This window comes from Lactuca virosa, chromosome 4, assembly GCF_052849685.1.
Source record: "Lactuca virosa cultivar CGN04683 chromosome 4, Lactuca_virosa_CGN04683_v6, whole genome shotgun sequence".
NCBI lineage: Eukaryota > Viridiplantae > Streptophyta > Magnoliopsida > Asterales > Asteraceae > Lactuca > Lactuca virosa.
This window is the reverse complement of record NC_136429.1, coordinates 171,983,403-172,055,491: the sequence shown is the minus strand read 5'-3', so window position 1 is coordinate 172,055,491 and position 72,089 is coordinate 171,983,403. Positions and strand designations below refer to the sequence as shown.

Here is a 72,089-nt window from a genome sequence, read left to right as displayed (position 1 = left end):
ATAATCTCATCACATTTTACCTTAATTAAACAATTGGTTTAAGGTAGTTAGTACATTTGTAGTTACTATATACAATACTACTATACATCGTTATTTTCCCATTACATTCATATTGTGATCTTCTCACATAAACGGTAATGTAAACTATTTTCTGGTAATAATAGTCATTCTTGGGAAAAACACTCAATTTTACAGAAGAACAAACATACAGAACAGTCGGGTCTTGGTAGAAGACTACTTTATTAGAAAATATAGGATTTTCTAGGAAGTATACAAACATTTACAACAAACACTTACAAACATTTACAAACACTTTCACCAAACTTATACAAACATTTGACACTAAAATACTTATGAACTCACCAACTTAAATGATAATCTACGCTTCCAAAATAACTTGTATTCTCAGGTCACCAGTAGACAGGTACCGATGACCAGGTTTTGAGAAGACGGAGCATATTCAAGAATCGTCTTTTATTTTGATTCATATTTTGGTGTCTTTCAATCTATACACAGAACACACGTGTATTAAATTATATTATTAATGCAATGGATGATGTTGTTGCTTGTTTACTATTATGCATTGTTATGATATTGTACATGACGTTCTCCGCCACCGAACGTTTCCGCCGTTCTGGTTTGGGGGTGTGACAATTATCACAACCAATTCATGGACGTATTATTTTCCCATTTCCATATAGAGCATCCGCCCACCATGTCACATCAATATTCTTACATACCGACTTGGGAAGAGCTTTGGAGATCAGGATAACATGGCGGGGTCGGGACTAGTGGAGCACATGGAGATGATGAGGATGATCCGTGATGATTTATCTATCCTTTTATTTTGTTTGAGTTTTTATTTTTATTCTTAGTTTATTTTTGGTGTGTTTTAATGTTTGTTTTATTTTTATTTTTAATTTGGTTTGTTTAAAACTATGTAACCGAATGTGAATGTTTGTTTTCTTTTTGCAACATAGGAGTTTGTTTTGTTTACAGAATTTATATTTATCAAAAAAAAAAGAGAGAAGCCGGGAGCATTAGAGTTTTAAAACTGAAGACCACACTTTTTAAGTGTATGGTGACAATCATGTGCAATTCTAGAGAAGAAAGGAAAGAGTGTAGAAAATATGGTCTTAAAATGTGTCTTAACGACTTAAGTGGGCAATAGAGTTTGAACAACGTGAAGATTTTGAAGAAGAAGCACATTCTCCTCACGTCCAGTTCTCATGATGTGAGAAATATCCTTCACATCGTGAGTTCGATGAAAACACGATTCATACATTTATTCCAGACTCACGTTGTGGCTATCTACACTCACGACGTGAGGATAAAAAAAACGGTGTTTTTGTTCTTTCTTTCAACCATAAAGTGTGGTGTATGCTTTCCCACATTATGATGTAGTGCGTTGAAGATTTTATGCCCCACACTTTTTTGAAGATGCGAGTTTTTGGTTCACACTTATTCGGAAAAATTTATGAGTAGATGCCAAAGTCCAGTTCCAGTACAAATTCAAGATGGTCAAGCTTTCCACACACTTTTAAGAATTCGATCTCGCCACTACTACCCTAGGGGAGTCTGTTCCAATTTCTCCTCTTTAACTTATGTATTTTATTGTTTTAGCATACAATGGGGACATTGCATCATTTATGTGTGGGGTAGGAGGTAGAATATAGGAATGCAAGCATTCTGATTAAAAAATTGAAAAAAATGACTAGGATTTAAAAAATTATTATAAGGATTCGAAATAATAATCTAAAATTGAATCAAGTCAAACAAAATTGGTGTGTTGATATCTAGGTTGCTAGTGTTGTATGGGACGATCCGATGCGAGTTTCAATGTTTATTTGAGCCATTATATGTTATAGTGTATTTGTGGCTTTCCTATCCTAGTGAAATCACAAAACAAAAACTCGACTTTGCTTAGTTTGAGGGCCACAATATGTTTAGCATCGTGTACCATAAATGTATCCAGAAGAGCTTATGTAGTCATTGCACCTTAGACTAATACCTCTAACCAATAAGGTTTGAAGTTAAGTTCCCTTGCTTAAGCATATGTTTTTATATGACTTTTAGTTTTGATTAAAAAAATAGAAAAAAATAGAAAAAAATAGAAAAAGAAAAAAAAAAGTTGCAAAAGTTTGGGAATAAGAGTCTACAAAGTTATGAAGATCAAAGAAATATTATGAAGAAAAGTTCAAGAAATTCAAAAATTCGAAGACTCAAAGTTGCAGACTCAAGAATAAGTTAATTTTTCAAGCTATTTTTATTTTTCTTTCTGAGTTATTTTTTCATATGTATTCTTGTGAGCTTAACCAAAAATATATTAAGGTTAAGAAAGTTTTCTGGGATATATTCGGAGGGATGCATAAAACGAGTGTTGTTCAAAAGAAGTGGGGAAGTGTTTATGAAGATTGTGAGTATTTAGGAGTGGGGAATTCTTAGTAAAAATTTAGACACAAGTACATGCATTGCGGTCTTGAAGTAATGGAGAGGCTCAAAATGAATTGTCATGTGCGATGTTGGTAGCTAAAGTCTTGATATGATAATAATAAATATATGTTTTCCTTGGGGCGAGCAAAAGACAAGTGTGGGGTATTTTAATATAGTCATATTAAAATATATTTAGGCATTATTTTAATACATTTAAGCTATCTTTTGGTTATTTGCAAAGATATTTGGTACTTATTGAGTTAAATTACATTTTGCAGCCAAATATGACATTCTTGAGGAAAATGGACCAAAACCGACAAACAGTGACGGAGTCAGGGTCAAAGTATAGGGATATCTCGAAAAAAAACCCGCATAATATAAAATAAGGAAAAAATAAAAACGGCAATCTCATTAGACATAAAGTTCAACTTTCATAACAAAGTCACGTTTTAAAGCTCACCTCTTTGCCCTAAGTCCCTAATTTAACAAACCTAATTGGTACTTTCTAATATTTCAACATATTGACAAAAAAATGGAATTTGAATTAATCTAACAATAGATAATAGGATTGAGTATTTTTTTATACTTATTTGATTTATTGTGTCTTTTAATGAGTTTGATCAATCACCACCAGAGGAGGTCGCCAGAATAAGCCATCGACAGGCAGCATGTCGATTTGTGAAAGCGAGGAGGGAGAAGACAGCAGAAGATGAGTCGATGATCACAATAGAAGTCGACGATCGGTCCATCACGGTAGCGTCCGATTTTGTTTTCATTATATTAGTTGGGCTTATACCTCTTTGTTTCAATAAACTAGTTGGTGTGGGCTTAAAAAATTTTGGACCATTTGGGCTAGTTTGTATTTTTGGACCATTTAGAAATAACCTGATTTTTTAGGATAGCCCAATTTCTTTTTTCCCGAAGTATAACTGCAAGATAAAACGAATTTTTTGAAAACATTTTCACTACTAACATTTTTCTGAGGGGCATCCCGGGATACCCCGGGATCCATAGTAAACCCGCCTATGCCGACAAAAGCTGGAACATGGAAGGACTGGAGCTGAGCTGGGAGCTTAATGGAGCTTAAAAGAAGAGAAAGTTGAGTAAAATACAATCTCACGATGTGAGCCTTTACTACTTACGGCGTGAGAATGAAGATTCCAGAAGATAACTATGCGAAATGGAGTTTCCTTGCCGAACACGGATTATACTAAGCTCACAACGTGATCCATTACTGTTCACGACGTGAGACGCGGTATTTGGAAACTATAAATATTCCTTTTATCCATCGGATTTAGGAGGTTAGATCTGATTTTCTGGAGAGATAATCGATTTTAGAGGCCAGAGAGCTGCAAAAAACAACCCTTTGGAAGAGAGAGCACTTAGAGATTGAAGATTTAAAGATTACACATCACATTCAGTTTGCATTAGATTAACAATGTCGAATTCTTATTTCTTTTGTGTGCTTTTTTCTGCTATGAATAACTAATCATTAGGCTTTCGTTTGGTGTAGATGAACCCTAACTGTGTTGGAAAACATTAATTTGATCATAATTTTGTTTAATTAATTGTATTGATCATATATAATTATATTAGATATATCTTACATATCTCAATTATCATTAATACACAATTATGTGTTTGCTTGTGTATGATCATTAAATAGTAGTCAATGAATTGGTGAAAATATTAGGAGATCGGATCAAGACTGCTAATTACATCTAATAAATTCATACCTATAAACTACACATAGGAAAATTGGGGATTCGAAACTAAACAGAAGTGTCTTCTTAATCTTGTTTACGGTCGTTTTTAGTTGAGTGTTTAGTTTTAAGTTAATCTGAACTTGTAAAATCAGATGCAAACCCCTTCTGTAATTATTGTTTTTGGATCAATTTTAGTATTATATTATTAACTAAATTCGTTCCCTATGTTCGATACCCAGCTTACCTAAATTATTCTATAAAGGTAGATTGCTTAAGTGCAATTAGTTAGTTAAGTAGGTTAGGATTAAAAATTTAAAACAAGATAGTATATAAATTACACATCAGTATGGCCAAAAAGTGATTCAAAATCAACTTTGATGATTGGAGGAGAAGCATTTGGAGGGAGACTTCAGTGTGATTAACATCTTGTCAAATGTGATGATCATCAAGATCTACATTAAAGCTTTCATCAATGACTCTTGTGCATCGATTCAGCAGTCTATAAGCCACTCGATTTGTTGAGTATCCCAAAAATATTGTTCCATCTGCTTTTGGCTGGAACTTTGTCAAATGAACTTTTTTGTTCTTTACAAAATACCTGCAACCAAAAACTCTAAAAAAATTCACATTAGGCTTATGATTTTTCATACCTTCGTATGAAGTTTTGTTGAGACGTTTGTTGATAATGCTTTGGTTCTGAAGAAAGCAGACGGTGGAGATGGCTTCAGCCCAGAAAGATACTGATAAATGAGCAAAATTTAACATTGAACAGGCAGCCTCCACCATGGTTCTATTTCTTTTTTCAACAACATCATTTTGTTTAGGTGTGTAGGGAGGAGTGAGATTGTGTTGAATCACTTTAGAAACAAGAAAATATGATAGCACTGAATTAATAAATTTTGATCCATTATCAATGTGGATTCTCTTAACCGGACCAAAAGCTTAACCTGTAGTTCCACGTTCTTTATGAAGTTTATCAATTCCTGTGGCATTTCTGATTTTAATCTGAGAAAAAAAAATACCCATGTGAAATGAGTGAAATCGTCCACAATGGCTAGAATATATTTTTTCTTAGATATATTTTGAATTGTGGATGAACCACAAAGATCAATATGAAGTAGAGGAGGTTAGGAAATAGAAGAGTCTAAGACAATTGGATGTGTTTTTTTTGGTTTGTTTGCCATATTCACATGTTGCACAAATACCAATATGCCATGTGTACCAAGTCTAATATTAATGAACTCAAAAGCTTCCTGAAAATGCAAAGATTGTCTAGAATGTCTACGCGCACATCTACATCCGAAAAGCTCACCAAATGTACACTCGCTCATTTTTTCTTCCGCTACTACATTCATAAATGTTGTGACCCAATCTAAACGTTGCATATACTTGAATATTCTCAACCAACAATGCAAACGAGTATATAGGTGGACAAACAATGTAGAGTAATTCGCCAAATTAGACTACTCCACTCTCTCTAAACCATCACAAAATTCTGATCCACTATATGAGTATTATTTGTGTCGAGTACAAACCGTGGTAGAAATGATATTAAATGTTACTCGTATTCAATCAATGTAAATAAGTACGGATCATTCTACAAATTCAAATACTTTTACGTGTATGGGGTTATACAATATGATATCACACAAAGGTAATTAATGAATAAAAGATGAAAGCTATGCGATTGATAGAAATGAATGTATACTCCAAACCTAAAGTCATGTAATGCTAAAATCTATTACACTTTCATACTTTAACTTAATTTCATAAGATATGGGTTATGGTAATTCATGCTAAAGAGTTTTTCACAAACATGAGTTTCCAAAAAAATTCAATTTTATAACCTAAAGGATTTAAACTTTGTTCAAAAGAAAACTTTTAAAAAAAAGTTATCTAATTTAAAAACTTGTACAGTTTTGATAACTATTATTCAATGTAAACGCACTGATTTATCATTTATGTGAACGTTTTTACCAAAATGCGATTATGTATTTATGTTGACGTTTAATTTGTATGACTCGTCTACAAATGATTCAACACTTAATTTTTCCACGCATCCTTGTTAATTTAATTTGTTCAAGTCCGGATGTTGCACGATTTAAGAGGTAGTTATCCAAATTTCATGTTTTCTAGATACTTTATTTTTTATTTTTTATTTTTATTTATTTATTTATTTATTTTTTTTGAAAGAGAGATACTTTAAATGTTAACTAATAGGTACGACTAAATTGTTAAAAATCAAAACAAGTAGCATTTTTTAGTTGTTAATCATCAAAACAAAAGGATTATCACGTGTAATTATGGCTAATGAAAATTAATGACCTACATTTGCACTAATAACAACTTGGAATAGCATATAAAATAACAAAATGACAAAACATGGGTTAGGATATTACATGATAGTAGTGCGGCTAGTGCCACATATATTGTTGGGCCATCAGTAGCCCATGAGTAAATGTTGACATAAGGCCACGTTATGGAGTTTGGGCTCGGCTGGAGCCCATTACAAGTAAAGAAAATCGAGTTATGGTTAAAGAAAGTGTGGTCGGTCCTAGAATTTTAAGGGTCGGTTTTATCTTGTTATTGTTTTATCCGGTTAAAAAATAGTTAAAAATATCATTTATTTTTATAAACTTTTATAACAATGGATATATATATATATATATATATATATATATATATATATATATATATATATATATATATATAAACTTGCATATATATCCAAATACTTAATTTAATCACATTTAATATATTAAAAAATAAAAACTATCTTTAAATTGATTTTTAATTTATTAAGAAAATAATTGACTTGTAACATTACAATATTATGCTTATCCAACATTGTTATTCTCGACCTATACTTCATGAATCGTTACAAAATATCGACACCTACATTGAGATTAGTTTTTCTTTGATTTTACTTGTAACTGAAGAACTAGAGGAAGAACAAAATTATTTAGAATAGAATAATCGCAGGTCTCCTAAATCGATAGTAGAAAATGAAATATTTTGTTTAGCAATCGATTATGATCGAATATGCAATCACTGGATTTTGTTAATCGATTATGAAAAAATATGAAATGGAAAAGAATCAGATCGTGAATAATCATATCATAAATAAAGACAATGATTATGGAAGGTATTGAAAATTGACATTTAGTAATTTATTTATAATCTAGTTTTAAGATAATGTTTTTAATTTTTAAGTATACTAATGATCATTAAATTAAGACAAAACTGCAAAATTGGTCCCTGTAGTATGCAAAAAACTTTAGATATGGTCCAAAAACTTTTTGACTTGCATGGAAGGTCCAAAATCAAGTATTTTCTGTGATTTTGGTCCCTTAAACACTTAAAAAAGACTATTATACCATTTTATTCTCTTTTTAGATTTCTTTTAATTTCTTTCTTATTTTATTAATATTAAAAACAATTTAAACCCCAGCCCATACCATCTCTCTCTCTCTCTCTCTCTCTCTCTCTCTCTCTCTCTCTCTCTCTCTCTCTCTCTCTCTGACAACAAGTTATCATTCAATTTCCTCAAAACCTATAACCAAAATGAAGTTTCAATCAGTTCGCAAACATAGTTTCTGTTATATTCACTTGAAATTTTGTGTAAGTTCAAGGCTACAGCTCTCTGTATTCAACTGGTATCGAAGAGTAAGCCAATAACCCAATGAGTTCTTGAAAAAAAAAACAGATCAAAGAGGCAGGGGGAGAGTGTTTCGTGGCTTCTACCTGTGAGAATGAATGATCCAAAAAAAACAAAAACAGTAATCGATTTATCCTTATCTTCTTTCCAACCAGATTACACACACATGGAGACCCCCAAACAAAACTTGGTTCTTCAATTTTTTTTGCCCACTATCAAGAACAAACGACCATGAACGGGAATTGAAGCTTACAATCAGAAATTCCAAATATATACTGAAATCCCCAAACACCTGAACTCGTCCCTCATTCTTTATGCTAGATCTGATGATGATTTGGAGGCTTGATGTTCGAAAGGTATAAATCTAAGTTCATCCCCTACCAGATAGGAATCATCATCTCTACCCATATTCATCACCATCTTCACCTGGAATTCGAGATAAAAAATAAAATAAAATAAAATAACCCTCGGTTCAATGACTTATACCCGTAATCCTTTGTTCTTCACAACTTTGTTACACCCGTCAAAACATGTGATCGATTCAGAGTGAGAAGAAAAGAAACTGACCTAATTCTTTCAGCATAATGATCTTCACACACACCTGGAGGATCGATTGCGTGAGTAATCGTTTTACTAAAGTGTAATTGGGTATCGTAATCGATTCAAAACAAGGACGAATGTTGAAATCATAATCAAAGAAGGTATGAGGATTTAAATAAGAGAATGGTGCTTGTGGTTTTTTCTGGGGATTTGCAATGGGTTCAAGAACCTAATTTCTTCTTCTTCCTCTATATGTTATATCAAAGATGATGGATTTGTAGATGATTCATTTTTCAGAGAGTGTATATGTTTTTATGTTTGATTTTCTGCAAGAAGTAACAAGATGAGAGAGAGAGAGAGAGAGAGAGAGAGAGAGAGAGAGAAGAGAGAGAGATTGGTGTGTTGGGGTTGCGTGGGGGTTTAAATTATTTTTAATATTAATAAAATAAGAAAGAAATAAAAGAAATGTGAAAAAGAAAATAAAAGGACATAATAGTCTTTTTAAATATTTCAGGGACCAAAACCATGAAAAATTCTTGATTTTGGACCTTCCATGCAAGTTGAAATTTTTTTTGACCCTATCCAAAGTTTTTTGCAAACTATAGGGACCAAATTTGCAGTTTTGTCTTAAATTAAGTATTTGGGTATAGATGTGAGTTTATAGGTTTTATAAAGATATAGATGTAATTTAAAGTTTGGGAAATCTCCAGAAAAGTCCTAAAATTTTAGTCTAATTTATGAAAAAATTCTGAACTATTTTTTGTTTACAGAAAAGCAAGAATACCGGCTAAAACTTCGAAAAAACCCTTTTTGTCCGGTTTCGTAGATTTAGCCGGTATTCTGTCATTTTTCGTTAGTTTGCTCAAAATATTAGGACTTTTCTGAAAATTACCTGATAACCAAAATATTGGGACTTTTTTGAAAATTACTATGGAATTAATGGATATTATTATTAACAAATCATTTATAAACATAATTTTTTTTATTATAAACAAAGGAAATACATTTGTTGCTAATTTCTAGGAATAGAATGGTCGACTATGTACTTCTCTATTGTTTGTTGACCACTTCAAAGTCTCTATGTTCTTCCTATGTATCGTTGTGGGTGTCATATTGAGAAGTACTCTGTTAGGCGTGACCAATACAAGAGTTGATAATATTTATTAATACACAATCAATAAGTGTCTACTTGCTATTAGGCATGATGTTATATGATCACGTGTTATCAGAAAATATCATTACACGAACATATAGATCTTTCATTATGTTCTTTAACCTAACTACCACCTAACCTCCTAACATTACCCGGTAACAACCATAAAATTACACACATCTATCGAGAGTGAAAAGTAAACTTTGAATGACAATTTAAATAGATAATAACCTTTCACTTGTTTCCATATAAATTATCATTCACGGTTCACTTTTCACATTTTATAGATGTGTGTTAGCTGATGGTTGTTAACATGTAAGGTATGAATGTTGGTTGGTAGTTAGGTTAAACAACATAAGAGAAACACCAACATTAGAGGAATGCTAACTAAGTTCATTTCACCATCATACCCACAACAATGCATAGGAAGAACGTAGAGAGTTTGAGTGGTCAGGAAGCAATAGAGTACTTAGATCACCAATTTATTCCTAGAAATTAGTAACAAATGTATTTTTTTTTTATAATAAAAATATTTTTTATGATTATAAATGATTTGTTAATAATAATATCCATTAATTTCATGGTAATTTTCAAAAAAGTCTCAATATTTTGGTTATTATGTAATTTTTGGAAAAGTCCCAAAAATTTGAGCAAACTAACGAAAAAGGACAGAATACCGGTAAAATTTGCGAAACCGGCCGAAAAGGGTTTTTCGAAGTTTTAACCGTTATTCTGTGTTTTTCTATAAATAAAATTTAGTTTGGGACTTTTTCATAAATTAAACTAAAATTTTAGTATTTTTCTGTAGATTTCCCTTAAAGTTTTACAAGGATATAGACAAAATTATGAAAATTTATAAGGATATAGACGAAATTCTCCTTAAAAACATATATGGATAGGATAAATCATATTCGTCGGAAATCTTAAAACCATTAGGCCGGATTTTCTTTGGATATTTTTAACCATTTTTAAATCCGAAAAAATCCTATAATTTGTAATATGGTTATTCGAACTCTGATATGGTTTAATTTGGTTTTATTTGACCTGAATATTAAAAAGTTATGAAACTAGATTTATGTGCACCACTAGTTATTAATTTATTTTAGACAAAATTACACCAATGGTCTGTGACTTTCTAGATTCAATTGTTTCTTCCATAATTATTTTTATTACAAGGATGGTCCCTATTGTTTCAATTTCGTACACGGATGGTCCCTATTGTTTCAATTTCGTACGTGGTTGGTCAAAGACTCATGTAAATGAGATATATATCCTTTTAATTTAGATTGTCTTTTTTAACTGACTTTATTTATAAATAAATAAATAAATAAAATACATTACCTGACCCATATCCCACCTTACCCTCCTCTTTCTTCTTCCTTTTCCGTCATCCTCCTCCTCCACCACCCACAGTCACCATTATCCGTTGTCACAGTTTCCTGGAAAAAATAGTATTAGACCTTATAATTCATTTTCACACACTTACACTAGAATCGATTTTACACACAATAGTTGAAACCTGAATCCAAACACAAATTAGAAAAATCACACATCCAAACACAAATCACACCCACCTATACACAAATGAGCAAACAACCTGAAATAAACAATTTATAACATCTTAAGGAACCACAATTGGAGTAGGAGCACAACAACACCGAAACTTAAAGACCTCGAAGGGGGGGGGGGAGATAATGAGTTGTGAAAACTTGGAAAAAGACATGAAGCAAAAGCAACAAACATTGAGAAGATGGAATCAAACGACATACCTCGGGTTTATTTAGTAATAGTTAGATTTGAGCAATAAACTATGATGCCTTTAACTAAACATCCCCAACATACCTAAGAACCGATAACATGAATTCGAGCTCAAATTATCACATTCCTTTGACATAACTTAGTCAAATTAAAAAAACTCATCAATGAATTCATTATTGTCTAATTGATTTTTTGACCTTAATTTAAGCATAGTGTATTCGTTACTTTTGTGTAACACTTAGAATTCAGGTATTCATTTTAATCCTTGGGTTATGTTTAATTTTCATGTTTAGTCCAAGGTGGCAAATTCGTAAATCCGAAATCCTGTGGAGTACACGGGGCGTACACCCTCGTATGCAGGGCGTACTCCAGATCGCCTTAGAACGTTGCACGTATGCAGGGCGTATGCAGCCATGGTGCAAACCCTAAATTTTAGGGTTTGGGCCCTATTTAAACACATTTATGGCCTCATGCAGCTTCTTACCTTCAGCCTCCCTCCTCATTTCGAAACCATAAAGAGTGTTTGTGAATTGTGAAGCTTGTTGAGCCATTTTTGGTGCCATTTTGAACTTTTGGTGTAGAAGGAAGAGCATTGAAGTGGTGGTGTTTCACTCAAGGCTTTGGATCCAACATTTTGTCCCCTTTGTGCACCTTGTGGAGGTAAAAAGTTACAAACTTGATGTAGAAATCTCATGGATCTAGTTTTTGCTCAAGTTGTTTCCTTTTTGGTCCCAAACTTGGTCTTTGTGAGTAGAAAGTACATCAAGGCATTTGAGTTGTCCTTTCAGAGGTTTTAAGCGATGTTAAGTCATAAAGTTTGGGTTCTTGGTCACTTGTTTCCCTTCATGCAAGTGTTAAACGGTCTTAATGGGTTAAGAGACTAGGGTTTTTGGTGTTAACAACTTAATAGTCATCCTAGACCATAAAGTTGGAAAACTTTATGGTTTAGAGCATCTTTTGTGACCTAGATCTGAATTGTGGGCGTAGTTTCTTAAAGGATTAAGCACTTATTTAGGAGGTTGACAAGCAGCCTCGTACGCACGGCGTAACGAAGGGTACGTTGAGCGTACGTGGTCAGCGCCTCGATCCTCGGTCAACTGTAAGGTACGCCCCGTGTAAATAGAGAGTACGCACTGCGTAAACGGAGAGTATGCCCCGCGTATTGACTGAGTCAACCCGGTTGACTTTGACCTGGATTTTGAGACCTAGGGGTATTTTAGGTATTTGAATGGTAGTCTGAGTTTTGGTTACTATTGTTCGTAAAGGTGGCCGGTAATGAGGATTTCAGAGCAGTGTGTCAGTTCAGCTTTTCGTCTGTCTGTGAGGTGAGTCTTCTTACCACCTTAAGTGGGCCGAAGGCACCAAAGTCGACCCAGTGTATTGTATGAGTAGAATTGTATGTTACCGTATGATTCTATTTGTATGATTGTATGATTTATGTATTGAGTTATATGGGCTCGGAGTCATTACGGACTCGGGGTTGATACGGACACGGGGGTTGATTCGGACCCGACACAGCTATATGTTGTTATTTTGGGTTGATACGGACCTGACACAGTCATGTGTTGTTATATGATATGTATGTTGGTTGTGGTAATTTGGGAAGCTCACTAGGCTTTATGCTTACAGTTTATGTTTATGGTTTCAGGTCCTTCCAGCTAAAAAGGGAAGAGTCCGGCGTGATGGCACAACATCCTCCCCACATGATTTCCGCACTTGATGTATCTGTACTCTGATGTTTTGGAATATTGTAATGGATAATGGCTTTTGATACAATCAATGAATGAAAACTAATGGTTTTTAAATGAAAAATTTTAGTATTGTTTTTAGGTCGTTACAAGTTGGTATCAGAGCCTTGGTTTAAGGGATTCGTGCATACTCTCGGGTGTATCAGAACTCAAACTAAGGAAATGACAGTTCTTCTTAAATAACAATGAATTTAATTTATTTATTCTTTTTTTTTTTAAAAAACGGTGTGATGTGTGCGATGGACCGAGCTCTAGTAAGTGGTTCCCAAATTACCCAACTTATGTTTTATGAGTGGTATGATTGATATGATAACTGTAAGCTAGAGTAGGGCTAAGGATACCTTCAAGAATCATATAATAGAATTGCTTGATTTGTGTGATGTCATGTAGCCTAGTGGAACTTGGTGCTATGTATTATTTGGAACTGATATTGGCTCAGTTGTGGGCTTAGGGTAGAATCATCATTTGACAATCTATGTGATCCTATTTTGTATATAACTTGCATGCATAAGGCAACCAGCGGTGTTGATTGAGGTTCTTGGTATTGTGAGTGGTGAGGTTTGGGAATTCCTAGTAGAGTCTAGGATATGTATGCGGCATAGCATAGGATCGATTTATGGTTTTGGTGTGATGACTTCGAGGAATCAGGACTGACCTGGAGGAAGGTAAAGGTAGGTGTGAAAGGTAGTATTGGTCATGTACTACTAGAAGCACGGGACCTGTACCTGAGACTAGTGCAACTCTTGAAACTCTAAGAAGGCCTGTGTAGAGGAGTCCCCTCGAGTCCTTTACTGATTTTGTTATGTTGTGTTTCAGTTTGTAGGATGGTGATGATCACTCGAGGAGGTTTTGGCTCTGGTTCTGGATCAAATTCTGGCTCAGGCACAGAACCAACTGATGAGCGTCTGTGCGAGTTCATTTCGGCTGAGGTTACTCGCAGTATCCTGTATGCTACCTCTGTGCTTTTTGGTACCATCAAGGAGTGGATTATGGAGCTTATAGATGATAGGCTCAGGACTTTTCGAGTCGAGATTGATGTAGGTCAAATTGGAGCTCGAGCTCCCTCATTCTGGGAGTTCAAGGCCTGTGGAGCTCCTAAGTTCTTTGGGGCTAAGGACCCCATCACTAGTCGTCGTCGGATCGCTGACATGGAGAATGCTCAACGGAAGAGCTTTTCCCCTGAGGGGGAAAATGTGGGATTTTCATCCTGCCTGTTGAGGGACAAAGCACAAGACTGGTGGCAGGAGGTTACCCAAGCTGTTGGGACAACGACAATGGCAGTGATGACCTGGGAGGACTTTGTTCAGAGATTCCTGTGTAACAGCCCAATTTTTCAAATAAAAATTTTCATTTAAAAAGAAGTCCATGTTCCTTTATTGTAAGTTCCAACCATAAAGTGTTTCTCAAAAATCCATTACATCAATAAAATTATTCAAAAGATCAGAGTGTCCATAACAAACTGCTGGATAGTGCGTGTTGCGCCATCATGTCGGGCCATTGCCCTTAGATCCCGATGTACCTGAAACAACCAACAAACTGTAAGTTAATGCTTAGTGAGTTTTCCCCAAAATACCCAACACATATATTCACATGAAGCCATACAACAAATATGCAAACATAGATTGCCATGGACTCCCTCCATGGTCTTTACTTGGAATGTCATGGGCTCCGCCCATGGTCTAATAACCAAGTGTCATGGGCTCCCCCCATGGTCTTTACCTGGAATGCCCTGGGCTCCCCCCAGAGTCTGATAACCAGGTGCCATGGGCTCCCCCATGGTCTTCAGATAAATCAATCAATACAACTAAGCATACAATGCATATCAACTACTCGCTAGACACTAGGTGATGGGGCGGCATTGGTGCCTTCGACCCATTGGTATGATGAGAAGACTCGCCTCACTACGCTAAACACGATACAGTTCGACTAGTAGCCCAAATCTATAACTGTATAAATATACAAATTAACCTAATTAGATATTTGACACGAATTCAGCTAAGGGTCCAACATCATAATCTTTGGCCCACCATTCAAGCCCAAAAGCCTACTTACAACAATGTACCCAAAATCCAAGTCCAAACTATAATGGGCCTCATGCCCTAAAAAGGCCCAATCCAAACACCAAAAACCCATAGAGATTCCTAAGGCCCAATATCATCCTACGGTCCAGGCCCAAAGGAAAAGTGAAGTCCAAATGGTCCACAAGCCCACCGAAGCCCAAATCTCACAACTGAGTGTACGCCCGACGCTCCTCAGAGTACGCTCAGTGTACTGAGCTCTTAAATGTACGCACAGCGTACAGGTTGGTACGCCCAGCATACAAACAGAATAAGCACGTTCTTCATTAAGGACTTAATGCTTGAAGACCTTACGTTCCAAACTCAGATCTAGGTCGTTTGAAGAGTCCTAAGGCATAAAGTTGGCAACTTTATGCCTTTGCATGCCCCATAAGCTCCCAAAAACCTTTTACAACCCATTAAGACCTTTCCAAGGATCGTAACTCATGCATGGGGTTAAAACAACCAACAAGTCTGCATTTTTATGACATGGACGAGCTAAAGGACCTCAGATCTACCATCCATAATCCCTGGATTTGCTCAAACTCCCAAGAAATGATTCATGAACTCAAAAGGGGACTACATAGAAAACCCTAGCTCTAGAAATGACAATGATAACCAAGGAGAAAGCTTTTTACCTCCTCAATCTTCCTAAGTTACTCTAAATGCAAGATCCAGAAGCCATTTCCTCGTTCAAGCTTGTTTCCTCTTCTTCCCTTTAGCTAACACACCAAGAATATGGTATTCTAGGAACTCACAAGCTCAAGAAACATACACTAATGATTTTAGGGTTTTAGGGACGATTGAGAGTGATGGATGCTGGCTAGGGTGATGCTCAAATGAGTTAAGGATGCTTAAATAGGTCATAAGTCCGAAACTTAGGGTTTGGCCATCAGCCACGTACGCCCGGCGTACCATCACGTACACCTCGCGTACGCGATGCTCCTTCGTGATCCTTCCTCCATAGTACGCTAAGCGTACACTTAAGTACGCCCAGCGTACAAAAAGGGACCATTTATTCAAAATTTACTTCATTTAAAGGGAAAAGAATGATTACCTAATTTGGAGTGTTACAACTCTCCCCCACTTGAACTAGACTCCGTCCTCGAAGTCCGCAGACGCAAACAGATCTGGGTAATGCTCTCACATCTCATCCTCCAGCTCCCATGTCCATTCTGAGCACTTTCGATGTTGCCATTGCACCTTTACTAGCTTCACCTCTTTGTTACGAAGGGCCTTAGTCTTCCTATCCAAAACTACAACGGGCTTCTCATTATAATTTAGGCTCTCATTCACCTGAATGTCGTCCAAAGAAATAACTGCGGTCTCGTCAGAAACACACTTCCGAAGCTGAGACACATGTAAGGTGTTATGAATCTGGCCCAACTCATCTAGAAGATCCAATCTATAAGCAACCCTGCTAACTCGGGCAGAAATCCTGAACAGACCAATAAATCGGGGCCCCAACTCGCCCCTCTTCTGGAACCGAATGACACCCTTCCAAGGTGACGCCTTCAACAACACAAAATCTCCCACTTAAAACTCGAGATCCAAACGATGCCGGTCAGCATAGCTTTTCTGACGGCTCTGCGCGACCCGAAGCCTGTCGCGCACCTACTGAATAAACTCGGTGGTCTTAAGCACCACCTCGGTGCTTCCCATGACTCAATGACCAACCTCACCCTAACAAACTGGAGTCCTACACCTCCGACCATACAACATCTCAAACGGGGGTCATTCAATACTAGTATGATAATTGTTGTTGTATGAGAACTCTACTAGTGGAAGGTAAGTATCCCAACTCCCTCCGAAATCCAATACGCAAGCCCGAAGCATATCCTCGAGCGTCTGAATCGTCCGCTCGTTCTGACCATCGATCTGGAGGTGGTAAGCGGTGCTGAAATGCAACTGAGTACCCAACTCCTCATGAAACTTCCTCCAGAACCTTGAGGTGAATCGAAGATCGCGGTCCGAGACCATAGTTACCGGCACCCCGTGCCTGACAACCACCTCGCGCACATAAATATATGCTAATTTCTCGGCATAGGTACTCTCGGAAATTGGAATAAAATGCGCACTCTTGGTCAGTCTGTCCACAATAACCCAAATGGAATCCACACCCCGATCCGTCCTAGGCAACTTCGTGATAAAATCCATAGTAATCTCTTCTCATTTCCACATGGGGATAGGAAAGGGCTGAAACTTGTCATGGGGCCTCTGATGTTAAGCTTTGACCTTCATCCAGGTAAAACATCGCTTAACAAACCATGCAACCTCGTGCTTCACGCAGGGCCACCAATAACTCAACCTCAAGTATTGATACATCTTTGTAGCCCCCGGATGGATGGAAAACTTGGATTTGTGCGCCTCCTCCAATATCTTTTGTCTCACACCTCCGGACGCCGGTACCCAAACTCTGCCACACTGAGTCAATAAATCCCAACTGTCTCGAATTGCCTCGAAGGATAAGCAATCACATGCCCTCTCTGCATCATAACCGCTCCTAATCCCAAAATAGAAGCATCACAATACACTACAAAATCATCCAATCCCTCAGGTAACGCTAGAATCGGGGCCTCACATAATTTCTACCTCAAGGTCTCGAATGTCGTCTGCTGATCTAGACCCCACCGAAAGGTCGCGCTTTTCTTGGTCAAACAAGGGCACGACGATCTTGGAGAAATCCTGAATAAATCTCCGATAGTACCCTGCAAGACCCAAGAAACTCCGGATTTCGGATGCGTTCTTTGGAACCTCCCAACGCATCACCGTCTCGATTTTGGCCGGATCAACCAAAATACCCTCCTTATTGATGATGTGCCCCAAAAATTGCACCTCCCGCATCCAAAAATCACATTTGGAGAATTGGCATACAACCTCTCTATCCTTAAGATCTCCACCACCTCCCTCAAATGATGCTCGTGCTGCTCCTTGGTCTTAGAACTGACCAATATATCATCAATGAAGACAATCACAGATCGATCCAACATCAGTCTATAAACCCGGTTTAGGAGATCCATGAACGATGCTGGAGCATCGGTGAGCCCGAATGACATCACCACAAACTCATAATGACCATAGCGAGTCCTGAAAGTCGTCTTCGGTATATCCTCATCCCTAATCATCGTATGATGATACCCTGACCGAAGATCAATCTTCGAAAACCAAGATGCACCCTGAAGCTGATCGAACAAATCATCAATCCTCGGAAGCGGATAACGGTTATTCACCGTTAGCTTGTTCAGCTCCCAATAATCAATATACATCCTGTATGACACATCCTTCTTTTTTCATGAACAGGATCAGTGCTGCCTACGGGGAACTTCTCAGACGAATAAATCCTCGGTCTAGCAGCTCCTGAAGCTGCGTAGACAACTCCTGCATCTCAGGCGGAGCTAGACGGTACGGTGCCTTAGCTATCGGAGCCGCATTAGGCACTAAGTCAATACGGAACTCCACTTGCCTCTCCGGAGGCACCCTTGGCAACTCCTCAGGGAACACGTCAGGAAAATCTCGCATAATCAGAACACTGCTCAACTCGGGCGTGGCCTCATCCCTCGCATCTGAAACATAAGCCAAGAACCCCGAACAACCCTGCTGAAGAAGCCTCCTAGCCCTCGCATTCGAACAGAGAGTTGGCCCACGCGAGGCTCACTCTCCATGAATAACCAGTTCTCCCCCACTTGGAGTTCGAACTCTCACCAGCTAACGTTCGCATTCTATCATCGCCCTATTGGGCCCCAACCAATCCATCCCGATGATCACCTTCAATCCCCGCAATGGAATCAGAACCAGATCGATATGAAACCTCTCCCCGAACACATTCAGGATACTCCTCCGATATACCCTCGCAGCACTCACGGTGCGGTCATCTGTAATCTCCACCTCAAGTAGGGAATCCAAAGTCCCCGGAGCATCCCAAAACTTCTTACTGAGCGCAAGAGATACGAATGATTGGGTAGCCCCCGAATCAAAGAGAACATGAGACGACAACCCATTGACCAAGACGGTCCCTATACAAGATCATAATAGCATAAGCATAACAATAAAATAAATAAGACAGTAAATAGATCGCATACCAGTCACGACATCTAGCGCTGCTTTGGCCTCCTCTGTGGTCAGCTAAAATGTGCGGCTCTCCACCGCAGGAGTCTCTACCTTAACGGGGCGGCCATCAGTGATCCTCATTGTGATGGGAGCAGGCGCCGCCACTAATCCTCCTCCTCCCGGCAACCTCGGACAATCGGCCTTTTTATGACCGGTGTGGTTGCAGTCGAAACAAATCAATCCCTTCTTAGGGCAATCCCTGGTCATGTGGCCTGGCTGGCCACATGCATAACAGGATGAACCTGACACCCGTCAGGCTCCCATATGCTGTCTGCCGCATTTGGCACAGCGCCCCGTCCCTGCTGACCTCTGCTGGAAGAATCGGGGGTCTTAGGCTTCTTAGCCTGACCCACAGCTATCTACACCTGCTTCGGCTTCTGCTTCATGCGGAGCTCTAACTCAATCTCCTGTTCCCGGGCCTTCTCCACCATGTCATTCAGGGTCTTGCACCCTGAAAAACTCACGAACTCTCGAATTTCATCTCTCAGCATTGAATGATATCTCACTACCAGAAAAACGCGATTTTGCTACGTAAGGAATCCGTTGCGAAAAGCTGAAATTCCGTTGCAAAAGATGATTTTCTATGGAATTTGCAACGGCCCATTTTCGTCCCTAAAAACGTCGTAGCGAGGGTTTGCAACGTAAACGATACTTTCGTCACAAATGTGACAACGGAATGAAATCTGTGGTAGATGGTATTCCGTCGTGTATTCCGTAGTAGGATTCCATCACACAATCTGTGGTAGTTATTCCATCAAAAAATTTGTGGTGGTGATTCCCTAGCAACATCCATGGTGGTGAATCCCTAGTAAATTCCGTGGTGGTCATTCCCTAGTAAATTCTGTGGTGGTGATTCTCTAGCAAATTACGTGGTGGTCATTCCCTAGCAAATTCTGTGATGGTGAATCCCTAGTAAATTATGTGGTGGTTATTCCCTAGTAATTTCCGTGGTGGTCATTCCGTAGCAAATTCTGTGGTGGTGATTCCGTAGCAAATTCCATCGTGTTGAATCCCTAGAAAATTCCGTTTGATGACTTACTAGCAAATTTGGTGGTCATGAATCCCTAGAAATTTTCGTGGTGTATATTATACACCAGATTCCATATGGACCGATGGATAATTGATTTATAAATGATATCCAAATTATTTTGTAGTAATATATGAAAAACAAAAATAACAAAAAAATCAAAACCATTATATCATAAAATAATACAATAATTATTTATTACATGGAAAAAAGAAAGTTGCTAATCTAAAATAAATACTCTGCAACAAACATATATCAACCTACTACTGTTGTTGTTTTGTAAAGACATTAATAAGATCCAATGTCGTTTGAAGTTGTTTTGTAAACATATATCAACCCGACCCTTGCCTTGTTTTCTTCTTGTTGGGCGTTCATCATTTCTTTAAGCTCTTCGTTTTGTTGTTTTTGTTTAGCAACAAGCTCCCTCATTTCTTCTATTTCATCATTTTTTTTTCGGAATGTAAGATACATCCGTTTTACCGTTCCTATTGGGAACCGCCTTTCCAAAAGAGCCTAATCCATAAAGTCTTCTTATTTTATCATGACCACCAACAACAGCATAAAATAGCTTGTCCTCCTCAAATTCAACACCTTCAGTTTCCAACTCTTCTCGTTTTTCTGTATAGGCCGCCTACAAAATAAAAATAATATAAGTTAAAAGATATCAAATTTATGAATGATATTATGGACTAGCTACAATATCAAATTTATGAATGATATTATGGACTAGCTACAATATAATTTCGTGTGTGTATACAGGAACAATTCGCTATGGGGTGGATCATGTCCTAATTTCCTCTTCTGCATAAATACCATATAAAATGTCAAATATAAAGATAAACATATATAAACATTGATACGATGTACCATTAAAAAAATTACCAAATCAGAAGCTATCTTCAAATGACTTGCGGATCCAGCGTTATGTGCATGTTTTTCTACTCCATCAGCCACACCGTTACGCCTATTTTTCGAGTTCTGCTCAGATTTTAGCTTGTATTCTTTTGTATTCCATTTTAATTGCCAAGAGTTCCAGACTTCCTGTGGAATATGAGCTGGTTTAAAGCCATGTTTGTTTCTTTTTGGGCTCCGCATGTTGAAGAGATATTGACCATAACTTTCTGCCGCTTTCCTTGCCCAAGCTTGCCTCACCAGCGAGTCTATTGTTTCATCCCAACAACATTTTTTTATACACATTAACAATATAAACATAAGTTTAAGTGTAAATGTTTACCAAACAACAATTTATCACATATAGTTAATTACCTGAAACTCCTCCCAATATAATTCGTGCATTTCTTTGCTTACTTTTCCCCAAGCGTACCCTTCTGGATCTACTCTTTGTTTAAAGGACTAACTAATAAAGTGTGCATAAGGGCCTGGTGGCATTAGCCTGCAAGTAATCATGTGATGTGTTAAGTTATGAATTGATATGTACGTGTAAACCAAAAGGTTATATTTAGAAAAAGTTGTAATTAAGATTTGATTGGTAATTCACGTTTTTATCCAAACATGAACAGTTAAACGTCCATATGGTCCACAATCTTCAGAGGAATTGTTTTCACCTTCTACACTTTCCACTACAGATCCATTCATGGTTGGTTGTGTTGGTGATGGGGTAGATTCTGGGATAGGTGTTGTTGATGGGGTATATTCTAGGGTAGGTGTTGGTATAGATGTATATGTTGAGGATGTGGTAGTTCCTTTACTTAAGGAGGGTGTGGTATTTACCGTAGTTGTGGATGATGGTAGTGTACATGCAGGTTTTGAGGTTATGGTAGTAGATATAGGTGTTGATGATGTGGTAGTGGGTGTCGGTGTTGAGGATGGTTTAGATGATGTAGGTGCTGAATTTTTGGTTATTGATGTAAGTGTTGAGGGTTGTATTGTTCCAGTTTTTTAAGTTTTAGATGTATTTTCTAAGGACGGTGTGGATGTTGTAAGTGATGCCAAGGAAGTGGTAGTCATGGTTGATGTTAATGATTTAGGTATAGGGGTTTTGTTTGTAGATGTTATAGGTGCTTTGGATGTGGTTGTTGGTATTGGGAAGTCGATTTCTTCATCTTGTAATTGTCTGTTTATGAATTTTGCAGCTGAAATCTTGTTGCATTTCATAACCTTTGGTGCAATGAATTTAGTTGGCTTCACACCGGATGATCCTTTTGCTTTCGAGTTCAACATCTTTCTTGCTTAAAAATTAACAAAAAACTGTGGTCAATACCAATGTATTAAAGATGATAAACTACTGATGAGAAGAGAGAAACAAACAATAAAAATAAATTATATATGAAGGCATTACTACACATGCAAACTATTTAATACAATCTTTAAGATGATAATATACATGAAGATGATCAGAAAACAAGAAACGATCATCACGATAACAATAAATTAAATAAAAATAAATTTTAGATGAATGACAACCTATATCGCCAAAGTCAGTGCACGAACGTATAATGAACAAAGATTTTGATCAATTAGCCCCCGGAGATTATGATTACATAAAATGTAAACCCTATTTCTAATCAGTAAACTTACCCTAATATGCAGCCTAATCGTGTGTAGGTTGGAGGGAAAGGAATTGCAAAATATTTTGAAGCTTTGCTAATGAAAAATTCGAATTGTGCTAATTATCGCTAAATATTTAGTAATTCAAATTTATTAAAGTAGTTCCAGATTAATAGATAGGGTATATACATCTAGCTAACGTCAAGAAAGAACATAGACAAACGAGGTGTTCATAGTATAATTTTAATTTAAAAGTATAAACGGGGATTAAACATTAATAAACTATACATCTTTATGCTTTTATTTTTAAACCAAAATTTATATATAAAAGACGTACGGGTCATATCAATATATATGGTAGTTGCTTATGGTGTCATGGTATCACCCATGGATGACATATGGGTCATTGGTCAACATGGTGTAGTTGCTTATGGTGTACATGGATGACATATGGGTCATTGGTCAACGTGGTGTAGTTGCTTATGGTGTCTATGGATGACATATGGGACATTGGTCAACATTGTAGTTGTTTATGGTGTACATGGATGACATATGGGTCATTGGTTAACATGGTAGTTGCTTATGGTGTGATGGTATCACCCATGGATGACATATGGGTCATTGGTCAACATGGTAGTTGCTTATGGTGTCCATGGATGACATACGGGTCATTGGTCAACATGGTAGTTGCTTATGGTGTCCATGGATGACATACGGGTCATTGGTCAACATGATAGTTGCTTATGGTGTCCATGGATGACATACGGGTCATTGGTCAACATGGTAGTTGCTTATGGTGTGATGGTATCACCCATGGATGACATATGGGTCATTGGTCAACATGGTAGTTGCTTATGGTGTCCATGGATGACATACGGGTCATTGGTCAACATGGTAGTTGCTTATGGTGTCCATGGATGACATACGGGTCATTGGTCAACATGGTAGTTGATTATGGTGTCCATGGATGACATACGGGTCATGGGTCAACATGGTAGTTGCTTATGGTGTCCATGGATGACATACGGGTCATTGGTCAACATGGTAGTTGCTTATGGTGTGATGGTATCACCCATGGATGACATATGGGTCATTAGGCAACATGGTAGTTGTTTATGGTGTCCATGGATGACATATGAGTCATTGGTCAACATGGTAGTTGCTTATGGTGTGATGGTATCACCCATGGATGACATATGGGTCATTGGTCAACATGGTAGTTGCTTATGGTGTCTATGGATGACATACGGGTCCTTGGTCAACATGGTAGTTGCTTATGGTGTCCATGGATAACATACGGGTCATTGGTCAACATGGTGTAGTTGCTTATGGTGTGCTGGTATCACCCATGGATGAGATATGAGTCATTGGTCAACATGGTAGTTGCTTATGGTGTCCATGGATGACATACGTGTCATTGGTCAACATGGTAGTTGCTTATGGTGTCCATGGATGACATATGGGTCATTGGTCAACATATATCATTTGTGTCGGTTGTGTATTAAAAAAGAAATTGATTTTTCTTTTAATTATGACTTTTGACAAAACTACCCTTACTAATTAAATATGAGTTGTAGTATGTACGAGGACAATTTGGTCATTTTATAATGGAACATCTTCTAGGCGCCATAATGTTTTCCGACGAAACACGTTGTTTGAGTTCTTCACTCTTATTTCAGTCACTTGCAAACAACCCCAATTTCAAAATTCCGATAGTCATAAAACCCCAAAATCATTTTCGTTGAATCGTTATCTTAGTGAAAGTTTATTATTATGGAAGCCAATACTTCTTCGAAGATGCAATCAAGAAATCAAAGGAAATCGCTAACAGACATTCCATTGGAAGTGATGGAGAAAATAATAGTCGACTTGGGAAAAGATTCAGCAGTCGAGGCTTTCAGGATGAAGAGTGTGTAAGTTTTGTCTTCGATCATTCTATTTCACAAGTGTATTTGAGTTGTCTTTACATTTTAGAGTGAATGTTGTGTTTCGTTTGCAGTTGCAGATTCTTTAACGAGGCAGGAAAAACGGATGAAGTATATAAACATATGGAGGTAGATGGATTACGATTTCGTGGTTGGTTTTACTAGAAACATACAGTTGTCAACAAATGCATAGAGATGAGAAACCCAAATATTCTGCTCAGGAATGGATTGGTACGTTGTTATATATATGCATAGTATTAATTAATTTGTTTCTTGTTTTGCATTACTTTAACTAGAAATTATGTGTTTAATGTTTTTTTTCAGATGAAGTTATTTTTCTTAGAAGCTGATCATCAAGGGAAAACGATGCTTGAAGAAGCATCTGCATTGGGACATTTGGATTCAACATTTGTCCTAGGATTGATGGTGATAGCTGAAGGGAGACATAGGAAGCAGGAATCTTTGGACATGTTGAACAATGCTTACCGCAGAGCAAAAGGTAAGTGGAATCTTAGAGCAACTTGTTCTAAGGTTCATCTCAGCTTAAATAGGGAGGGGAGGAAACATGTACACTTACATGGCTTCCATAGAACTTGTGCAATGCATAAGTCTGTAATTAGTGTGTCAGACGCTTTTGTGAATGGATACAAATGGGTGTTTAGGTGTGAAATTTGTTTGTGGGATGCTTGTTTCGTTAGGTTTTCTAGGGAGTTTGGAATAATTTATGAGTAGTTTGTTGATATGTACTTTCATATTATGACAATTAATGTTATGTACATTCTTTTGGTTTAATATACGAATATATAGTAATTTACTTGATAAGTAATTACTTGATGTTGTTACTTGATTAGTAAATATGTTGTGCTGTTAATAAGGGACTAAAAGAGTAAAAGTTTGGAATAATGTTTGAATGTTGTTTGAATAATGTTTGAATAATGTTTGAATAATGTGTTTTGGACTTTCAATATTAGTGTTTATATTGTATTGTGATTATAGTTGTATGTAGCAAATGTTTGTTCTTTCCTAGTATTAAATAAATATAAAATACAATTGTAAAGACATAAACATACATGTATTTTATTTTGGATTTGGTAATTTGGTTTACTATCAACTAGTGGAGAACCCATGCTTTGCATGGGGTAAAATTGTAAAGGCATAAACATAGGGACTAAAAGTGGCAACAAAGAAAAAGTATTGTGGCTAAAATCAAAGTAAAAAAGTTACTATAAACATAGGGACTAAAAGTGACAAAAAAAAACCAATTGTGTCTAAAATCTAAAGTAAAAAAGTTTACTGTTAAAATTTTGTTCCACTTTTAATATATATATATATATATTAATACATGAATATATATACTAGTAATTTGGTGAAATGTTAATATAAATGTATTACATTATGGATTATGATATACATGTTATTTTTGTCTTTTTCATTTCAACAATAAAAAGTCCACTCTTACCTAGCTACAAAAAGGTTATAATATTTGAATAATGTGTTTTGACACAAATACCCTTAGTATTCACATATTTGGAATGATTTCAAGGGCAATTTGGTCTTTTTGCACTCTAAATCGTAAAGGCGTCATCATACCTCTGACGTCACACCGGCGTTTCAGTTCTTCAACCATTCAGAACATCTCAACTTTTCTAGACGATAAATCTGCATACAAACACTAAAACCCCCCAAATCATCGAAGGATAATCGTTCTCAAAAACGATTTTCTCCGATAATAGAGACTCTTGTACTCCTCTCGACCAGATCAGCATAAAGTAAGTTTTTTTCCATACTCTGTTACACTGTCTTTCATAGTTACGCTTAATTTAAAAAAAAATGAAATCAACTACTCCAATGTGTATTGTGTAAGTAGAATGTTGAATACTAGAAGTGGTCGTTCGTTAGATGATCTCCCACTAGAGATTTTGAGTCGGATATTTGTAGTATTAGGGGCAGAATCTGTGAAAGACATCGTCTCTGCAAAACTTTGGTAATTCTCAATAAACATCAACTAATGAATGTATATTTGATGAAATACAACTTTATTTATTTGTTATTTACTGTGTATTTAAATTTTTGAAGTTCAAAGAAGATATATGAAGCGAGGGCTGATCCTCAAGTGTACAGAACAGCATGCATTGACATGTTTGAAGGAATGGGTCCCAAAAATCTGAAAGTTGATTTATTTATGTGCACATGTGCATTGCATAATAACATTGAAGCCATGTTCAGACAAGTAATTATATGTGTAGTTTCAATAATTATATGTAATCTATATCATTTGTTAATATTTAGGTTCATTGATGTTATATATTGATATTGTTATTCTGTCAACAGGATGAGTGCTTTTATTATGGCAATTTTGATTTAGGATTGACTTTGTTGAGACAAGCAGCAGATGAAGATCATCTTGAGAAAATTTATTTGCTTGGAATGATCTACATTTCAAGAGGGCCTCATCAATGTGATGAAGGTATGTATATATGGTATATATGTAAATTATATTATATATATAGTTAATTAAGGCATGTTTGTAGTTTGGGGTTAGTATTTAGTTGTGTTGTGTTGTATAATATTTACTGTTATATTGAAAATGATACATTGGATTAATTGATGGATATTTTAATGTGTAGGTTTACAATTACTTTATGCCTATTTTGGATGGGCAGTTCCGGATGATGGGGAGTACACGGGTGTTGTTGATAGTGCCAAAGAGTTGTTGCGGGCTGTTGATGTTGTTCATAGACTTCTAAGGAATAACATCACATTCCAATGTGAAGACCCACGTCATTCTGTTAAAGGTGCATTTGCAATAGGCCATGAAGAGGATGAGGATCGACAGAGATATTGCATGGTTTGTCGTTGGTATGTAGAGTATGGTAGGTTTTGTATATTTCTTAAAAATATAAATGGTTGATAATAGATTGGACATTGAATATTAGTGTTCATATTATATTGTATATGAAGGTGTATACTACTATAATTTTATTTTGGTTTTATGTTTACATCATTCTGTTAAAAGGGCATTTTAGTCATTTTTGCTTGCTATGTTGTTTGAGTAGGAAGAAGTATACGTAAAACTCATGTTATTTTTGTGATGACGTATAGTTAATGAAATTAAAAATAAGTTTGTAATGAATTCGTTATTAAGGAAAATAATCTACATAGATTATATACTTTAACATGTCAGGTTTTAAGGGTGTGCAAGAGGTGCAACCGCACAGGCCCCGGAAAAAATAGGGTTCGAGTTCTAATAAAATTATATGGTTAATTAGTCATTATATACTATGTTTTTCAAGAAATTATACACAACTTGATTAGCACAGCTGGCTTAACCGCGCCGTTTTCTATCATAAGCTTAAGTTCGAGTCCGTTTGCCAGCAATATCTACTTTTATAATTCATTTTTACATTTTTAGCCATTAGTTTATGCCACATATTACCAATTCAAAAACATTTCATTCAAACCATATCTTACAAATTCCATTGATCATGATAATAATTCATCCATAGAATAAGAAAATTAATTAAGCATATAACATCCCAACAAATGCCGTCACAAATTAGCTACGCGTTTTGTTCCATAGCAAAACAAGCAAACGAAATCATATTTCATAGCAGAATTCCCTAGCAAAATAGCTACGAATGATACTTACATAGCAAATCAACTATGGAGTTGGTTTCCGTCACAAACTCCATTGCATAGTAACCACGATAATTAATTCCATAGCAACAGTACAACGGAAAGTGATTCCGTAACAAATCTCGTTGAAAAATTGCTACGAATTTTTGTTCCATAGAAATATCGGTAGCATAATACCAACAGATATGGGGTCGGTAGCATTTTCCCTAGCAAGTCCCATTCTCTCTACCAGAAATAAAATCCGTAGACAATGTGGTAGCAACATTGCTATGGAACGACATTCCATAGCACGATCCATTGCAGATTAACAACGAAAATACGTTCCATAACGACCTTCCCTAGCAAAATCGCGTTTTTCTTGTAGTGTCTGGTCTTCTTCATCTCCTCGTCCGCAGCGTACTGCGGAACCAATAAAGCTCGCTCCCGAAACTTGGCGATGATCTCCGCCACAGTCTCGGAAGTCTGCTGCAAGTCCTGGAACTCTCTCACAAATCTTTGCACCTCGATAGACGGTGCAAACTCCTGATCAAATCTCCTCACAAACTCTTGCCAAGTCATCTCAGCCACACTTGCTGACCCACCTCGCGAGTAACCTCCTCCCACCAGTCTCGAGCTCGGTCCCTCAACATACAAGATGCAAAATCCACCTTTGCCGCCTCGGGGCAAAAACTCGTGTGCTGGGCAATCTCCATGTCTGCCCCCCCAGCGTCGACTCGTAATAGGGTCCCTAACCCCAAAGAACTCAGGCGCACCACACGCCTTAAACTCCCGGAACGAGGGAGCTCAGGCTCCAATCTAGCCTGCAGCAATCTTGACTCGAAAAGACCCGAGCCGTTCCTCCATGATATCCATAATACCCTCCTTGACGGTCCTGAAAATCACCGGGGTGGCGTCAAGAATCCCACGTGTCACCTCGTCTGCGATAAGATCGCGCAACCTCTCATCAATGGGCTCTGCACTGGAGCCCGACCCAGATCCCGATCCTGATCCTGAACCTCGAGTGATCATCACCATCCTCAACTGAAAATACCACAAAACAAAATGATAAAGATATTCGAAAAGGGAATCCCTCGTCCTCACCGGTCTCCTTAGAGCTTCCAAGTCTAACATTGGTTCGGTTACAAGTCTTGTGCTTTCAGTAGTACGGGCTCAATACTACCTTCCACACCTACTTGTACCTTCCTCAAGGCTCTACCTAAAAACTCTAATTCGCCCTAAAACAATAACATGACTCACAGAATATTGCATAACTCGAATCCTAGGCTTCCCTAAGATCAAACCAGAACTCAAATCAGTCATAACGGGTTGCCTTATGCATGCAAGTTATACACAAATAGAATCACATAGACTTTCAAATAACCTTCTACCCTAGACCACAATCTAGACAAGGAATAGTAATAAGGCATAATTCATCATTCTAGGGCTATGCAATCCTAAACGTATACAACTTTGAAAACATACGCATAGCAAAATCCATCCAATTGTTAATTTCCAAATACAACTATAGCATGGCTAACACATTAGGGAAACACTTACTTGAGCTCGGCCGATTAACACATTGCACTCTCATTTTTTCTTACAAAGAATCGGTTCCAAAGAGTTTTTAACTTTTGATTTCTGAAAAACAATTTTACCATTCCCTCAGTTTGAGTTCTGACACACCCGAGAGTGTGCCTGAATCCCTCAAACCAAGGCTCTGATACCAATTTGTAACAACCCAATTTTTCAAATAAAAAGTTTCATTTAAAAAGAAGTTCATGTTCCTTAATGGTAAGTTCCAACCATAAAGTGTTTCTCAAAAATCCATTACATCAATTAAATTATTCAAAAGATCAGAGTGTCCATAACAAACTGCTGGAGAGTGCGTGTTGCGCCATCATGTCGGACCTTTGCCCTTAGATCCCGAAGTACCTGAAACAACCAACAAACTATAAGCTAATGCTTAGTGAGTTTTCCCCAAAATACCCAACACATATATTCACATGAAACCATACAACAAATATGCAAACATAGATTGCCATGGACTCCCTCCATGGTCTTTACTTGGAATGTCATGGGCTCCCCCCATGGTCTAATAACCAAGTGCCATGGGCTCCCTCATGGTCTTTACCTGGAATGCCCTGGGCTCCCCCAGAGTCTAATAACCAGGTGCCATGGGCTCCCTTCATGGTCTTCAGATAAATCAATCAATACAACTAAGCATACAATGCATATCAACTACTCGCTAGACACTAGGTGTTGGGCCGGCATTGGTGCCTTCGACCCATTGGTATGATGAGAAGACTCACCTCACTACGCTGAACACGATACAGCTCGACTAGTAGCCCAAATCTCTAACTGTATAAATATACAAATTAACCTAATTAGATATTTGACACGAATTCAGCTAAGGGTTCAACATCATAAACTTTGGCCCACCATTCATGCCCTACAATGGGCCCAAAATCCAAGTCCAAACTATAATGGGCCTCATGCCCCAAAGAGGCCCAATCCAAACACCAAAAACCCATAGAGATTTCTATGGCCCAATATCATCCTACGGTCCAGGCCCAAAGGCAAAGTGAAGTCCAAATGGTCCACAAGTCCACCGAAGCCCAAATCTCACATCTAAGTGTATGCCCGACGCTCCTCAGAGTACGCTCAGCGTACTGAGCTCTTGACTGTACGCGCAGCGTACAAGTTGGTACGCCCAGCGTACAAACAGAATAAGCACGTTCTTCATTAAGTGTTTAATGCTTGAAAACCTTACGTTCCAAAATCAGATCTAGGTCGTTTGAAGAGTCCTAAGGCATAAAGTTGGCAACTTTATGCCTTTGCATGCCCCATAAGCTCCCAACAACCTTTTACAACCCATTAAGACCTTTCCAAGGGTCTTAACTCATGCATAGGGTTAAAACAACCAACAAGTCTGTATTTTTATGACATGGACGAGCTAAAGGACCTCAGATCTACCATCCATAATCCCTGGATTTTCTCAAACTCCCAAGAAATGATTCATGAACTCAAAAGGGGACTACATAGAAAACCCTAGCTCTAGAAATGACAATGATAACCAAGGAGAAAGCGTTTTACCTCCTCAATCTTCCTAAGTTACTCTAAATGCAAGATCCAGAAGCCCTTTCCTCGTTCAAGCTTGTTTCCTCTACTTCCTTTTAGCTAACACACCAAGAATATGGTATTAAAGGAACTCACAAGCTCAAGAAACACACACTAATGATTTTAGGGTTTTAGGGACGATTGAGAGTGATGGAGGCTGGCTAGGGTGATGCTCAAATGAGTTAAGGATGCTTAAATAGGTCACAAGTCCGAAACTTAGGGTTTGACCATCAGCCACGTACTCCCGACGTACCATCACGTACGCCCCGCGTACGCGATGCTCCTTCGCGATCCTTCCTCCATAGTACTCTAAGCGTACACTTAAGTACGCCCAGTGTACAAAAAGAGAACATGTATGCAAAATTTACTTCATTTAAAGGTAAAAGAATGATTACCTGATTTAGAGTGTTACATCCAGAGTAAGTTTTCACCGACTATCGAGGTGCAGTAGCTGGTGAGGGAGTTCCAGGACCTTCGCCAGACCACCGAGACTGTGGGGGAGATCACCGCCAAATTCCGAGAGAGGGATCTGTTGGTTTCGTAGTACGCTGTGGATGAGGAGATGAAGAAGACGAAGTATCATGACATGTTGAGAGATGACATCACGGAGTTTGTGAGCTTTTCAGGGTGCATGACCCTGAATGACATGATTGAGAAGGGTCGTGAGAGGGAGATTGAGCTGGAGCTTCGGACGAAAATGCAAGCCGAAGCAGGTGCAAAATGGGCCCGAGCAAGAAGCCGAAGGTTTCTGATTCGCATTCTAGGGGCCAGCAGGACCGGGGCCACTGCAGCAAGTGTGGCCAGCAGCATAGCGGGGCGTAGGGGTGAGCATTTGAACATGTGGACCGAACCGGATCGGTGAACCAGACCGAACCTTTTTTTGGACCCTAGTGCCGATTCTCATTTCTACAATTTGAGGGCGGTCCGGTCCGGTTTTTTTACCGGTCCGGTTCGGCCGGTTCCAGGTAAAAACCGGTTGGACCGACTTATTTATAAAAAAAAAAAGTTAAAATTTTAAACAAGCATATCTCATTCGTTTTAAGTCGGATTGATATGCGGTTTTCTTCAACGTGTAATTTAGAGTTTGTAGATGATTCTAGACTATAATTTTGTTGTTTTTGGTGTTATATTCAATGAGTTACAATCAATCAAAGTTGGGATATCAAAGCTGAAATATTTTAGCTCTTCAGCAATAAATTAAATTTTTGTATTCTGTAAAATTGTTTAAACAAGCATATCTCATTTGTTTTAAGTCGGATTGACATGCGGTTTTTCCAACATGTAATTTAGAGTTTGTAGATGATTTTAGACTATAATTTTGTTGTTTTTGGTGTTATATTCAATGAGTTACAATCAATTAAAGTTGGGATATCAAAGCTGAAATATTTTAGCTCTTCAGCAATAAATTAAATTTTTGTATTCTGTAAAATTGTTTAAACAAGCATATCTCATTCGTTTTAAGTCGGATTGACATGCGGTTTTTTCCAACTTGTAATTTAGAGTTTGTAGATGATCTTAGACTATAATTTTGTTGTTTTTGGTGTTATATTCAATGAGTTACAATCAATCAAAATTGGGATATCAAAGCTGAAATATTTTAGCTCTTCAGCAATAAATTAAAATTGTGTATTCTATAAAATTGTTTAAACAAGCATATCTCATTCGTTTTAAGTCGGATTGACATGTGGTTTTTTCCAACGTGTAATTTAGAGTTTGTAGATGATTTTAAACTATAATTTTGTTGTTTTTGGTGTTATATTCGATGAGCTACAATCAATCAAAGTTGGGATATCAACGCTGAAATATTTCAGCTTTTCAGCAATAAATTAAAATTTTGTATTATGTAAAATTGTTTAAACAAGCATATCTCATTCGTTTTTAGTCGGATTGACATGCGGTTTTTGCTGAACGTATAATTTAGAGTTTGTAGATAATTTTAGACTATAATTTTATTGTTTTTGATATTATATTCAATGAGTTACAATCAATCAAAGTTAGGATATCAAAGCTGAAATATTTCAACTTTTCAACAATTATTTTAGACTGTAATTCTGAAATTTTATGTATCTTTTAACAGATAAATCATATGAAAGAGATTTTAATAGACTACCGGATCCAATGGATAACGAGTTGCGAACCTATTTGAAAGAGAATATAGTGAATTATAAAAAATATTTTTCAATTCTCGGTCGGTGGAGAGTAAACGCGATTAGGTTCTCGACAGTTGCTCAGATGGCGAAAGGTGATTACTTTTTTTAGTCATACATAGTTTCTTTATAAATTAATGTCGTTACAATTTAATTATTTTGGTGTTAGATATATTGGCGATACAAATCTCAAGTGTGGCATCCGAGTTCGCGTTTAGCACATGTGGTAGAGTTGTAAGTGAGTATTAGACTAGTTGATCGACGTTCATAGTTGAAGCTTTGTTATGCACCCAAAATCGGGTGAGAAAGTCTACAAATCCAATAATTGACAACGTTGACGACATCTTGATGGATGATGATATAGCTTTGGGTAAAAAAATTGAACTCGTTCTTTTTTATATAATTATTACTTTTTATTAAATGCTAACAAAATTTTCATTTTGCGTTTATGTAGAGATTGCACAAGCTTTAAACATGTTAGATTTAGATGACAATGATATGGGGAGGAGACCAATGGAAGATTGGATTATGACGTTTGTTAGTTGGATTAATTTTAAAGTTTAAACTATGATTTTGGTGTTACGGTAATTACTTTTGTATGTTTGTGTTAAGAACTTAAGATTGTTAACTTTTGTTGGTAAACTTGATATATATGTTAGTTGGTAAACATGTTAGATTTAGATGACAATATATGTTAGTTGGTAAACATGTTAGTCCAAACGGGTCCAAGAACCGGAAAACCCGGACCTGGACCCGGACACAGACACTGACCCGGACACGACTCATCCGGACCGGTCCACGACCACAATATTCTCCGTAACTGGTCTGGTCCAAGAGTCGGTCTGGTCCAAATGCTCACCTCTAGTGGGACGTGTTGGTCAGCGGGTTCGGGTTGTTACAGGTGTGGGATGACTGATCATATGAGTAGGGATTGCCCCCGGAGCACACTGATTTGCTTCCATTGCAATCAGACCGACCATAAAAAGGCTGATTGCCCGAGATTGATAGGGGGAGTTGTGGCGGCACCTACGCCAGCCACATTGAGGATTACTGGTGGCCGTCAGGGCAAGGAGGGAACCCATGTGGTGAAGAGTAGGGCATTTCAACTGACCGCCGATGAGGCCCGTGCAGCACCAAATGTGGTTACATGTATGTATCTTGTCTGTACCTTTTATTGCTTTCTTTATTTCATGCTCATATTTATGCTTGATTTTGTATAGAGACCTTTTTGGTCAATGGTATGACTGCACATGTTTTGTTTGATTCGGGGACTACTCGATTCTTTGTATCTCTTGCACTCAGCAAGAAGTTTTGCGATGCTTCCGAGGCTTTGGATTCTCCTCTAGAGGTTGAAATTGCGGATGACCGTACTGTAAGTGCTTCGAGTGTTTTCTGTGGATGTGTCCTGAATCTGTTCAGCGAGAGGTTCCCTATTGATTTGGTGTCGATTCCCTTGAGAGGATCGAAGGTTATCATCGGTATGGAATGGCTAGGACCCAATGGGGTCATGATTGATTGCGAGCGGCAGTTGGTGAGAGTTTGAACCCCAAGTGGGCGAGAACTGGTTATCACTGGCGAGAGGGCTTCGCATGGGCCAGTTCTCTGTTCAGTTGCGAGGGCTAGGAGATATTTGCAGCAGGGTTGTTTCTGGGTATATAGCTTATGTTGCGGACATTCGGGTTGAGGAGACGACAGATTTTAGTGGGGTACCCATCGTTCGGGACTTCCCCGATATGTTTCCTGAGGATTTACCAGGGGTGCCTCCCGAGAGGCAAGTTAAGTTTCGGATTGATCTGGTACCTGGTGCGACTCCAATAGCCAAGGCACCTTATCGCCTGGCGCCATCTAAGATACAAGAGTTGTCTACGCAGCTTCAGGAGCTGTTAGACAAGGGTTTTATTCGTCCGCGCAGTTCTCCGCAGGGAGCACCGATTCTATTTCTGAAGAAGAAAGACGGTTTGCACAGAATATGCATCGATTACCGGGACTTGAATAAGCTAACAGTGAAGAACCGTTACCTACTTCTAAGGATTAACGACTTGTTTGATCAGCTTCGGGGCGCATCTTCCATTTCCAAGATTGATTTGCGATCAGGGTACCATCAGATGAGGGTCAGGGATGATGATGTTCAGAAGACGGCCTTCAGAACTCACTATGGTCATTACGAGTTCATGGTGATGTCATTTGAGCTCACCAACGCGCCAACAGCATTCATGGACCTCATGAACCGAGTTTGTAGGTCGATGTTGGATCGGTCTGTGATTGTATTCATTGATGATATTCTAGTCTACTCCAAGACCAAGGAGCAGCATGAGGATCATCTACGAGATGTGTTGGAGACCCTAAGGAGGGAAAGGCTTTACGCCAAGCTCTCCAAGTGTGAGTTCTGGTTGCGCGAGGTGTAATTTTTGCGGCACATCGTCAACCAGAAGAGGATATTGGTCGGCCGACCAAGATCGAGGCTATGATGCGGTGGGAGGTTCCGAGGACCGCATCTGAGATTCGTAGTTTCTTAGGTCTCGCATGGTATTATCGAAGATTTATCCAGGATTTCTCCAATATTGCAGTGTCATTGACTCGTTTAACAAAGAAGAACAAGACCTTTCGATGGGGGCCTGACCAGCAGTTGACTTTTGAGACCCTAAGACAGAGATTATGTGAGGCCCCGATTCTCGCGCTCCCCGAGGGCTTGGATGATTTCATGGTTTATTGTGATGCCTCTATTTCGGGTTTGGGAGCGGTTCTTATGCAGAGGGGTCACATGATTGCTTACGCCTCGAGGCAATTGAAGCATCATGAGGCAAACTACCCTACGCATGATTTAGAGTTGGGGGCCGTGATTTTTGCCCTCAAGATTTGAAGACACTATTTGTACAGGGTTCAATGCACTATCTACACTTACCACAAAAGTTTGAGGTATTTGATGGACCAGCCGAATCTAAATATGCGGCAGCGGATCTCTGCAATTAACTCCGTTAAAATACAAAAACTATTTAAAGTGGAACAAAACAATTAATACAACTAAGCATATCAACTACTCGCTAGACACTAGGTGTTGGGCCGGCATTGGTGCCTTCGACCCATTGGTATGATGAGAAGACTCACCTCACTACGTTGAACACGATACAGCTCGACTAGTAGCCCAAATCTCTAACTGTATAAATATACAAATTAACCTAATTAGATATTTGACACGAATTCAGCTAAGGGTTCAACATCATAAACTTTGGCCCACCATTCATGCCCTACAATGGGCCCAAAATCCAAGTCCAAACTATAATGGGCCTCATGCCCCAAAGAGGCCCAATCCAAACACCAAAAACCCATAGAGATTTCTATGGCCCAATATCATCCTACGGTCCAGGCCCAAAGGCAAAGTGAAGTCCAAATGGTCCACAAGTCCACCGAAGCCCAAATCTCACATCTAAGTGTATGCCCGACGCTCCTCAGAGTACGCTCAGCGTACTGAGCTCTTGACTGTACGCGCAGCGTACAAGTTGGTACGCCCAGCGTACAAACAGAAAAAGCACGTTCTTCATTAAGTGTTTAATGCTTGAAAACCTTACGTTCCAAAATCAGATCTAGGTCGTTTGAAGAGTCCTAAGGCATAAAGTTGGCAACTTTATGCCTTTGCATGCCCCATAAGCTCCCAACAACCTTTTACAACCCATTAAGACCTTTCCAAGGGTCTTAACTCATGCATAGGGTTAAAACAACCAACAAGTCTGTATTTTTATGACATGGACGAGCTAAAGGACCTCAGATCTACCATCCAAAATCCCTGGATTTTCTCAAACTCCCAAGAAATGATTCATGAACTGAAAAGGGGACTACATAGAAAACCCTAGCTCTAGAAATGACAATGATAACCAAGGAGAAAGCGTTTTACCTCCTCAATCTTCCTAAGTTACTCTAAATGCAAGATCCAGAAGCCCTTTCCTCGTTCAAGCTTGTTTCCTCTACTTCCTTTTAGCTAACACACCAAGAATATGGTATTAAAGGAACTCACAAGCTCAAGAAACACACACTAATGATTTTAGGGTTTTAGGGACGATTGAGAGTGATGGAGGCTGGCTAGGGTGATGCTCAAATGAGTTAAGGATGCTTAAATAGGTCACAAGTCCGAAACTTAGGATTTGACCATCAGCCACGTACTCCCGACGTACCATCACGTACGCCCCGCGTACGCGATGCTCCTTCGCGATCCTTCCTCCATAGTACTCTAAGCGTACACTTAAGTACGCCCAGTGTACAAAAAGAGAACATGTATGCAAAATTTACTTCATTTAAAGGTAAAAGAATGATTACCTGATTTAGAGTGTTACATCCAGAGTAAGTTTTCACCGACTATCGAGGTGCAGTAGCTGGTGAGGGAGTTCCAGGACCTTCGCCAGACCACCGAGACTGTGGGGGAGATCACCGCCAAATTCCGAGAGAGGGATCTGTTGGTTTCGTAGTACGCTGTGGATGAGGAGATGAAGAAGACGAAGTATCATGACATGTTGAGAGATGACATCACGGAGTTTGTGAGCTTTTCAGGGTGCATGACCCTGAATGACATGATTGAGAAGGGTCGTGAGAGGGAGATTGAGCTGGAGCTTCGGACGAAAATGCAAGCCGAAGCAGGTGCAAAATGGGCCCGAGCAAGAAGCTGAAGGTTTCTGATTCGCATTCTAGGGGCCAGCAGGACCGGGGCCACTGCAGCAAGTGTGGCCAGCAGCATAGCGGGGCGTAGGGGTGAGCATTTGAACATGTGGACCGAACCGGATCGGTGAACCAGACCGAACCTTTTTTTGGACCCTAGTGCCGATTCTCATTTCTACAATTTGAGGGCGGTCCGGTCCGGTTTTTTTACCGGTCCGGTTCGGCCGGTTCCAGGTAAAAACCGGTTGGACCGACTTATTTATAAAAAAAAAGTTAAAATGTTAAACAAGCATATCTCATTCGTTTTAAGTCGGATTGATATGCGGTTTTCTTCAACGTGTAATTTAGAGTTTGTAGATGATTCTAGACTATAATTTTGTTGTTTTTGGTGTTATATTCAATGAGTTACAATCAATCAAAGTTGGGATATCAAAGCTGAAATATTTTAGCTCTTCAGCAATAAATTAAATTTTTGTATTCTGTAAAATTGTTTAAACAAGCATATCTCATTTGTTTTAAGTCGGATTGACATGCGGTTTTTCCAACATGTAATTTAGAGTTTGTAGATGATTTTAGACTATAATTTTGTTGTTTTTGGTGTTATATTCAATGAGTTACAATCAATTAAAGTTGGGATATCAAAGCTGAAATATTTTAGCTCTTCAGCAATAAATTAAATTTTTGTATTCTGTAAAATTGTTTAAACAAGCATATCTCATTCGTTTTAAGTCGGATTGACATGCGGTTTTTTCCAACTTGTAATTTAGAGTTTGTAGATGATCTTAGACTATAATTTTGTTGTTTTTGGTGTTATATTCAATGAGTTACAATCAATCAAAATTGGGATATCAAAGCTGAAATATTTTAGCTCTTCAGCAATAAATTAAAATTGTGTATTCTATAAAATTGTTTAAACAAGCATATCTCATTCGTTTTAAGTCGGATTGACATGTGGTTTTTTCCAACGTGTAATTTAGAGTTTGTAGATGATTTTAGACTATAATTTTGTTGTTTTTGGTGTTATATTCGATGAGCTACAATCAATCAAAGTTGGGATATCAACGCTGAAATATTTCAGCTTTTCAGCAATAAATTAAAATTTTGTATTATGTAAAATTGTTTAAACAAGCATATCTCATTCGTTTTTAGTCGGATTGACATGCGGTTTTTCCTGAACGTATAATTTAGAGTTTGTAGATAATTTTAGACTATAATTTTATTGTTTTTGATATTATATTCAATGAGTTACAATCAATCAAAGTTAGGATATCAAAGCTGAAATATTTCAACTTTTCAACAATTATTTTAGACTGTAATTCTGAAATTTTATGTATCTTTTAACAGATAAATCATATGAAAGGGATTTTGATAGACTACCGGATCCAATGGATAACGAGTTGCGAACCTATTTGAAAGAGAATATAGTGAATTATAAAAAATATTTTTCAATTCTCGGTCGGTGGAGAGTAAACGCGATTAGGTTCTCGACAGTTGCTCAGATGGCGAAAGGTGATTACTTTTTTTAGTCATACATAGTTTCTTTATAAATTAATGTCGTTACAATTTAATTATTTTGGTGTTAGATATATTGGCGATACAAATCTCAAGTGTGGCATCCGAGTTCGCGTTTAGCACATGTGGTAGAGTTGTAAGTGAGTATTAGACTAGTTGATCGACGTTCATAGTTGAAGCTTTGTTATGCACCCAAAATTGGGTGAGAAAGTCTACAAATCCAATAATTGACAACGTTGACGACATCTTGATGGATGATGATATAGCTTTGGGTAAAAAAATTGAACTCGTTCTTTTTTATATAATTATTACTTTTTATTAAATGCTAACAAAATTTTCATTTTGCGTTTATGTAGAGATTGCACAAGCTTTAAACATGTTAGATTTAGATGACAATGATATGGGGAGGAGACCAATGGAAGATTGGATTATGACGTTTGTTAGTTGGATTAATTTTAAAGTTTAAACTATGATTTTGGTGTTACGGTAATTACTTTTGTATGTTTGTGTTAAGAACTTAAGATTGTTAACTTTTGTTGGTAAACTTGATATATATGTTAGTTGGTAAACATGTTAGATTTAGATGACAATATATGTTAGTTGGTAAACATGTTAGTCCAAACGGGTCCAAGAACCGGAAAACCCGGACCTGGACCCGGACACAGACACTGACCCGGACACGACTCATCCGGACCGGTCCACGACCACAATATTCTCCGTAACTGGTCTGGTCCAAGAGTCGGTCTGGTCCAAATGCTCACCTCTAGTGGGACGTGTTGGTCAGCGGGTTCGGGTTGTTACAGGTGTGGGATGACTGATCATATGAGTAGGGATTGCCCCCGGAGCACACTGATTTGCTTCCATTGCAATCAGACCGACCATAAAAAGGCTGATTGCCCGAGATTGATAGGGGGAGTTGTGGCGGCACCTACGCCAGCCACATTGAGGATTACTGGTGGCCGTCAGGGCAAGGAGGGAACCCATGTGGTGAAGAGTAGGGCATTTCAACTGACCGCCGATGAGGCCCGTGCAGCACCAAATGTGGTTACATGTATGTATCTTGTCTGTACCTTTTATTGCTTTCTTTATTTCATGCTCATATTTATGCTTGATTTTGTATAGAGACCTTTTTGGTCAATGGTATGACTGCACATGTTTTGTTTGATTCGGGGACTACTCGATTCTTTGTATCTCTTGCACTCAGCAAGAAGTTTTGCGATGCTTCCGAGGCTTTGGATTCTCCTCTAGAGGTTGAAATTGCGGATGACCGTACTGTAAGTGCTTCGAGTGTTTTCTGTGGATGTGTCCTGAATCTGTTCAGCGAGAGGTTCCCTATTGATTTGGTGTCGATTCCCTTGAGAGGATCGAAGGTTATCATCGGTATGGAATGGCTAGGACCCAATGGGGTCATGATTGATTGCGAGCGGCAGTTGGTGAGAGTTTGAACCCCAAGTGGGCGAGAACTGGTTATCACTGGCGAGAGGGCTTCGCATGGGCCAGTTCTCTGTTCAGTTGCGAGGGCTAGGAGATATTTGCAGCAGGGTTGTTTCTGGGTATATAGCTTATGTTGCGGACATTCGGGTTGAGGAGACGACAGATTTTAGTGGGGTACCCATCGTTCGGGACTTCCCCGATATGTTTCCTGAGGATTTACCAGGGGTGCCTCCCGAGAGGCAAGTTAAGTTTCGGATTGATCTGGTACCTGGTGCGACTCCAATAGCCAAGGCACCTTATCGCCTGGCGCCATCTAAGATACAAGAGTTGTCTACGCAGCTTCAGGAGCTGTTAGACAAGGGTTTTATTCGTCCGCGCAGTTCTCCGCAGGGAGCACCGATTCTATTTCTGAAGAAGAAAGACGGTTTGCACAGAATATGCATCGATTACCGGGACTTGAATAAGCTAACAGTGAAGAACCGTTACCTACTTCTAAGGATTAACGACTTGTTTGATCAGCTTCGGGGCGCATCTTCCATTTCCAAGATTGATTTGCGATCAGGGTACCATCAGATGAGGGTCAGGGATGATGATGTTCAGAAGACGGCCTTCAGAACTCACTATGGTCATTACGAGTTCATGGTGATGTCATTTGAGCTCACCAACGCGCCAACAGCATTCATGGACCTCATGAACCGAGTTTGTAGGTCGATGTTGGATCGGTCTGTGATTGTATTCATTGATGATATTCTAGTCTACTCCAAGACCAAGGAGCAGCATGAGGATCATCTACGAGATGTGTTGGAGACCCTAAGGAGGGAAAGGCTTTACGCCAAGCTCTCCAAGTGTGAGTTCTGGTTGCGCGAGGTGTAATTTTTGCGGCACATCGTCAACCAGAAGAGGATATTGGTCGGCCGACCAAGATCGAGGCTATGATGTGGTGGGAGGTTCCGAGGACCGCATCTGAGATTCGTAGTTTCTTAGGTCTCGCATGGTATTATCGAAGATTTATCCAGGATTTCTCCAATATTGCAGTGTCATTGACTCGTTTAACAAAGAAGAACAAGACCTTTCGATGGGGGCCTGACCAGCAGTTGACTTTTGAGACCCTAAGACAGAGATTATGTGAGGCCCCGATTCTCGCGCTCCCCGAGGGCTTGGATGATTTCATGGTTTATTGTGATGCCTCTATTTCGGGTTTGGGAGCGGTTCTTATGCAGAGGGGTCACATGATTGCTTACGCCTCGAGGCAATTGAAGCATCATGAGGCAAACTACCCTACGCATGATTTAGAGTTGGGGGCCGTGATTTTTGCCCTCAAGATTTGAAGACACTATTTGTACAGGGTTCAATGCACTATCTACACTTACCACAAAAGTTTGAGGTATTTGATGGACCAGCCGAATCTAAATATGCGGCAGCGGATCTCTGCAATTAACTCCGTTAAAATACAAAAACTATTTAAAGTGGAACAAAACAATTAATATTTCGAAAGTTTTGTCATGTTATCAAGAGATTATACTTTGAGAATTTACGATTATTCTTAAGTTTGATTTATTAAAAAAATCTTTGAGTTTGCCGACACATTTTTATGTCTTGTTGATGCTTATGTTTGTATTATAATTTATCTATTTTTATGTGTTGTTGTACACTTTGTTTTACTTTCGTCTTGTTTGTCTCATTTACATGTTATCGTTTAAACATATGGGAGATTATCTATATAACACACTCATTCTAAGCTGTGAAGGCATGATTGTCTCCACCTACCTTGACAATGAGCAGGTAAGATTGAGAAAGATATTTTGAGTATTGAGATAATGAACAATCAATGACTGATTGAGAAAGATATCTTGAGTATTGAGATAATGAACAATCAATGACTGGTGATTGAGAAAGATATCAAATCATCATAGGCATTTAAGAAAAATCAGATTAGTAGTTAAGTTTAATCGAGAAAGTGAGAAAGAATTTAGATTAGTAGAGATGTTTAATCGATAAATCATAAATCTTGAGTATTGAGATAATGAACAATCAATGATTGGTGATTGGATTTGGGCCATTTAACAGGTCAAGGCTAAAAAGAATTTGGCTTTCAACTCCTAACCCAATATAACATCTCTAAGGGAGGAGGGAGTCGTTCCCTCCCAACCCACCGAAGCCACTGCCACATCACTTTTTCTCTTTTATTTTTCTTCATCTTTCCGAACCCACAACACACGGAAATCCTATCTTTTTTAACCCACTCAACCCACTCAATTAAAAAAAATACAAAACTAGATTGACTCTTGTAAACATTTGCAACAAAGGATTTGAATGAAAAAGAGTTACCCTCTGGATTCATGGCATTATCAGCAATAGAGGCGTTGACATGGCTTGTTGAAGGTTGAGAAGTATTATTGTTGAGCAATTGAAGTAACTGTTGATATTGCTCTGAAGTAAATGGAAAAGAAGTAGCATTATGAACACTGGACTTGGATTCTTCTTTCTTTGCTTTAGTAAACTTGAAGTTGGAAGGAAAACCAACTAATCGGTAACATTGACTCTTGCTATGACCAGTCTTTTTAAAATGAGTGCATGTTAGAGTTTTCTTGACTGAATTTGGGGATGAATCAGAATACACATGCATAGCAATAGCCTTAGTATTGACAAAAGATGAAGCAGTAATATTGCGTTGACGTTCTTCTTGAATGATCAAGGAATATGCAGTAGAAAGAGATGACAAAGGCTGCATCATCAGGATTTGTCCTCGAATGATCTTGTATGATTCATTAAGTCCCATGAGAAGCTTAATTAGGCGTTGATCTTCAAGGAATTTCTGTATTTTAGCAGCAGAGCCACAAGTACAAGAAGGAATGTCTTGAACGACACGTAATTCATCCCAGATCTTAGTCAATTTCGTGAAATAAGTGGAAAAGTCATCCGAATTTTGAGCAACAAAATAAAGTTGTTGTTGAATTTTATAGATCAATGCGTTATTAGACTGATCATACCTCTGTTTTAATTCTTGCCAAATCTCGTGTGCAGTTGGTAAGAAAAGAACGCTTTCAGCGATGTTCTTATGTAAGGAATTGAGAATACAGCTAATTACCATTGAATTGACACGATGTCATCCAAAATAAGTTGGAGAATTGACAGGTGGTGCAGTAATCGTGCCATCGACAAATGACAATTTGTTCTTAGCTGAAAGAGAGATAATCATCGATCTCTTCCAGGCAGAAAAACCGACGCCATTAAAGACAGTAGTAACAAGAACTTGACTCGGATTATTAGAAGATATAAGATAATAAGGACTTGTGATGTCAATATTCGACGATTGAGAAGGAATCGATGATGATGAAGTCATTGAAACAAAGGAAATTGAAACAATTTGGATGAAGAACAATGAAATCAGCGGAAGAAAAAAGAAGGATCAGACTGATACCATGTTAGATTGAGAGAGGATTGAGAGAAATCAATATTTTTCTCATTTCTGAATTCGTTCATACATCTGAATCAGTACAATACTTATTACATAACTAGTAATCATCTAACTAACTACTTTCATAACAACCAAATGATCAAAATTACATATATGCCCTTGCTACAGTAAAAAGGACGATTCTACCCTTACAGTTAAAACTGTTGAAACTAACAAGAAATTAGATTACTAGAGACGTTTAATCGATAAATCAAAAATCTTGAGTATTGAGATAATGAACAATCGATGACTGTTAAAGATTGATGATTTGATTCTGAGAAATCTTAACGGACGCTTCAAACTCTCAACTCTCAACTCTCAACTCTCAAGTAGCCGCTTCCTCTTTTGGTGCTAGGTGATTGGATTTGCGCCATTTTAACAGGTCAAGGCTAAAATAAAATTTGGCTTTCAACTCCTGACCCAATTTAACATCTCTAAAATATGGGCCCTTAAACAGAAACAAACCACTGATAATGTTTTTAATAGACAAATATCACTCGTATTTGTTGCACAAACCCAAATTTGGCAACTTTTCGTCATTATTGTCTATTGGGCCTCAAATGCAAGAAAAGCGTGGGCTTAAACAATACAGCTAATACCTACTATTGTACTAAAGCAATTTTGATTTGTTACTAAATATAAATGTGGGTTTTTTTACATAATGTGAACTAAAATAATTAAAATCAATCTAGATAATATATTGTTATAAGTACTGTAAAGATAAAAAAGGATTTTAAATGTTTGTATTTTTTAAACAAACTCAAACATTTGTTATACACGATTTCCAAGGACAATAAATTTTGGTTCCATTTTTCTCTAGTACGACTACCGACACATCCCATTAAAATCTTAACACTGTAGCATGTCCCCTTTTATTTGAAAAAAAAAATGTCACGAATAAACATATATTACTCAAGAAAAGTATTTTAGAACAAACAATTAATTATTTTAGGAAATTAGTTATCATTACTGTTATGTAACATTACATGCGTATTTCACCTCCAAATACTTATGTGACTCGAGCATTTCGAGGTAAAAATCCAATCACGAGAGTGCTAAGGTTAAGAATTTAATGGCACGAAATCTTCTCTACATACTCAAAACTATTATTTACACTTATTCTTTTTATTTTATTCTTACTTTTCTAACCTGAATTCACGTAACAAAAGTCGGCCTAACTTAACGTTGCATAACGAGATTCAGTGTTACAGAGACGCACCTTTATATTTATTTCTCACATGTCCCATGTTATAAATTTTGTACTAACCAAAGCAAAGTAAAATTAATCTATTTATTTCGTGACCCTTACGCCATTTACTTCTCGAAATTCACACCCATTTATGTCACTCATAACTCAAAACTACTTACTTATCATATAATTATTTCCTATTTTATGATATACATTTAACAAATTATCATGGAATCTAAATTTGAATATGCTTAACAAACACATTCATCTCATTCTCAACTGCTCTTTTATCTCTCTATATATATTTATTTGACAGCTGGTTTAATTATTATTATTATTATCATGAGTAAAATATTTATAAAAAGAATAAAAGAAGAGAGATAAACACCTTTCACCCTTCTTCTTAACGTGGCTAACCCCCCTCCCCCATGTGACACCACTCACACTCACCCCTTCCTTTCTTCTTTCTCCTTTTATAAATAATCTCCTCTGACTTCCACCAAAACCCCACAACTCCCTCCACGTCTTTCCCTCTATCTTTCTCTTTCTCTCTCAGTGTTTGATTCCGGGAAGTCTTCGCGATGTCTGTGCCGGCGACCACCGTGGTACCACCGTTGACTGATGAACTCGACATCGTCATTCCGACGATCAGGAACCTCGACTTTCTGGAACAGTGGAGATCCTTCTTCCAGCCTTACCATTTGATCATCGTTCAAGACGGAGATCCGACCAAAAAAATCCACGTTCCAGAAGGCTTCGATTACGAGCTCTACAACCGAAACGACATCAATCGGATCTTAGGTCCGAAAGCCAGTTGCATTTCCTTCAAGGATTCCGCTTGTCGCTGCTTCGGATTTCTCGTCTCCAAGAAGAAATACATCTTCACCATTGACGACGACTGCTTCGTAAGATCCAACTCTCAACTCTGTTAACTCTCAACTCTCAATCTAACACTAATTCAATTCTGTATAATAATACTCTGACACGTGTGTGTTGATTGATGAAGGTTGCGAAGGATCCATCGGGGCAAGAGATCAACGCATTAGCACAGCACATTCACAACCTGTTATCGCCATCAACGCCGTTCTTCTTCAACACATTGTACGATCCATACAGAGAAGGTGCAGATTTCGTGAGGGGATACCCGTTCAGTTTACGTGAAGGCGTAACCACCGCGATCTCCCATGGACTCTGGCTCAACATCCCCGACTACGACGCGCCAACTCAGCTCGTGAAGCCACGCGAGCGTAACACCAGGTACGTCGACGCTGTGTTAACCATCCCTAAAGGAACTCTGTTCCCGATGTGCGGAATGAACCTAGGGTTCCACCGTGATCTCATCGGACCGGCGATGTACTTCGGACTCATGGGCGATGGTCAGCCGATTGGGAGGTACGACGATATGTGGGCGGGGTGGTGTGCGAAGGTGATTTGTGATCATTTAGGGCTCGGAGTGAAAACTGGATTACCTTATATCTGGCATAGTAAAGCGAGTAATCCTTTTGTTAACTTGAAGAAGGAATACAAGGGGATTTATTGGCAAGAAGAGATTATTCCGTTTTTTCAATCTGTTGTTTTGCCTAAAGAGTGTACAACTCCACAGAAATGTTATTTGGAGCTTTCGAAGCTTGTGAAGGAGAAGCTTTCACCTGTTGATCCTTACTTTGAGAAGCTTGCAGGCGAAATGGTGACATGGATTGAAGCTTGGAATGAGCTTAATCCATCCACTGATGCAACAGCAACAGCAACAACAACAACAGATGCAGTTCCTAAAAAGAAGTAATCTTTTGGTTGCTAATGAATCATCGATCTATTTTTAGTTATTATTATTATTATTGTTGGAATAATGTTTCTTTAGAAACTGTTTGGATGACGGGATTTGTTGAACTATTGAGGTCTAATTTATACTTTTTTTTTTTTTTGTAATTTTCGATGTTATAAAGCAATCTATTTGGAGTACTTTAATGAGATATAAATACAAGAGTCTTTTCCTAGATTAAATGCAGGCATTCAATTCGTTAATAATCAGAATCTACCTGACAAGAAAGTAAAAGTTCAAGGGGTAGAAGTAGAAATATCTTCTATGACGCCTTTTCCGTCAACAGCGTCAAAAAAGAAGAAATTCTTTAAAGGGTCGCCTTTTCCTGATATTGCTTTGATTACTTCCTGTTGATTTAAATTAAAATAAGTAAAAAAATAGTAAAAAGTTAAATTAAATTAAATTATAATTAGATTTGGATTAAATTAATTTTACCTGACCAAGGATTCCCCCAAGTACAGCAGAAACAGGAGGGAATTCTTTAGTTGACACGACCAATCTTTCTAGAAGAGAATCTGGAATCTGGGATTCATTTAGCGACTGTAATAAAATTAAAAAAGTTACTATATAATTTTGATTGATTTTATTTAAATAAATAAAATAAATAATTAGATTGGCTTATATATCTATATCTATACATGTGCAAGGCAAAGTTCATTTCTGAGTTTTAACACGTTTGCCATGTCAGCAATTGAAGTTTCTCCAGGTTTGCGCTTTTCCACATCTTCAAACCTTTCTACCACTGTAAAAAAATTAAAAAAAAAAAAAAGTTAAATTTAATTAAGAAATTGATTAATAAATAAATTAGAGTATTAAGATTGTGTTAAAGGTGTACCTCTCATAGCGAAGTAAAGCTTTGACATACGCTTAGGAAGAGATCTCCATGGTATTGCAATGGCTTCCTATAAAATAAATAATTTTATTTTATATATTTGACAAAGTAAAAGTTGATTTGAGGATTCAAGTAATAATGTGAAACGCAAATACAGAAAATAAAACAAGCTTTGTTGGGTATAAAAGCAAAAGGGCATGTTTGTCTATAAGTGGATAGTAGGTACTTAAATGATACAAAAAATAAAACAATATTTTCTTTAAGTAGTTTAATATTTCTTTATTTTTTTGTTTGGATTGTTGACAATTGCCAAATCTTGTTAAGCAAATATGTGTCACATGTGAGAAGTTTCATTCTGTTTGGGTGGAATGAATGACTTAGCTTAAAGTTAAAAGGTTGGGTTAAAAATTAAATCATTAAATATAATTCTAACAAAATTATATTTTAAAACATGATTAAGTCATATACCTCAAATGATGGATACTGCAACTGGCATTCAACTGTCTCGTCAATCTTTTTCTACAAAAGAAAAAATCAAAATATTAATCATACAAGAGTGAAGAGACTTTGTGTTTTAATTACCATTTGAGTTTTTATTAAGTAATAAGAAGTTAAAGGATCAAAATTATCACCTTGGCATAACAATACTTCTGCAAATCAACAAATATTTCACCACAAGAATCTCTACAATCCACACTGTAAAACGCAACTCGTTTTGACAACTTCCTGCATTTTTCATTCACTGATTTCTGTAGTATCAAGGAATAAGAAAAATATTAGTTTATATGGATTCAAATAAGATAGAATTAAATCAATTGATATGAAAGAGAATATACTTTGGATGCAAGTGAGCAGCAATTGATAACCACAACATCAAACTTTTCAAAGAAATCTACATCAAAGCTTGACAAATCACCTGTAGAAAAAGAAACATTATGAGGTCTTAGTAAGAACGAAGTTAAACAGATTATAAGATTCAGATTAAAGGATTGGATCATCTTCTCTAAAAGGGATACCTTTTTCTACAGAAACATGAACCATAGGATTGAAATCTTTCAGTGAGTCACAGCAAAGCTCTGCAAGAGAACCTCCACCACCCATGTTTTCATCAAAGGGAATTAAAAAGTTAGCAGCTAGTGCTTCTGCTGTGACTGGATTATCATCATTCAATGTCAAACTTCCTACACCAGCCAGAACAATGTTCTTGCAGAACTGCATTCATAAACACAGATGAATTGAAAACCATGTGGTATACTGTATTAACATTTAGATAACAACAGACTATAATGGAACTATGGAAGTCATCACTTGATTCAAATTCACCAGTTCAAAAGTAGGTAACTCTATCTATAATCAATGGTGAAGTTGAGTATATGAGATTTGAAACAGAACACGATTTGAAGAAGATTTTTCTGTGTTATGATTACAATATCATTTCTCATCTAAGTTTCTAACAGCTTCCAATGGTTGATCTAATGTTAGATTATGAAAGTAGAGTCTCGGAGAAAGAGTTTGATGATATATCAGAGTATTAGGCTTCAATGCAGTTATTAACAAACGCAAAAATGGTGTTTAATTAATTACGAAATCCCTAATTATCCAGATATTGATAAGTAATCGACTAGTTATATGCAAACAAGAGTGTAGAAAAGTAAGGAGTTGGAGAAAGCTTAACCTCTACGGCGGTCCCTTTGAGTCCACTGACAAATATATGAGATTTGCTGAGCCTGAAACGAACCAACAAATTACAGTTCAAAAGTTGTATGAAAAATAGTCATATTATGGAATTAAAGATAGGAAAAATACAAAGGAAAGATGAATAATGATCAAGTGCGTACCTTCTTTGCGCATCAACGCCCCAAACCCTAATTTGGCGATCATACAAAGCGGTTTCCTGCTCAGTCAACTCCTCGCCGTTCATCTCGAAATTCGATCACACAAACACTGTAAAATTCGATCAAGGAGAGACAGGTAAGACTCTGAAGCGAAGGAAGCAAGCGTCAAGCTTGGTGGACAGTATCTATGGCGGAAATTTGCGACTTAGAAACCAGAAATCGGAAAATTGACAAGTTTTAATTTTCAAATCCTTAGAACTTTTGGGCTTTAGATTAGAAAAGAGCTATTAAAGCCCAATAATAAACATAGGCCCAGGCGCCCAGCGTATTTTTATGTTTTCTTTTTATATATATAGTAAATTACATAAATGGTCTGTTTGGAAAAAGTTATGTATTTGGTTCTTAATTTTTTTTTTTTTTAGTTTGAACCGTTCATATCATTTGGTTTTGTTTTGAGTGCCATCCTTACTAGACTTGAAATTATTATTATATCTTTATTTTTTTTTTAATTAATTTATTATTTTACTATTTATTTATTATCTGATTTCTATCATTTAGATATTAAAAGTCACCAGATCTACACTCACCCTTATCCCTAACCCCTTATCCATATATGCCCATTCTTTTTCAAAGCTCCACTCACCCTTATCCCTAACCCCTTATCCATATATGTCCATTCTTTTTCAAAGCTCCGATGACTTTTACTGTTTTCACCTTTAGTTTTTCTTTGGAACGGTAAATTAACTAACATATTCATAAATAACCACCTATGTCTATACCGAAACTAGAACCCATGACTTCTCATATTAGAGGGTCACTCATTACCGCTAGACTATTGGCCCTTTAGTGACTTCCACTATCTTCACCGGATGGAATTCAAAAGCAAAATCTCTTAGGAACCAAACTTGATGGAATCAACTTAATCGATAAATATTTCACCCCTAAACAACAAATAAAAAGGAAAATATATAATATAAATAATAAGGAAAAACCAATATTTATACGCCAAAACCAGAGATCAAGGGCTCATAAACCACTTCCCAAACCATAGATCCAACTGAATACATACATTAAATTAACCAACAACCATGTTTTTAAAAAAAATACATTTAGTTTAATTCTTGATGATGTTCGTTGGTAAAAATATTATGTTCAAAAATATGAAACTCCACATGCATCCACAAAAGTAAACAAGAAAAACATTAATTGTAACTGTAATACAAAGTTTCTTGTATGTTTCTTTTAAAAGTTTTATTATTCAAGTTTTTAGATTTGGTGGCCACAACGTTGTGAATGAGATCCCATGACGTGGCCATGGCCAGAAGGTGCGCGAAGGTTAAGTGGGTGTCACGACGTGACAGCATGATGGTCACGACGTGGCAGCCATCTAATGATAAATCCTAATTTTTAAGGTTTGCGCCCCTATTTAAGGGATGTAATGGCTAGGGTTTTCACACCACATCCTCCATCACCTCTCTTCCTCCCTCATTGAAACCCTAGCCTCCATTGTTGAACTTTGTGAGTTTTGTGGTGATTTTTGGTGTATTAAATAAGAAGAAGAAGGTGGTCCTTGGGCATTAATTCAACAAGCAACTCTCCTCACCATCTTTGTGCACTTATTCTGGACCATTGTAAGTATCCAAGCTCAACCTTTATGCATTATACTTCTAGACGTAGGCTTTTATGCTAGTATTTTCATGATTGGACTAGTATTTTCATGATTGGGAAAGTTTGGATGAATGGATCTCATAAAGTTAGCAACTTTTATGAATCATTGAGGTCATTTTGGGGTTTGGTGTTGTACATCTAGAGAGTTGAGTTTTGGTTACTTATATGAGATTTGAACCTCATTATACACCATTTTGACCTAGTTTGAGTTCACGACATGCATTGGACATGCATGTCTATAAAGCAACGATTTTTATGATGATTTGGGTGTAAGAATGCCTTCTGCAAAGTATGGATGGATAGCTTGAAGTATTAAGAGCTTAATGTAATAAGTTGGTATGAATGATTCCCATGAAGTGGAAGGATGGTCTCCACGTTATGGCATTATGCATTTTCGCGACTGTTTTGTCATGAGGTTGCCACGACGTGGCAAGATATTGGCCACAGTGTGTCGGCCATCTGAGTTAACTTTTGACCGTTGCCTTTGACCAAGTGTGACTTTAGGTCAAATTGAGGGTTTTGTATTGTAGTTTGAGACTTGGTCCATGTTTGTTGTGTAGGTGACCTATAGTAGCGATTTTTGGATCTATGATCAGCGTTGTTATCTTCTAGACTGCGAGGTGAGTTTTCTCACTACACTTTATACTGAAGTATATGTCTTTGTGTGTAGGATGTTTTTATGTTGTAGTGATAGATATCATTTTATGCATCTTTTAGGGTAGATTTTATTAGCATTTAGTATCATATTTTATGTTATTTCATGTGCATTATCTTAAATAATGTCTAGCTCATGTCATTCGTTAGAATTCTCATACTACACATGTTTTGATGTTATTTTCAGATAATTCGAATGGAGCGGTACTTTGGGAGCAGATTTGGATGCGTTTGATGGAGCATTGGAGCTAAATGGAGCTTGGAACTTATAAAGGATGTTGTTGGCAGCTTGACCCATTGTCAGTTGTTTGACCATATATCATGACTCATAACTTCTATTGACGAGATTTAAGATGTTCCAAAAACTAGATAAAATTTCAGACACTTTTCATGTTTGTGAAAAAGTAGAAAACACAAAAATTCAATTGAATTTTCCATACAAATTTGATCGTGTTAGGTGTTTGAAGTTTCAGATTCGTCAAAAATTAGTTTAATGCCAAAATCTGATCAGAGCCTTAAAAATTTTGATCGTGTTTCTTAAAAATTCAATCGAATTTTCTGTTTTCTTGTTCCGTAAGTTGTTGGCTTGTATATAAATTCGACCTCTATTATCAGTTTGAAGCAGAGACGATCAGAGACGCTCTCAGACGACGAAAAACCCTTCGGAAGGCGATTTTCTGCACTTTTCATCACTTTCTGAAGATCTGGAGGCTAAAAAAAAGGATCACTAATTTAGTAAGATTTAGTAGTTTAATGTTTCTTTTTACTAGTTTTGATCAGATTTTAGCCATGTCTGTCTAAAACCCTAGTTTTCAGCTCTACAAAAAGACTTCTACTTTTCATGTGATCAAACATCATATTTGGTTTTCATTATGTGATTCTATTTAGTAATTTCAGTTTTGTGCTTAATGAATGTTTGATTTTGATTCCTGTTAGTTTGATCATCTAGCTAGGGTTTAATCATTCCAATCAATCAGTTGTTGAAATCTGTATTTGATTTGACAATCTGGTAATAAGTAACAAGTAATAAATCGGTTCTATGTTTGGATTTGACTTTATTATAAACTGAAATTTCATATCTTTATGCTTCCGAGCTTGTAAGAAGTATTGAATATTTCTAGGAATTTTGCACAGATCTTAATGCAACTTTTTTGAATTTAATTAAGAGCTTGTTTAATTAGACCAGTAAAAAGTTAGGGTTAATTGAAAAGCTTGTTTTTGTTAACTAATTAGGTAAAAGAGAATTAATAGATTCTATTAGTTTTTTCTCAGTACCAGCTTAAATAGAACACATTCTGAATAACCGAGTCTGGACTGATTGCATGATTAGAAAAGTCGCAGCAGAATTGAATTCGTTTTTATTATTGAATTTTCTTTGGTTATTTTTACTACTATTTTAGTTTTAGTTAATAATAAAAAATCCCCTTTTTCATATTCTCTGCTTTATAACTAGTATGTGCCTTACGCAAAGAGGCATTGACCATTAGGTTGTGTCACTGAGGATTCGACCCTGCTTCCCTGTGTTATATTTTAGTGTATTCGAGCAGTGAAATTTCATTTGCTTAAATCGTACGCGACAGCGGTTTAAAAAATTGGTGCATTTGTCGGGGACATGGTATTGCTAATAGTTTGTATACCAATATCTTTACATATAGGTACACCACTAGAGTTTGATCCAGAAATTGAGAAAAATGTAAGAAAACTAAAGAAAGAATCAACAAAACAAAAACAATCAATTGGTTTCTTTGGTACATTATCTTCCCTACCTCCAGAGATCACAACACTACAAGGCAGTCCTTTGTAGAACGAACCTGAATCCAACTTTTCACTATTTCAAAAAGCACCCCCATCCTCACCTTCCTCAAGTCCATACAAAAAATACTCACCAACAACCCAGTTAAATCTGAGAACACTGAATCATCTGATTCATATTCTGAAACAAAATCAGTCATGAGTGGCGCAGAAGGTGATCAGGAAAAGACTCTCAAAGAATGGGCAACACAAGATGTGCCATCCCCAATTTCTCGGCCAGAAAAGACCAATTTGTTTATGCTTTATTTGAAAATCAGAGTATCCTTTTTGAAGAAATATGCTGCGGAATTTGTTCCCAAAAATATGATAAGTAAATTATCAAAGCATTTCCGAAGAAATGTGTTTTCATTATATTAAAATCGTTGGGATGTCATTGTCAATACAATACATAAGCATAAATAGAAATAATATAGGCCTTACAACATCTATTATTCTAATGGCCTATAATCCATTGATCTCTCATCAGATCATCACTCTTGTGCTCTATGGTCACTACCTGTAATACAAGAAACTGAGTAGGTCAGGGTTGGGAGTCGGGTGAGCACATAAGGTTTTCAACCCACAATAATTAAGTTCTTTAATTTCATAAAATCATTCAACCCGATTACCCGTTCCCGTTATCCTCACTTCCTGTCCCTAAAGTATCTAATTTAAGGGACCTATCATAATGATCATCATCGGGATAGACAATACTGCTTAGGGGATTCCTCGGCAATAGATGCTAGTAAGGCAACCATGAGGGGGATGGAGTACACCGGTGAACACATCGTTCACAAACACCTATGGGTTGCGAGCCTGCCAGCGTTCCACTATATTGTCTAGAATAGCACGTGGTCGTCATCTATACTCCGCTAGATGACTAAATCAGCTTAAGCATCTAGGCCTCTCATCATTTATTTCATCATCTATATCATCTACCCATCTTTACCCATCATAATTATAGGTATAAAATACATATACAGTTTAAATCAAATAAAACATGTATATTTTGTTCATCCAACATAGATATTAAGAACACAGATAATATGCACACATAGCACGCAATTTATATTAAATACTTCATATCTATGTGTAAGATGAAAATAACTATGCACTCACTTGTTAAAGTGATGACTCTGAACTCGAGCAGCGTTTTGCTTCTAACAATTTTATGTTCCTTCGACGAAACCTAATATCATTATCACTAGATTTTAGTCTAATATTTATTGCGACTAAATATTAGTCTAGGTTAACTCAAGGTCTACGAGCAATATTGTTTTTCTTGTATTATATAAGTGTTAAACAATACTTTTCAACTACTATGTACAGACAGGGGCCAGACATGAAACACCTGAGGGCAGGACCATTTTGGCATTTAAGCTGTTCTGAAATCCAACAACCCTATGCAGCCCTTCAAACCAGATTCCACATACCACGAGCAGTTAAAAGGTATTATAATAACACTTTATATAGTTTATAATACTTAGCACATATGTTGTTTATAGGTTCATAATAACGATAATGAACTTAAACATATGCTATACTTAAAGTAGGGTAAGCATAACTCACTTACAAGGGGGTTTAGCTACGTGTCGGGCTCTGCGGGGGCAGAACTTCTGAGCCGAAAGCTCTTCTTCTCGGAGCCTTCTGGCACTCCGGTACTCGCCTCTAACACTTGGGAAGTGCTAGGGAATGGGAGGGGCTAAGAGGGGTATTTGAGAGAGAAAGATTGGGAAAGGTGTGAGAAAAATGAAGAATTACGCCTCTATTTATAGGTTGAGGATTTCGCATACGCGGGGCGTATCTTCGGAGTACGTTGAGCGTACGAGGCCCTACGTTGTGCGTACGTGGGGCAGGTGTCGAAATCCGGTGCGAAGCCGTTGAGAGAAAGGGAGGGTGGGGATCGCACCACGTGTCAGCCTCACATCAACCCATAATTTAATTAACTTCTAAATTCTGTAACTTATGCAACGAGGGAGAGTTATTGCGTATGATTCTAGGGAGCTGAAGTAGTGTAAGGTTCGTTATCCGACGCATGATCTAGAGTAGGGGGCGGTAGTGTTTGCCATCAATATTTGGCGAAATTATCTTTGTGAGGTATGTTGTACCATTTACAGGGATCACAAGTGTTTGAGGTATCTCATGGATCAGTCGAATCTGAATATCAGACAACGTAGATGGTTTGACATGGTCAATGATTATGACTGCGAGATTATTTATCACCCGGGAAAAGCGAATGTGGTCGCTGATGCTTTGAGCAGCAAGTCGGCTAATTCTTATGTTAGGAGCTTATGTATGAGGATATCTATCGTTTCGCCTCTTTTGGTGTAACATTTGTATTCAGGTATTTTTCCCTTTTTTCCCTTCATTTAAAACCCTTTTGTTTTGGTCCCTAGCCGAGTACGTTAGGCGTACGCTAGAGTATGTTGGGCATACTGGCTCGATGGCATGGTAGCGGAGGCACCCACGTACGCGGGGTGTACGTGGAGGTACGTAGGGCGTACAGTCACCAGGTGTAAAATCCTAATTTTTAGGGTTTGTGCCCTATTTAAACACCTTAAGTTGATCATGGACCTTCTTATGACCAACCTCTACCTCTCCAAACCCTAAGAACGAAACCCTAATTGCCTTTTGAGTGTTTTGATCTTGGAAGTGAACTGTGACGGCGTTTTTGGTGATTTTAAAGGAAGAAGAACTCTTGGAAGTTGCATTGGTGTTGCTAGAGCTTGTGGATCCAGAATCACCACCAACTTGGAAAGCTTTTGGAGGTATAAAGCTCTTAACTTGATAGTTCTTTTTGATATATTTAGCTAGGGCTTGTTTTTATGCTTTTATGGTCCTTTAAGTCATGCTTGAGAGTATGAGCCACTCCAGAAGTTAGGGATGGTAGATCTTAGCATTTTTGAGGTCCCTTGTGAAAGATCTAGTATGCTCAAGTATCATATTAAAGTGATATTGGTAATTAACATATGATACTAATGGGTCATATTAACAATAAATTGATATAATTGATTATTTATTAGAATTTGATTTTGATAAATATTCAATAAACTCTTATAATTAAATTGGAAATTATTTATTTCTAGGAAATGATAATTTTCGTTAGCAAGCAACATTACATAATTCATATGGTATGAATTAATAAGTCATGCACAACATTTTGGACTAGGTAAATTCTTTTGTATTTTACCAAAAAGTTATAGTTTATATTTTATAAACTTGGTTTATAAAATATAAAGGGTTTCGTCTTCTTACTAGCTTTGATTTTCGAAATTAAGAAAGGAAGAAACATGGTATGGCTTTCATGTTAATTTAATGAAAAGTAATGTCTTACCATACAAGCATGGGGGACTTGGTGGTCTAGTGACATGAGAGGGCTTAAATGGTTAAGAACTTGTGTGTAAAAGAACTACTTTATGAAGGCTTTCACTAGTTGATTCTTGGACACACTAAAACTGTAAGATGCTAAGGGGGTGCCTCACTTTCTCATATTTTGTTCATGCATGAAGATCACACTCTTGTTTATGCTCTCTTTATGTTCTTATTTTGATAAGAATATAAAGCTTAAGAGTCTTAAGAGTTTTATACAAAAGAACTAGCATTCTATATCAATTTGATATATTGTTGGTGTCTCTAAAGTCCATCATTCTTCATCAAATTCCAAGCCTCCCAAGAGGATCCAAAGATCTACAAAGGTTGTAATTTTGTCTATTTTCTTCTTTTGTTTTCTTTCCAAGCTTTGCAAGATGATCCTTGGTGGGTTATAAACTTGTTTTATGTTATTCAAATTATCAAGTCTTCTGTTGTCAAATATTATGTTATTGAAACTAGTTTTTAAATAAAAACCCAACAATTGGTATCAGAGCCACCTTGCAAGTTTGGTTAGATTTTTTGATTTTGGAAATCTTAGTTTTTGGAGAATATGGATAACTTGGTTTTGTATAAAAACAAGTTCATACATATTTTCTATGACAACTTTATAATTTTTATTTTATGTGACAAAAGTTTTCATGCATATTTTGTCATTTAAAGTTGTCTTAGAAAAACAAAGGTTGTTTAATGTGTATGTTAGGGATGCAAACTGGGGCGGATAGTGGCGAGGACTACAATCCCCGTCCCCGTCCCCGACCCCCGATTCCCACGTCCTTACCCGCCCCGCCCCGTTAAATCCCCGACGAATTCGGGTAAAAAATCCTCGTTGGGTTCGGGAAACCCAATGGATATCCGTTTAGTAAATAAAATCCATTTTTTATAAATATAAAAAATCAAAAAACATAAACAATAATCACAATAACTTTAAAGTTCAATGAATTATATTTCATTCTCAAAGACAACAAAATACAAAAAAAAAATGATCACACAATTCTTTAAGTTTGTTAAGAAACAAAAAATAAAACAACTTCAATCTAATATTGTTCAAAAAAATAGTCTTTGGTCTTCATCACCATTAACACTTGCATAAGTTGTACCAACATCCTCGGCAATAGTTGCTTTAGGTGTCTTTGCATACCAACAGATGCAACATTAGCTTGATCTTGATTCTGACTACAATAGCACATCAAACAGATTACATTAACATAAAACATGAAATTAAATCAGGTAACTACAAAACTCATATTGGGTAACTAAAAACTCATATGAAACAGATGATTAGCAAGCTCGTGGATTTCTGAAAAACTCATATCTGGTAACTAAAAACACATGCATAACGAATAATTACCAAACTCTTGTTTTTTTAAAGATGTCATACCATGTAAGCACAAACATATATGCAACACTTAACGAATAATTACCAAACTCTTGTTTTTTTAAAGACGTCATACCATGTAAGCACAAACATATATGCAACACTTATGAAACAATATGCATGTATTTTCTTATTAAGTACTTAATCACAATAAAAAGGATTCCATGGACGAAGTTTAATCAAGTTTCTATGAGCTCCTGGTTTTGTTTCTGTGTTTGTATAGTTGTTCCTTTATTTTTCTTTTTTGGATTTGTAAATATCATTTGAGCAAATCATCAAACAGTGAGCATGTAATGAAGGTTAGTAGAGAACAATATTTTGGCAGTCTAAATTAGACAAATCATCGAACACTTGGTGGGCAGTGAAATTATGTAGAGAACTTTATATATAACTATGTGATTTTGTTTGGTTCTTAAAAGAGGGTAAAAAGTGGATCATACAATTAGAAGCAAGTTTACAAAGCAAAGATAATCATGAAAATCCATTTAATCTATTAAAATCCATTGTCCAGACATGAAAAACGAGTGCAGAAAAAATAAGGTAGGCAACTATGTTTAACCAGTTTAATCAAGCTTAATTCAAGCTTCTACAATCTAATATATATACAATAAAATTGATATCCAGGAAATTCAAGCTTCTACAATATAATATAGATACATTTAATCGATTACATACAATATATTGATTAGTCAGTTACAACTTACAAATCGAGTGGAGTTAAGAAATCGTTTGTAGAAATTGATTATACTAAGCACATATAGATCGTTTGTATAAAACCAAATCGACAACTAACATGGGTTTATGTTCTTTTGGATGAAGTTTTAACTTCTTGTAGACTGCTCTCCTTTAATCCCATGATCGTTGATGAGAATAGGGTGGATGAAGTTGAAGGATTGTTGATTTGTTATCGTGAACCACCGAACCAGAAAAAATGAAGTTTGAAGAGTAAAAAATCGAAGACCAAAGGATGAACTAAACAAGGATTCTTGTCGTACTAGGATGCATCTTTTATAATGAATATTGAATTCTTGATTCTAGGAGAAAACCTACGTAGAAATAAATTGGTGAACGGCTTAAAGAAACGAGGAGTCGATTCTTTGATTATTGAAGCGTCATCTTGAAACTGTGAATAAGATTTCCGATAAACATTAATTATATATATAATCGGGTTTTAAACGAGGCAGATAGTGTCATATCCGTCTCCGACCCGTCCCCGCTTCGGGTATAAAAATATGTATCTGTCCCCGCCCCGTCACCCATTAAAACGGGTAATACCCACCCCGTTAGGGTCGGGTACCCGCGGGTCGCGGGTAATCTTCGATCCATTTGCATCCCTAGTGTATGTTGATATGTATAATGTGCATAAACTAGCCAATGACCATTGTGTTTGTTGTGTTGGTTGTTTTATAAAAATGGTTGTAATAATTTATATATTCATATGGTATGTAATAATTTAAATATATTACTTTTCTTGGTTTATTTTTGTAAGTAATAGATTAGTGTTTAGAATTAATTTATTTGTACAAAAATGTAACAAGGGATGAAGTTGGAACCATTTTTTGAAGACAAAAGAGCCATTTTCAAAGTTAAAATGTGTGCAGGATTCTCAGTGACAGCTTCTTAAAACTGTCACTAAAGCTGTTTTCTAAAGGGTTGTTGGACTTTTAGCGACAGTTGCTGAATTTTAGCTTTCAAGAAGTTTTTCAAATCTTTTGCAAGCAAATGGTGTTTACTCAAGTGGGAGCTTCTACAACAACATTACAAGAAAATTTTTGGTCACTTAAAATGTCCCTTTAGGAATGGACTTGACATTTTTTATGTTGGCACAAAAAAATGTCATTAGTTGGTTATGTTTACGCACATATAATTTTATGCATGTTTGTGTTGTTTATTTTATGCAATTATTATGTGTGGTTAATAAATTAGTTTTTCACATGATAAAATAATTTTAGACAAAATAAACATCACATGGAGTTTGGTTTTCAAAATTTATAATGTGGACATAAGATGTAACAAGTTATTGGTTTAAAATAAAATCTGGTTTTATAAAACGTTAATAACGTCAAATTTTGAAATACTCAAATATAAGTTTTAAAATGGTGATTTTTATAACTTATACAAACTCCAATTATATAAGTAATAAAAGGAAGTTTTATTAAAGATATAAAAAGGTTCAAATGCACTCAAACTTAATACCAGTTATTAAAATTGAATCACATCGAATTATATAAAAACTAACTTTTTATATAGAACCGTTAAAAGGTGATTTTCTTTAGAAAATCGATATTATGGTTTATTATATGCATGTAATAACCATGATATCATATGTTTTTAAACTAGAATTATAAAACATATAAAATACCCTTTTACAAACCTCAAATCTATGCAATCCTTTTTGAAGAGCACTCGCACATCTCTTGTATGCACTAGTGAGATAAATGATACCTAACCGCTTAGTGTTATCTTTTGATGGCTGAGGTGTCTTCATGATTTCTATAACCAAGTTATAGGCCGATTACACATGTTTTTCAAATTGGATGATTTGATCGGAAATCTTTCGTGATAAATGATACCTAAGCAAGAGAGTTCTAAGGCATAGATGAGATCAAACATGTCTAATTAAATTTGGTATTAACAATCCCATAAATCTAGGAATTATATAGTAAGATATAATTGATAATCGATATCTAGCATGTTGAATTCAAATGGATGGGATAAAGGATACCTAACCATTTATTTGTTTTGCAACTTGGATCCTATACTTTGATAATTAATGTTTTCGGAAACCAAAAGGGTATTAATTATTAAAAAATTTAAATATTGAAAATACTAAATGAATTTTGTTAAAATTTTGTAGTTAAATAACCCATTCTCATTACCATGAATTATCACTTTCTTTAATGACTTAATGAAACAATAACATTCACTAGATACAACTTCAATGAATGGGTTCATGTCTTAAGAGACAATCTCGTAAGAGATATGAAATTGTATACACTTAAAGGTCCTAGTCCTAAACTATTTGCTTTGAGCAATAAGGCTAAACATGATACCCAGTAAGGGCATCACTGTGATGTTAAATATCTTTTCTAACATCAAACTAGGAAATGTACAAGGCCCAAAAGAATCACCGTGTGTGATCTAGGAGGCCCATTTTTTGTGGACCGAACACCTTTAAGCCCAAGAAATCCAATAAGGCCCACATAGATGGATCTTGTTTCTTTTATGGAGAAACTGGACACTGGAAGAGGATCTACTCCTCTTATCTGGAAATAAAGTATGGTAGAGACTAGTACTTCAGGTATCTACTAGATAAAACTCATACTTTTCATATAACACTTAGGTACTTGGTACTTAAATGTTAATCTAATATTTGTAATTGGCTTGCAAATATTTAGAGAAGAGTAACTAGCTGATCACAATCAAGTTTGAACTACACTCTCGGAGTTTAGTTTATTAATTATGCTAGGAACATAATGCACTTGTACTATGAAACAATGTTTGTTTTGGAACAATGTATGTTTTAATTTAGCTTGCCTAAATATATGTCTCGATTTAATTTATGAATGAATGACTATTTACTAAAATCGTTTTTCATAACGATCACCATCATATTCGAAAATGATTAAAATTCTTTTATGAGACTAGATCTCTTAATTAGAATTATTAAGTAAATGTCAATGTTTTATAAATAACAATTTCTATATGCAAAATATTTTGACTTAAACTTGTTTTAAATCAAACTCATCTTTGACATTGTTATCTTTATTATATAAATGACATTCATATATTCCAACTTCAAGAAAAGGATCCTTGAAGGCAAATAATATAGTTTATTTGACATGTGTAAATCTTATTTATATAAAAAAGATTCCTAATGATATTTTCACTAAGCAGTAGGGAAAATAAATTATTAAGGAACTATACACTATGGTGTATGACTACCTTTCTAATAAATGTCTAAGATTTAGCACAAGATACCAAATCAACTTTATTAATAACTATAGTAGTTTCAATTATATGCTATATGGTAAAGCACAATTGTGAAATCTTTGTTGAAGGTTTCAAATATGAAGTTGAAATACAAACCGGTAAGAATTATCTAAGGCCTTAATGATAATAAAGGATGAATTAAATCTCACTTGGTATGATTTTCTTTCTAATTAGTAGAAATATCCTCCTTTTATTTCCTTGTGATAACACCTAGAACACTATCAATTGTACCTTGAGTACAAACACCAACTAACAAGTAGATATAATATTTTCTTCATAAGATTTTGTATGGAAAGGCTCCATCCTTATCTTACTTAAATGTTTTATGGATTTATAGCCTATGTTGGACTAAAGCTTTTAAACCCAAAGTCTACTAAATACATATTTGTATAAAATACTCTAAATGTGGCTTATATTATTATAAGAAAACTCACCAAGAATAAGTTTTTCTTATTCCTCTGATAGCCGAGTCAGCATAAAGCAAGCTTCTAAGCAGCCCCTGTCTTCAAAAATCTTTTCAAATTAAACCCACAATTTACTAAACAACCCTCAACCATCAAAATTCTTTACAAATTAATCCAGAAATTACATTTTAACCCCCAAACTCTCAATTATGACTTTTTAACCCCCAAAACCTGATGGGTTTTATACAAACAATCCTATGTGTGCATGCAACCCTAGAGTTGGATCTATGTTTTCACTATTAGTTATACAACTTTATGAACACAAAAGAACCCTAGCATGCATCTACTATTTTCTAAATTGACATAGAAGAATAGAATACATACCTTTTGTTGTTATGTAGTAATAACAACTAGTTCCTTGAATTTCCTTAGCTCTTGAAAGCAAGTACCACAAGTGTAGTACCTCTAATGGCTCACAAACACACTAGGTGAAAGGATGAATATGGGAGAGAGGAGAGAAGGATATATTGCCCTAAAATTCGTCCCTTTTAGGGTTTCCCAAGGCTTGGACGAATTCTAGTGCCTTAGGGTGCTATTTATACTTGAGGCTAGCTAGGGTTTCAAGGTGGAAACCCTAATCCCTTAGCTTAGGGCCTAAGCAAGTCCATGGACTCCTTTCCTTAAGCCCTTGGACGAAAACTCCTAGATCCTTCTAGAATTTTCGTTCAAGCCTTAATAAAGGTGATCCAATAGCCCAAAGTCTCAACTATCAAATAATTACAAAACAGCCCCTGTAGTTTTAATTAATTCCTTTAATCCCAAAATTAATTCCTAATTAATTTCTGATTAAATACTAATTAATAATATGATTCCAAATTATTATATTAATCATATAATATAATAAATAAATCATATTTATGCCCTAATCAACCTCTCTCCTCAACTGTCATCCTGTCTAGTCACCAGTGTGAAGGCAACCCAAAAGGACCATGCTCACAATCGGGTCAAGTAAATACCAAAATAGTTATGGACTTAGACACTAATCCAACAGTCTCCCACTTGGATAAGTCTAATAACTATTCTGCGTATGACTTCAGAACCTGATCAGCAATCGTAGCTTCCAAAAGCCGCTGTCAACTCTGATCTTATCAGATACGCGTGTCCTTTAGATAAGGGATCATATATTCCTCCATTCTACAAGATATCATATAGACATGAGACATGGATTGAAATCATTCTCTCAGTCTATGTGTCGTTTCCCGATTTCCGATTTATGACGACTGACTAATTGAACAAATCAAATCAGTCCTGGCCCGGCCGAGCACTTTCCTTTGTCATCAGTAAATCATCGAGGGGCCCACAGATATCGATTTTATCCCACCTTGGGTAAAAGGAATGGATAAACTTCGACTCAAATGCTTGCTTGCGCCTACTAATCGAATCACACACAACAATAAGTTTTATAACACCAAGTTACTGGTACGTTTACTTATTGTCAATGTGCAACCGACCAGCAAATAACAACTAACACGTCTCGGTTTCAAGAATATACAATGTTATCGTCTCACCAATCACTCGTGATAAAACCATGAAGTGATTCAAATGAGCGTGGGTTTAATCCAATACTCTAATCTTATCAAAGCACTCATGAACTCTGCAGCAAACTTGTGCTATGTCTAAACACTTTAGACAATCTACAGACAGATTCATGACAGTCTTCCTTCATACCTACTTCCAACGTATGACCGACTGTGGATGTTTGAATAACCTAGTTATTCTGGAAGTCAAAACATGCAAAGTGAAACGCAATAATAATATTAATCCTATATGGCCCCAAAACTTTTGAGCGTAAATAAAAACACTTTTATTTAAACACCATATTGATTACTCATTATTCATTGTTTACTGTTTCAGACAATCAACTTATTACTCGAATTATAACCACAATTGTCCCATGCTCCAAGCATGCACACTTTGGTTTCCTATGGTCCATACTCTGTGAAATAGATCAATTGAAAAACTTTCCCAATGAAACTCATTTCACAATCCCCAATTTTTTTTTTATTATTAGTATAAGAATACCAAATTCTTGCCACTTTTAGAATATGTCAGATTCTAACACTTTATGCAATGATTCTTTCGTAATGTCATAGCACAAAAGTCACCAAGACCCGGCTAATGAAATTACTAAGTTCTCTATCAGAAATTGTTACAAAACAATTTTATAGATGTGATGTCTCTCACTCAAAGTACATTCCTTTGAACATCCTTTTGCATAAAAGTTTCTAATCTACATAGAGTCTTAATATCCAACTCCCATTAATGGAAACATTTCCATATTTGCTATATGACAACTTATTCTTAATAGAATCTTATCTATTCATAATAATGTCAATATAGTCCATCCAGTACTATACTTCCAACTACTCACAAGCGACAAATCCTCAGTGAACCTCAGACCGTCCTTTGATAGTTGTTTAATTATTTTAGTCAAAACCGATTCTAGTCCTTTTTCCCTCTTAATGCCCTAGGCATTTGGAAAATTTAGAATGGTCAAATATTATAACATATGCAATCGGTCCCATACCCGAAGCGTATTAGACACGATGCATAATGTCTCATATAAAGACGTGATACTTTATCAGCCTTCTGCCATAATATTTTATGTGCCATGTTCCCGCAATTCGAACTATGAAGAGGGATGCCGTAATCATAATCGAATTTTGAGAATGCACTATGTATCCTTGACTAAATTTATTAACATTTCTCGATCTAAGCTTTAGAATTTTGAAACGAAGTATAATATTCTCTCCCTTAATTATAGCAAAACAACTTTTCAACCCTTGCAACTTTGCAAAGTGAATCTTTGTTTTCTATAATTAATATTGCTAACTTGCAATACTTACCATAATAATCATGCTCCCACTAACATGATGATTATTTTCTTACCAGCATAACACTTATGCTCCCACTAGCTTTGACATGTATTCAGAAAACAATTGGACTTCTAGAAAACAATGCTTATTGAATTCCTTAAGTTCATATTTCTAATACCTAATGCTTTGATAAGCCTTTATCTAAGCTTTTTAAGCTCATACACCTTTGCCTTAGATAGCTCACATGTGTGTCTAAACAATTCAGAATTTATGTTACTAAGTCCCAAATGTTCAGATCAATTGCCAAATCTCACAATTCGAACTATGAAAAGGGATGCCGTAATCATAATCGAATTTGAGAATACAATTTTCACAATTGCTATCTTCTTAAAATCTCTCTTAGTGAAAGCATTTCCTCACAATCATTTTCATGAAGGAGGAAAACCTTATGACACTTAGATTTTATGATGTATGTGTTCCTATCCATGTGAATTTGTCAAAACGAAAGTTTGCGACAAATCCAAAACATTATGGACTGAACTTGTTCAATCTTGATTTCTTGCCTCATGGTAACATGAATGCCCACCATGTCTTCCAAGCAACTCACCCTTTCATATCAATGTACTTTCCATTGATCGAGGTGCTTTGTCTTTATGCATTCAAATGAGAACTCATATAACTCACACGCATAATTAACTCAATTGGAATGGCACAGAAAAAGAGTATGTCATCCACGATAGGCTTTAAACCTCAAGTCGTGTGCTAGTGATGATCAACTAGGTTTACTCTTGATTTGTTCTTGAAACTTTTCAAGACCATTAAGACTCCCACTGACTCCTTGACATATAAGATTCTCTTGTCAAGAAACATTTCTTGACAAACAAATATTCAAGAGTTAGTGTAGTTTTTATCAAGACTATCACTTCACATAATTGGTTCTAGTTGGTCTTTGTCTTATCCAAGACATCACAACTTACCAATCCCAAATGTGCAGGAATAAGAAGACTTTTTCCAATTCCACATTTGTTGAGTGTTATAAACCTACTAAAGACATGTCACTCAAGTCACAATCTTGGAGTATGACTCTTAAGACTTGATATTGGAACGAAGTATGATTGACTTCTTGATTTAACCATTTCTACAATTCTCGATTCCTCTTCTTAGACATGCAATTGCATTAAGACTCACTTAGAGGATCAATTGAGATATGGTTCTTAATCATTAAGACTTATCATAAAACACAATAAAAGGTACTCTCCCTTCTTCTTAGAATAGAGAAACTTTTATCTTTCTGCCTACTTGATTCTTCTTATTCGTTCTACTATTGATTGAAACTCTTTCAATCAACTTAGAATTATACTTAATCTTATAAGTATAATCATATTTACTAACCTTTAGTAAATCATGACGAATATCTTTATCACTCTTGTGGTGGACTTTATCAACGCACAACCTAGTGTACTCGATCTCCTGGTCCTTCTCTTGACACTTTGCCAAAGAATTAGTCTAATTTCCAAAATATGAAGTTTCTCATTCATCACGCAACCAAGTTGTATGATTTCAAGTTTCTGTCCAATTGAAACTTGGGCGATGAGAATCTTCCTTTATTTGGCAAATCCTCGACATTTCACAAATAACATAATCAAGAATCACATCCAATTCAACATTGCTAAAATTAGAAATACATAAACATCCATTTTCACATATGTCATTGCAAGGATAAATAAATAGGACGAAATCAAAATTCATTTTATTGCGGAAAAACTTGTCCTTACAATGCAATTCAAATGAAAACTATGCTATTTCAATTTCTAAGCAATCTATTCTAACTCTAAAGTAGTAGCTCAAAAAATCCGATCTTCAAGCAATGCGATCGAAATCCATTTCTTCACAATCAGATTCAGCTTACTTCTTCCCTTAAGCTTCCTCTCTTTTCTTCGATCCTACAAAACATCAAAATGTAATCTTATCACATCATGTATTGAAAATCAAAGAATAGGAACTTATAGAGTTAGTTATTGGATTTTACCTGAAGTAGAGCCATACGTCTTGACTCTCCCATCTCTTAGATCTCTCAGGTAAACAGGGCAGCTTCGTCTCCAATGCCCCTTCTCTTGGCAGTAGAAGCAGATGGACTTTTTTGGAATGGCACAAGGAACTATCTCAAAATTTACCTTTTCTGGATTTCCAATGTCACTATTTTCAATGTCCATTGAACTTTGGGAGTTTTATTTGTCAGACAAATTTGCTCGATTAGCACGCCAAATCATTTCTGATTCAGCAGCTATAAGCAAATAGGTCAAATCAATGAGGGTTACGTCATGGTCCATCATATAGTACTCTCTAACGAACTCACTATATGATTCAGGAAGTGACTGAAGAACCCAGTCAACAGCCAACATTTCTGAGATATCGACACCCATCATCCTTAACCTATCAATGTGTGACTTCATCTCTAAGATGTGTGCACACACAGGTTTCCCATCTTCGTGTTTACTTGCCAATAAGGCTTGAGTGAGCTTGAACTTTTCAAGCCTTTGAAATTGTGGGTTAGGGAGAATAATTGGAGGAGGTGGAGGAAGTGAAGCATGACTCTCATTTCCTTGATCGTATCGTGGTACGTCATCTTCATTTGGAAAGCTTGTTCCAAGGGACTTGGGAAGACCATTGTAAGATTTAGACATCTACAAAACGGGAGAAAATTCAAGTTAGTTGATAAGAATCCTTGATGTAACACCCAAATGAAACATCAAGGCTAGGATCCAACACAACATTCTACAACCTAGAAGAGGGATGTCGTAATCTAGTTGCAGAATATTTGAAGGTAGGTAAATGACGATTTACCAATTCCCACCATGAAAAACGAAAAAGAAATTTAAGTTTTAAATGTTTTGAAACTCCTAGATCTTTTGAGATTCATTGAACTTTTCAATGGCATGTTTAATCTCGATTATGCCCTTCTATTTGTGACTGGGATGCCGAGGATCACAAACAAGGTGTGAATAACCATACGAATCACGTGGTGCACCCAATTGCTACTATCACCTAATCAATGTGTCGGTTAGCCACACACGCTCCATTGATCTATGATAAACATCGAGCCACCCTTCGCCACCAATGTCAATCCCAAATTAGTGTGCCGGTTAGCCACACACGCTCCACTAACGTTTGACAAGGGTACGAAGTGTAATTCCATGGATTAGCATACAAATTCACATTTTGCCCTAAAGTAACTAGAATTTGGGAATTTGTAAAAGCATGTAGTTACTTTGTACTTCATTATACTTATAATGGAAGGTTTCGTCCCATCCTACCCGTTCGGCTAACGACCCTCCACTAGTCAAGAGTGCGGTGGGTAAGAGTGGATACCCATTCAATCGCCATTTTATAGGCAATTTCCTTAAACACCCCTTATAGACCAGCTTCGTGAATGAGGCCTACTAACGGTAAGACTGACTGTTTACTCATATATATAATTTTAGACTTTTAATGTTACATATATATAGTATAGGGTGTATTTTACACTTTTAAAATACTAGGTGGTTTTATTAACTTTCCAAAACCATAAGGGTGTAATTTGAACTTATTCAAAATACGAGGGTTTTAGAATTTAACATTTCAAAATTAAACTTTTAATCAACTTTTAAATTCCAAAATTTGAGGGCAAGTTTTGAAACTTTTCAAAACAATTAGGTTTTAATCTCACTTTAAAATTTTTCGAAATTTAAGACTATTTAAATTAAAATTTTAAATATTAAAACTCTTGATTTAATAATTATCTTGAATTAAACTATTAATTTAAATTATTAAATCATAAAGGATTATCTAGATCATAAAGGATAATTACCAATTAAACAATTAATTTATCCTAATCCTTTTAATCCCTCTAAATTTCGAAAATCATGGGATAGGATAATTCAAAATCTTTAATTACCATATATAACCATTAAAGGATAATTACAAGATATGGGGTAATCCAAATCCCTAAAATTTAGGATCTTATCTTGGGGAAGAGGCTAATTTCGAAAATCATGGGGTTTTACAAACCCTAGATTTCGAAATCTTGAGGCTTAAGGAAAGGATTTGAAAACCCTTTCAAAATTTCGCAAATTAGGGTATAGAAACCCTAATCTCGAAATCTCTAGCCTCCTAGGGTTTATTGGCTATAAACCCTAGTATGTCAAGTTCATACATTTGAATAAAGCTAATTGAAAACAAAAACCAATGGCTCTGATACCACTGATGGGTTTTATACAAACAATCCTATGTGTGCATGCAACCCTAGAGTTGGATCTATGTTTTCACTATTAGTTATACAACTTTATGAACACAAAAGAACCCTAGCATGCATCTACTATTTTCTACATTGACATAGAAGAATAGAATACATACCTTTTGTTGTTATGTAGTAATAACAACTAGTTCCTTGAATTTCCTTAGCTCTTGAAAGCAAGTACCACAAGTGTAGTACCTCTAATGGCTCACAAACACACTAGGTGAAAGGATGAATATGGGAGAGAGGAGAGAAGGATATATTGCCCTAAAATTCGTCCCTTTTAGGGTTTCCCAAGGCTTGGACGAATTCTAGTGCCTTAGGGTGCTATTTATACTTGAGGCTAGCTAGGGTTTCAAGGTGGAAACCCTAATCCCTTAGCTTAGGGCCTAAGCAAGTCCATGGACTCCTTTCCTTAAGCCCTTGGACGAAAACTCCTAGATCCTTCTAGAATTTTCGTTCAAGCCTTAATAAAGGTGATCCAATAGCCCAAAGTCTCAACTATCAAATAATTACAAAACAGCCCCTGTAGTTTTAATTAATTCCTTTAATCCCAAAATTAATTCCTAATTAATTTCTGATTAAATACTAATTAATAATATGATTCCAAATTATTATATTAATCATATAATATAATAAATAAATCATATTTATGCCCTAATCAACCTCTCTCCTCAACTGTCATCCTGTCTAGTCACCAGTGTGAAGGCAACCCAAAAGGACCATGCTCACAATCGGGTCAAGTAAATACCAAAATAGTTATGGACTTAGACACTAATCCAACAAAACCAACGCCTTGCTAAATTATTCCGCATTTAGGCTACTATTTATTCATTAATTTTATCTATTTATTTATTTAATAAACGGGGTGTTACAACGAGGTTTAATGAGTCAACTCGACGAGTTGAGGAGCCTCAACTCTGCGAGTTGGCAGCTGGGAAGGAAACCCTAATTTTAGGGTTTTGCACCCTATTTAAACACCTTAAGTCCCAGGTGTTGGCCTCATTTCCAGCCTCTATAGCCCCTAACCCTAATCTCGAAACCCTAGATCCTTCTTGAGTGTTGTGAGCTCATTGTGGGTGTATTTTGGTGTGTTTGAAGCTCATTGAAGGAAGAGAAGCTTGGTACAAGGTGGTGATTGAAGTAGGAGCTTTCAGATCTTGATTCTCTGCTCCATTCCCAACACATTTCGGGCATAAATTTCTAACCTTGCTTAATATTGGCTTAGATCTCTTTTTGGATTGAGTTGGGTTGATATACGGAGCCGAAGAGTGTTCAGCTACTTTCCAGTATTCTAGGTGAGTTACCTTCCGGTATCAGTGGGTCGAAGGCACCAATGTCGGCCCACTTATTGTTTTTATAGTGAGATGATATTCTTTGTGATAATTGTCTGGTATGTCACTATCTGTTGCGACTTATATGCTTGTATGCTATGATATTATGTGGTAGTGGTAGGGAGGGG

The 72,089-nt window shown here is 36.6% G+C and overlaps 2 protein-coding genes and 1 long non-coding RNA gene across 3 annotated transcripts; 1 reads left to right on the top strand and 2 right to left on the bottom strand.

Annotated features, from left to right (window-relative positions):
- Window positions 1-20,938: 20,938 nt before the first annotated feature.
- On the bottom strand, window positions 20,939-22,367 carry LOC145168611 (uncharacterized). The gene is made up of 4 exons (XR_013741959.1): window positions 21,753-22,367; window positions 21,454-21,580; window positions 21,070-21,347; window positions 20,939-20,988 (listed from the first exon to the last, which is right to left on the bottom strand). It is a non-coding gene; the product is annotated as an uncharacterized LOC145168611 (long non-coding RNA).
- A 7,610-nt stretch (window positions 22,368-29,977) lies between these two features.
- On the bottom strand, window positions 29,978-50,447 carry LOC145107727 (SUMO-activating enzyme subunit 1B-1-like). Its single transcript, XM_079044680.1, has 11 exons — window positions 50,225-50,447; window positions 50,062-50,113; window positions 49,403-49,598; window positions 49,223-49,302; window positions 49,019-49,135; window positions 48,855-48,905; window positions 48,390-48,456; window positions 48,193-48,296; window positions 47,990-48,094; window positions 47,772-47,901; window positions 29,978-30,167 (listed from the first exon to the last, which is right to left on the bottom strand). Exons 1-10 carry the CDS (start codon window positions 50,305-50,307, stop codon window positions 47,791-47,793), a joined length of 966 nt encoding a protein of 321 aa, XP_078900806.1. The 5' UTR covers window positions 50,308-50,447; the 3' UTR covers window positions 29,978-30,167; window positions 47,772-47,790.
- LOC145107726 (UDP-arabinopyranose mutase 1-like) lies at window positions 46,214-47,736 on the top strand. The gene is made up of 2 exons (XM_079044679.1): window positions 46,214-46,640; window positions 46,742-47,736. The coding sequence occupies exons 1-2, from the start codon at window positions 46,317-46,319 to the stop codon at window positions 47,516-47,518; spliced, it is 1,101 nt and encodes a 366-aa protein (XP_078900805.1). The 5' UTR covers window positions 46,214-46,316; the 3' UTR covers window positions 47,519-47,736.
- Window positions 50,448-72,089: the final 21,642 nt, after the last annotated feature.

Coding starts and splice junctions, on each gene's coding strand:
- LOC145107726 (XM_079044679.1), top strand. CDS start 46,317: ATGTCTGTGCCGGCGACCACCGTGGTACCACCGTTGACTGATGAACTC. Junction 46,641..46,741: donor CCATTGACGACGACTGCTTC/GTAAGATCCAAC, acceptor TGATTGATGAAG/GTTGCGAAGGATCCATCGGG.
- LOC145107727 (XM_079044680.1), bottom strand. CDS start 50,307: ATGAACGGCGAGGAGTTGACTGAGCAGGAAACCGCTTTGTATGATCGC. Junction 50,114..50,224: donor GGCGTTGATGCGCAAAGAAG/GTACGCACTTGA, acceptor GGTTCGTTTCAG/GCTCAGCAAATCTCATATAT. Junction 47,902..47,989: donor TTGGGGGAATCCTTGGTCAG/GTAAAATTAATT, acceptor TTAAATCAACAG/GAAGTAATCAAAGCAATATC.